The sequence below is a fragment of the Dendrobates tinctorius genome, unplaced genomic scaffold, assembly GCF_039654945.1.
Source record: "Dendrobates tinctorius isolate UK_male_01 unplaced genomic scaffold, ASM3965494v1 ptg000089l, whole genome shotgun sequence".
NCBI classification, from domain to species: Eukaryota; Metazoa; Chordata; class Amphibia; order Anura; family Dendrobatidae; genus Dendrobates; species Dendrobates tinctorius.
In genome coordinates, this window is record NW_027361757.1 from 10,929,748 (window position 1) to 11,001,836 (window position 72,089).

Genomic DNA, 72,089 nt, shown 5'->3' on the forward strand with positions numbered 1-72,089 from the left:
CAACTCAGGGATTCTCTCTCACAGACGGGCTGTGCAGTCTCTTTCCTAGTGCCTTGTGGTGTGAAGCACTCCAGTACTTAGTTACTCTGAAGTTCCTCCTGTCAGATGTTCCCCAAGAACTTCACTTGCACGGCAGACAGCTGTAGCCTCTCTCGGGGACTCCTCTTTAGTCCTGGCTCTCTATTCAAGCTGCTGTTGTGCCTCAAGTCTTAGATGGGAGTAGGGCATTTACAGCCTCCTACTCCTCTGGTATGTGCTGTAGGACCTTTAGTATCCATACAGCCATGGAGACCAGGCTCCAGTTTGTGCGCTCTCAGCTGAGGGAGCTCTCCTTCCTAGCTCAACCTCCAGCTTCGTTCCACACGTCTGCACACTTCACCCTCCGCAGACTATCTGACCACTCCTTCCTCTTGGCTCTCAGAAGGGCACTCCTCCCCTTAATCCTGGTTCAGAGTTCCCCCTGGTGACCTGGAGTGGAACTGTGTTGCATGTATGGATTGACTGCGAGAGAGACCCATCATTACCTCCAAGCCTGGCATTACCCTCCCCTGGAGGAAGGCAAAGCCACTGTGGCAACCATACTCCTGGGGGCGCCACACAGTCATAACTCCTATGAGGAGGCAAAGATGCAGACTTACTCTCACTAAATACATCAGAAAAATCAGCCAGATAATCAGGAATATCATGAGACTGAGGAGAGGTGGAGAAAACAGGAGCGTCCCTAAGAACACACTGACAACCCCAACTCACCACAGTCCTAGATTTCCAATCCAAAACTGGATTATGAGTTTGCAACCAGGGAAAACCCAGAACAATAGTATCATGCAAATTATGCAGCACCAAAAATTTACAATTTTCTTGGTGGTCTGGGGCAACTTGCATTATCACCTGGGTCCAAAACTGAGGTTTATTCTCCGCCAAAGGAGTAGCATCAATACCCCTCAAAGGAATAGGCGTCCGCAGAGGCGTCATAGAAAAACCACAATGTTTAGCAAAGTCCAAATCCATCAGATTCAACGCTGCTCCTGATTCCACAAAAGCCTTAGTGGAAAACGTGGATAAGGAGCAGATCAGAGTAATTGCCAAAAGGAACTTAGTTTGTACACTGCCCACAGCAAATGTGTGTGCAAAACGTTTCTCTCGTTTAGGGCAGACAGAAATAGTATGAGAGGCGTCTCCACAGAAAAAACACAGCTTATTACGCCTTCTAAACTCCTGACGTTGCGCCCTAGACAAAACCCTATCACATTGCATAGGTTCAGACATTTGTTCAAAAGGTGGCAGCGCCTCCCGTGTAGTGTTACGTTCACGTAAACGCCGATCAACTTGAATGGCTAATGACATAGAATCATCCAGACCAGAGGGAACAGGAAATCCCACCATAACATCTTTTACGGTCTCTGATAAACCCTTCCGAAATAGAGCTGCCAATGCACTATCATTTCATGTAGTAAGGACCGCCCACTTTCGGAATTTTTGACAGTTTAACTCTGCAGAATCCTGACCCTGGTTTAATGCCAACAGGGTTCTCTCAGCTTGATCAACAGCATTAGGTTCATCATACAACAACCCCAAGGCTTGAAAAAAATGCATCCACATTAGTCAGAATAGGAATTTCAGGTGTCAGAGAAAAAGCCCAATCCTGGGGATTGCCGCACAGCAAGGAGATGACAATTTTAACCTGCTGCACAGAGCTCCCTGATGAGTTAGGCTTCAAGGCAAGAAATAATTTTTAATTATTCTTAAAATTCAGAAATTTAGACCGATCCCCAGAAAACACATCAGGAGTAGGGATCTTAGGTTCAGCAGCATGTGACTGAATGAGGTAGGTGGAAATTCCCTGCACTTCAGCAGCAAGTTGCTCCACACGATCAGACAATTGCTTAATCTTCATTAGGAAAAAAAAAATTCTCCTACGGCCCCAGAAAAAAAAAGAGGAAAAAATATATTTAAAAAAAAAAAATTCTGACACTTTTCTTTTCTTCTTCTTTTTTAACAACTCTTTCCTGCTTTTGAGTACCCTAGAATCTGCGGTATGGCTGGTGATTCTGTTATGAATGGGTCACCGAGGAGGAAAAAACAAAACAAGCTAAGTCACAGAAAACCAGAGAGGTTGGTAACTATGCAGATTGCAGATCCCTGATCCGAACCACACAACTAGCAGCAGCCGTGGAGAGTTCCTACGATGAACCTAGATGCTTCGTCACAGCCGGAGGACTAAATAAGCCTAAAGCAAGAAAAGGGGAAAACTAACTGCCCCAGAGCAGACCCCAAAGGAAAGACAGCCCCCACACATGTATTGACAGTGAAACAAGATGAAAACACAAACACAGGCAGGAAAATAGGCTGAGCAAACAATGGGGCCCAATCTAACTAGAAAGCATAAAAAAGGAAAGACACTGTCTGCAATCTGCCAAAACCCCTACAAAAATAATGTCCAACACTTCTGATAACAAAATTAACCCTGAAGTCACTAGACTTCTCCCACTATATCAGCACTCTGAAATATTCTGAGACAGAGCAAAAAGAGGCCAATCTAATAAGGGACAAAAAGCAAATTGGCAAATACAGATAAATAAGAGTGGAAATTCAGCACAGCCCCAGCCGAGGCTGGCTGACCACACAAAAAACTGAATAGACCAACAAAATCAAGTGTGAACATTAGCAGAAAAACTTAGCTTGAGCTGACTGGAACAGAGCTGAGAACCAAGACCTGACAAGCCAGAAGGAATCACCAGCACCAGAATAGGGCGTCGGCTGTCTTAAATCCAGTCTGAGATTCCTGAGGTCCAATCGTCATCCTCCTTATCAGGTGGCAGATCTCCACTGATTAAATCAGCCTCAATACCTCCTGTTACCACCAGAGGGAGCCTGGAAGGAGAACTCACAACTGGTAGACCAGAAAATGAACTCACAACACCTTTCCTTGTGTCCTTCACCCCCACCAAAAGTTAAGGATGCGGCAGCCAACACTTCAGATTACTCTATGGAGCTCTTTTCACATACCATGCCTGGGTTATCCAGTCAAATCCTGAATTCCCCAGTCCAAGATGAATCTGACATGAAGTGCACTGATGCACAGCCACTGCTAGATGATTCTGCTGGTACATCGACCCAGGGCACTACATTCCCCTCGCAGTCTATTGAGCCAGAATCTGACCCTGATGAAACTCAGGTGCCCCTTCCCGCATACTATACCACCTTACATGGTGACACAGAGGAAGGTAAAGAGGAATGTGCAGATGACTTTGAAGAGGAGGTGATGGATGACCCAGTTCTTGACCCGGATTGGCATCCATTGGGGGAGGAGGGTGGCGCTGGCAATAGTTCAGATAAGGAGAAGGATCCGCAGCAGGCATTGACATCGCAGCAGCGGTTATCTGGCAGGCCTATAGCTGTCCAAAAACGTGGACCAAAAACTAAAAGAGTTGCATGACAGCTTGACCAGACAGTCAACTTAGCACAGCGTGCAAGGCCAGAAAATGAATACCATAGTAGGAAGAGTGCAGTGTGGCACTTCTTTGTCCAAAATTCTACTGATGAGGCAAAGGTTACCTGTAAGAAGTGCGGAAGGACCTTTAGCCAAGGTAAACAACTCAGAAATTTGAATACCAGTTGCATGCTTAGACATTTAATCAACATGCACTTGCAAGCGTGGACGGACTACAAAACCTCAGGTAGCACGTGTGCACCTGCTCCGACTCAAGGTAGCCAGCAACGCTCCATCGCTTCCCCCACTGTAAGACCACCGCCACCGTTAAGCACACCACCAGCACTAATTGTGGAGGTGTCGTCGCAAGGCCAAAGCACTCAGGGAATCACAATGGTTTTGCAACACAACACAGAATCTAGGCCATCACCACCAATACCATCACCAACCCCCTCTCACTCCGTCCGGTCCACCGCTACTTCCCCCATATGCAGCTCTCCAGTCTAGCTCACCCTTCTAGACAATCTGAGTAGGACAAAAAAGTACTCATCCTCTCATCCGCGTACACTTTGTTTGAATGCCTACATTGCCAAATTAATCTCATTAGAGATGATGCCCTACCGTTTGGTTGAAAGCGAAGCTTTCCACGACCTCATGGCCTACGCTGTCCCACGCTATGACCTACCCAGTTGGCACTTCTTTTCTCAAAAAGCCATCCCTGCCCTCCACCGGCATGTGAAAGACCACATTGTCCATGCACTAAAACAGTCAGTGAGTGGAAAGGTGCACCTCACAACAGATGCATGGACCAGTAGGCATGGCCAGGGCCGTTACGTGTCCATCACTGTGCACTGGGTTAATGTGGTGGATGCAGGCTCCACTGGGGACAGCGGTGGTGGAACAGTGCTGCCTAGCCCAGGGAAATAGGAAACAGTTGGCTGTAGGCTTTCGCTCTTCCTCTATCAGCGAAAGCTCATCCACAGAGCGCAGTCGCATGAGCACTCCATCCGCAGCTGGCAGTGTTGCACACAAGGTGTCCCACTATCGAACAACTAGTGGTAAGCGTCAGCAGGATGTGCTAAAGATATCTTTGGGTGACGACACACCACAGAGGTACTGGCCGACTACTTGCAGCGACAAACAGAGTCATGGCTGGGCAGTCTACATCTTGAGGAAGGCAAGGTAGTCAGTGATAACGGCCGTAATTTTGTGGCAGTCATAGCCCGTACAAAACTCACACACATACCTTGCCTGGCTCACACTTTGAACCTGGTGGTGCAGTGCTTCTTTAATAATTTTCCGGAGTTTACATCCCTGCTCCATAAGGTGCGAAGACTGTGCTCGAACATCCGTCACTCGGCCGTACACTCCAGTCGTATGCAGAAGCTGCAGCGATTGCTCCACCTCCCCAAGCACCGCCTAATCATAGACGTTGCAACAAGGTGGAACTCCACCCTGCACATGGTTGAGAGGCTGTGTGAACAGAGGCAGGCTGTAATGCATTTGTGGGAGGATACACGGGCAGACAGTTTGAGGGAAGACATGGAATTGTCGGGTGTGCAGTGGTCAAAGCTGAAAGACCTCTGTAAAGTCCTTCAGTGTTCTGAGGAATGCACACGGCTGGTAAGCACAGACAACGCCATCATAAGCATGAGCATCCCACTTATGCATCTGCTCATGCAAAGTTTGACACACATTAAGGATCAGGCATCTGCAGCGGAGGAGGAGCAGGGAAGCCTTGATGACAGTCAGCCATTGTCTGGTCAGGGAACTGTCCTGGACAAGGTGGAGGTAGAAGAGGAACAGGAGGAGGAGGAGGATGAGGGGGATGATTATTTTGGGCAGGAGGATGCTTCTCAGGGGGCAAGAGAAAATGTTGTTGCTCCAAGGTCAGGTACAGTGTTTGTGTGTGACTGTAGGGATGTGGATTTGCCAGAAAGTGCACCTCCACCCACCACTGGCAGTGCATCATTGACACCTGGAACATTGGCCCACATGTGCGATTATGCCTTGCGGATCCTAAAAAGGGACCCCCGCATTGCCAAAATGATGAGAGATGATGACAACTGGCTGGCCAGCATCCTCAATCCACGCTACAAAGGCAAATTACACAACATCATGCCACAGGAGATCCCAGAGATAATATTGGCTAACAAACAAGCAACTCTGGTAAACAGGTTGCTTGAGGCTTTCCCAGCACACAGCAGCGGTGCTGTTTCTCCCACGAGCCGTAGTGGGCACAATGGAAGAGGTGTTCATGGTGCACACAGCCGAAGTGGCATTGGAGACAGGGGTTTAATGACCATGTTGTGGAATGATTTCTCAAGTACCGCTCACACGACTGCTAATACTGCATCGATTAAAAGTGACAGGAGACAGCAGTTGTCAACTATGGTTACAAACTACTTCTCCTCCCATATCGATGCTCCCCCTCACAAGTCATTCCCCTTTGACTATTGGGCCTCTAAACAGGACGCCTGGCCTGAATTGGCACAATATGCCTTACAGGAACTCGCTTGCCCTGCTGCTAGTGTGTTATCTGAAAGAGTCTTCAGTGCTGCTGGATCAATCCTGACAGAAAAAAGGACTGGTCTACCCAAAATGTTGATGATCTAACCTTCATTAAAATGAACCATGCATGGGTTGCAAAGGATTTTGTCCCACCTTCCCCTGATGACACATAGGTTGCCAGAAAACTGCCTCGCTTTTGTCCTCGTCTTCCTCGAACTTGCCCAATTCCGCCCTTTGCAGAAGCTGAATGTCCAGCCAACTCATCAACATATGCCATTTTTTAAACCTCCCTAAGTGGGCTGACCCCCCCCCAATGGCTGGGGTCAACACCTGGCGCACCCGGGCAAGTGCCATTGATCTGAACAGGTGGATGGGCCCACAGATGGCTGACGGCACTGGCAGTGGGCCCCTCATAGTACAATACAGTGTCTCTGACGGTGGGGGGGCCCACTCGCTGTCAGACACACCAGCGTACTATGAGGGGCCCTGTGCCAGTACCGTCGACCACGAGTGTGCCCCCCCGCTTGGTCATGGCCACAGCACTTGCAAGTTGCAATACCTCTCCCTGCGCTCCACCGCTGTGTAGTTTGGGCAGTTAAATCCTTCAAAGGGACGGCCACTAGAAATTTGGTGTATTGATCGATGATGGTTAAGATGTAGCTATGCCCTGTCCTGCTGGCCTCTACCTTCAGATGATTACTGGCAACCATTTGTAATGGACGTCAACTTACAAGCGGATGCAGTGAGGCTTTATGATCACCTTTCACAATTGTGATAGTCACAGACGTGTGACATTCCTGCCACCATTTTTCAATGTCTCCTCTCATGCCAATCAAATAGAATCGCCTACGGCCTGTGGCTTCTGCCTTTGGCACTCCAAAATGACCAGACACATCATGATAGGCAGTGAGGACCATGTCTACATCTCTCCCTGTGATCACAGTTTGATGGAGACGAGTAACGGTGATGTGATCCATACTACTGCGATAAAGCAATCCTTTCTTCACAAAGAACCATTTACGCTGTCTCCACAGACACAGTAATTCGCCTCTGCAACATCTACCGGGAGGTTTTCCCACGATGAGTAATTCCCAAATTTCTGCTAACACTCGACTTTCCGTCTGTACTTGTATCCATGTAGTTTCCAGTAGCGGTGAGTCTGGACTGGCTTACTGAGATTTAAATATATACGAAGATTTAAAAGTACCACAACACTGTATACTGTTGTACGCTTCGACTACCTTTCCCTTTTTCTACTTGTTAAATTCTGGTGTAGTACATACTGAGCCTGTGAGTGTCTGTGTCTGACTCCGGAAGTATAGACAGAAATTTACAATTACCACTAGACTGGATACACCTGGTATGTGCTGATACAGTACCTTTGTTCCAAATTTTGTATTACGGTATCATCCATAGTGAGTGAGCGTGTGTGGTTTACGCCTTTTATATATGCGGTGAATCGGAATTACCAATTTTTACCTTATACTTGATACAGCTTGTATCTTGTTATACAGTACCTTTGTTCGACATTTAGCATTACGGTCAAATCCATACTGAGTAAGCATCTGAGACTGACTACGGGATTATGTATACGGAGATTTCAATTGTACCCTATCATATATATTCTTGCTATCTTGTTATCCAGTACCTTTTTTACCACATTTTTCATTATGGTCAAACCCAGACTGATTGAGCGTCTGAGGGTGACTCCGGAAATATATACTGAGATTTCAAATTTGCCCAACACTGTATACAGCTGTACGCTTGTGTTACATTACCCATTTACAGCTTTTCATATTCTTCTGTAATCCATACTGGGCCTGAGAGCGTTTGTGTCTGCCTCTTGAAATGTATATGGAGATTCAGAATGTTTGCACTATACTATATATACCTTGTATCTGGTGATACTGTACCCTTTTTCACCTTTTTATTTTATTGGGTAATCCATACTGAGCCTGTGAGCGTCTGTGTATGACTCATGAAATATATACAGAGATTTACTGTTATCCCTAGACTGTATAGAGCTGTATGCTTCTGATACAGTACCATATATCTGCTGGTATTTTGGGTCAATTTTCTAAAACATGAGGAAGTATGGTGGAAGAGGACGCGGACGTGGGGGGCCACCTGGTACTGATGGTGGTGGTGATGCATCTGCTGGTAGTGCCAAAAACACAATAGCAGCTAAGGCAGGAGGTGTTGAGCCTGCGTCATGGTGTAGCTCTGGAAGGCCTGTAAGGCTCCATTTTCTGGGAGTAGGTAGACTGCTTTTAAAGCCGGAGCATCAGGAATTGTTTTTGGCTTACTTTGCTGAAACAGCCTCCAGCTCTATCGCCTCCTCTTCTGAAGTTTTAAAAAATGCAAACACTGAGTCATAAGTGCAGGCTTCTGGTCAGGAGCAACCACTTTCCTTGTGTCCTTCACCCACACCAAAAGTGAAGGATGCGGCAGCACACACTTCAGATTACTCCATAGAGCTCTTTTCACATACCATGGCTGGGTTAATTAAAAATGGGGCCCATCATATACTGGGGCATTCAAAATGGGGGACATCTGACACTGGAGCATCATCCATGAGGCCCATCACAGTGGCGTATCCAGGGGGGGGCAGCCGGGGCAGTTGCCCCGGGCGCAGCCAGCAGGGGGGCGCAGTCGGGCCGCCTAATGCAGCGGTCCGCAGTGTCTCCCCCCCGGCGGCTGCGCTCTGCCGCCCCCCATCCTGTGAGCCGGCTGTTCTCTGTGACGGCTGTCAAGCTGACAGCCGGCGCAGAGAAGGAGGCCGCGCCGGCTCCCAGGCAGCATTTGTACTGGCGTCTATACAGACGCCTGTACAATTAGCTCTGACCGCCGGGTCAGAGAGACGTCAGCAGCGTGATCATGTCATGTGATCACGCTGCTGACGTCACTCCCCGGCGCCCAGAGCAAACGCTGGTGGTAAGTGTGCTCCACTGTGGAGCTGAAGAACCACCAAAGATGGGAGATGTGAGGGTGTTCATGAGTGGGGGGGTTATTGAGTGGGGATGGGGGTTAATGAGTGGGGGGTTAATGAGTGGAGATGGGGTTTAATGTGGGGATGGGTGTTAATGAGTGGGGGGTTATTGAGTGGAGATGGGGGTTAATGTGGGGATGGGGGTTAAAGTGAGGGGGTTAATGTGGAGATGGGGGTTAATGAGTGGGGGGTTAATGAGTGAAGATGGGGGTTAATGAGTGGAGATGGGGGTTAATGTGGGGATGGGGGTTAAAGTGAGGGGGTTAATGTGGAGATGGGGTTAATGAGTGGGGGGTTAATGAGTGAAGATGGGGGTTAATGAGTGGAGATGGGGGTTAATGTGGGGATGGGGTTAATGAGTGGGGGGGTTAATGTGTGGGGGTTAAAGTATGGGGGTTAATGAGTGGGGCGTTAATGAGTGTGGGGGTTAATGAGTGGCGATGGGGGTTAATAAGTGGGGATGGGGGTTAATAAGTGGGGGGGTTAATGCGTGTGGGGGTTAATGAGTGGAGATGGGGTTAATTAGTGGGGATGGGGGTTAATGAGTGGGGGTACATAATGTGTGGGGGGATTTGGGAGTGGGGATGGGGGATACTTAATGTGTGGGGGGATTTGGGAGTAGGGACAAGGGATTATTGAGTGGGGATGGGGGATACTTAATGTGTGGGGGGATTTGGAGTGGGGATGGGGGGTACTTAATGTGTGTGCTGGATTTGGGATGGGGGATTTGGAGTGGGGATGGTATTTAACGTGCGTGGGGAGATTTGAGGACACAAAATGAAGAGTATGTATGAGGGCATATATGAGGAAGCAGTATGGGGGATGGGTGCAGACAGTAAGGGGTGCGAACGGATGAATGTATGTGGGCACAGTATGGGGAGTGAGGGTGATGGCATGTGTGCAGACACAGTATGGGGAGTCAGAGGTATGTGTGAGCAGACAGTATAGAGAGTGAGGGGGTAAATATATGATGAGACAGTATGGTGAACAGAGGGATGTTAGAGGAGGGAGGGGAATAGTGTGAGGCGACAGTATATTGCAGATATTTTTATTTAGGGGCATTATAATAACACTTCTGTCTTTAAGGGCATCGTGTGAAGATTTGCTGCAGAAGACCGGAGAAGATGGAAGTCTGCAGAGACGAGATGTGGATGAGAAAACTCATCATGGGGTCTGAACAAGAAGAAAAGGAGAAAGACTCTAGAGATGACGTCATCTATAAGGTACTTGGATGTAAATGTTATTTGTGATACTGACTAATTCTCATGTTTTTATTTGTTAGGAACATTAAAGGGGTTGTCCAGGTTTGTACGGAGTCTGCAGACATTCTATGTGACTGCAGACTTCTGAATTCTCACAGTGCGCACTGAACACTGTCAGGATTCTCTCATGCCGGTAATTTACATACATGCGGTCACATGCTGACTAGACATGTGTGGCCTCACTCAATGATAATGAACAGAGCGAGGCCGGGCACGTCTAGTCGGAATGTGGCCAGAAGTATACAAATCACATACTTGTTCTGACATGACTGTACATCGGCAAGGGAGAATGCTAAAAGTGTGCAGTGCATTCATTGTGAGAATTCAGAAGCTGCAATGTCAGGACTCAGCTCTGCAGGTTCCAGTAGTCATCACATGGACACTTCACTCATATGCGATTTTCATAGTTATGGTCCTGTGACAACGAGCTTCTCTTCCTGCTTTCAGTTTTTTACTGAACATTGAGAGCATTAGGGAGAGCAGCTCGTGGCTACATGGCTAAGTGTGCAAGTCACATATGTACTTTTTTTTTTTTTGGGGGGGGCGCCGAACCAAATTCTTGCCCCGGGTGCCAGAAAGCCTAGATACGCCTCTGGCCCATCATATACTGGAGCATTCAAAATGAGGCAGATCAGACACTGGAGCAGCATCTATGGGGCCCATCATATACTGGAGCATTCCAAATGGGGGACATCTGACACTGGAGCATCATCCATGAGGCCCATCATATACTGGAGCATTCCAAATGGGGCAGATCAGACACTGGAGCAGCATCTATGGGGCACATGATACACTGGAGCATTAGAAATGGGGCCCATTATATATGGAGCATTATTAGGGCCCATAAGACACTGGAGCATCATCTATGGGGCCCATCATATACTGGAGCATTCCAAATGGGGGACATCAGACACTGGAGCAGCAGTTACGGGGCCCTTTATACACTGGAGCATTACAAATGAAGCCCATTATATATTGAGCATTATTAGGGCCCATCATACACTGGAGCATCATCTATGAGGCCCATCATATACTGGAGCATTCCAGATTGGGGACATCAGTCACTGGAGCAGCATTTACGGGGCAGATCAGACACTGGAGCAGCATCTATGGGGCACATTATACACTGGAGAATTAGAAATGGAGCCCATTATATGTGAAGCATTATTTGGGCCCATAACACACTGGAGCATCGTCCATGGGGACCATCATATACTGTAGCATTATGTGTAGCTCATCATATACTGTATGGAACATTATATGTGGCCAATTATTCTGTATGGAGAAATATATGTCGCTCATTATTCTGTATGGTGCACAATGTGGTGGCCCTAATACTGTATGGAGTAATAAACTGTCCTTTTTTGAGCTATTGTACATTTTAAAATAGATCAGTCATGTCATGCAAGCAGTGAAGTATTTGTCATTGTACTATACCTATATTTCTGTGCCGTATCGGAGCATCATGAGTAGTGGTATGTGTTAAAGGGGCGCACTGACACTCTTTGGCCCAGGGCACACGAAAACCTGTAGCCAGCCCTACCCCCCCACAACTTTAGCCAAATAACCCCCTGTTTTCAATGCGTAACTATTATTATGAAGTAAATTAAGGTTGACAAGCTTCAGTAATAAGAATTGATGTTTTTGACATTGAAATGGGCATTGTAGGTGTGTTTACTGTCCTCCACTCCCTGCCGACTTTGCTTCCCCATTGACTTGCATTGGGTTTCGTGTTTTAGTCGGCCTCCGACTTTTCCCTATAGTCGGCCGATTTCGTTCGACCCGACTTTTGAGAAAGTCGAGTTTCATGAAACCCGACTCGACCCGAAAAAAGCCAAAGTCGCTCATCTCTAGTTAACACATGTCAACAGATACCAAGAGGCGCACTCCTCCCAAGATTACAATTGATTTTGCCAATACGAGAATTGTTGTTCCTGCAGATATAAGAAAAGTCGAATATTTCAGACTCCGGTTCCACTGATCTTTTAAGAAACCCCCAGACTTGGCATACTTGTACAGATATTGTGTCTCGTTCAGTATTCATTTCCTTCCTTTCGCACTAGACCTGATAACCACGGTTTCTGAAATCAAGAACACTTTGCCATTGAGCACTTTGATGTAATTTCATGTGCAGATATGCAGCACAGAATGTAATATAACTCACTTTATGTAACTTGTAAGAAATAAAGCTATATCTGCTTGTTCCACATTTCCATCTATCGGGGCACATTTATTAAAACTCTTTAACTGTGCTGTAATCATAGCCACCGCTCCTCGACTGAGCATGTCTGTAATGCCGGGGTCACATTTGTGAGTGTGATGCGAGCCTCTCGCATCAATACCCGGCACTACACTCAGGACTGAAGTGTGTGGCTGTATGTCTTTCTATGTAGCTGTAGTAATGGCAGGTATGCGGGATGCAGTGACGAGACACGAGACGGGTTGAACTTTGGGTAGTAACTTTTATAAATGGAAGCTGGTAGGACTATCCTAAGCAACCAAACACGTTAACAGTAATTGTCCTTGCAGGGACTCAAATACAAGAAAACACTAATTATAATCAGAACACGACTACTCCGGCAAAGGCTGGTCACTATAGGGCCGACTACGGATCCTTAGTTATTATGTGTCACTTAGGCATCCTGACGTCCCTTGACATGCTGTTCAGTGGTGCTTCGGCGTCGCAGCAGCTGGGCCCAGCCGTCGAGGATCTGGCGTAGTCTTTGGGCGTTCCGATGCCCAGATGAAGCAGGGGCACAACAGGCCCTAGAAGAGTTCTTTCGCGGAATGTGCCCCCAGTGGAGGCAGTGGCTCAGCCCGTCACGGACTGGAGCTGGGCGGTGGTGGCTGCGGGCGGCAATGGACACGCCGCAGCCACGGACGGGAGTGGGGCGGCAACAGCTGCGGGTGGCTGCGGGCAGGCCTCAGCTGCGGGCTGGAGCGAAGCGGCAATGGCCGCGGGTGGCTGTGGGCAGGCCGCAGCGGGCTGGAGCGAGGTGGTCTTCAGTCGGTCGGCTCGGTGCCATCTCCCTGCGGAACACCGAGAGTCTCCTTTCTGTCGCTGTCCTCTCCGGTTACTGCTGGAGGCTCTGGCTCCCTGGCGCTTCCACGGTCTCCTGCTTCTTCTCTCCCGTTCTGCTGACTCACTCCGATTGGCGTCCTCCGCCCCTTTATATAGGCTCCTCCCCAACCATCCTGGAAGTCCTCGCGATCCGCCCCCTAACTCTGCTCCCCGGAAACAAACCCCCTAGGAACCTAGATGACGGTCCCCTTGGTTCCGGCCCAGACACTCAGCGGGGGCCCCTCCTCCTACATAGCCGCACACTCCGGTTCGAGTGCCGGTGGCAGTGCCGGGTATTGATGCGAGAGACTCGCATCACATTCGCAAGTGTGACTCTCGCCTAAAGCAGGATATTAGTCCAAGAGCGGGGTGAGTGATTACAGCGCTGTGAGCACTGACTTATCACTGCCCGACGCTGCCCTGATGACTGGAAGAGAGCAGCTGCAGGGAGAATATAACTTCATTTTCTCTCTGCAGCTGCATTTCTAATCAGGCAGCATATTTTTAAAATGGTATGCGTCTCCAGATTATCACTGTGACTGCAGGTAAATACCACATTAGTATTGTGTATTTTATACTTCACCACATTTACTAGAAAAAATTCTGGACATTTAAGCTCTGCATTAGGAATGACTGGAAATACCCAGAAAATACCAAGATATTATGCCCCTGGTTCTCGAAAGTGTCCTGGCAGTTGGCAAGTAAAGAATTCAGATAGCAATACAATATAACACTAAAAGCACACAACACAATAAGGTTGTAATTACTAATGCCAATGTACTGAGTGGATAGCACATTACCAGTGCAGATGCGTCATATCTCTGTTGAATTTCCTGGACCTCTTTCAGATCACCATTTTTCCTCTATATTCTGAGTTTTTTATGGATAGATCACATACCCATTATTATCTATAGTGTCGAAACAGGTCCGCATTGTTTTGTGAATTGAGTGTCTGTGAAATAAAAATGGGTCTGTGAAGAAATGGATAGCACATGGATGCCTTTTGTGTTTTATACATGTGCGATCCTGTCTTCACTGTTGTATGAATGAGAAGCTTGCACATTTTTTCAAAAGCAGATGTTACTGATGGTGCTGGCGCTGTTGGAGAGGTTTCGGCACTGTTCCCGTGGTGCTGGTGCTGTTCCAGAGGTGCCGGCACTATTGCAGAGGTGCTGGCGATGTTCCAGTGGTATTGGTGCTGTTCCATTGGTGCTGGCACTGTTCCAGTGGTGCTTATGCTGTTCCAGTGGTGTCAGCGCTGTTCCAGTGGTGCTGGTGCTGTTCCAGAGGTGCCGGCACTATTGCAGAGGTGCTGGCGATGTTCCAGTGGTATTGGTGCTGTTCCATTGGTGCTGGCACTGTTCCAGTGGTGCTTATGCTGTTCCAGTGGTGTCAGCGCTGTTCCAGTGGTGCTGGTGCTGTTCCAGTTGTGCTGGTGCTGTTCCAGAGGTGCCAGCGCTGTTCCAGAGGTGCCAGCACTGTTTCAGTGGTGCCGGCGCTGTTCCAGAGGTGACGGCGCTGTTCCAGTGGTGCTGATGCTGTTCCAGAGGAGCCAGCACTGTTCCAGTGGTGCCGTCACTGTTCCAGTGGTCCTGGCGCTGTTCCAGTGGTTCCGGCGCTGTTCCAGAGGAGCAAGCACTGTTCCAGTGGTGCTGTTCCAGTGGTGCTGGTGCTGTACCAGAGGTCCCAGCGCTGTTCCAGAGGAGCCGGCACTGTTCCACAGGAGCCAGCGCTGTTCCAGAGATGTTGGCGCTGTTCCAGAGGTGTTGAAGCTGTTCCAGAGGTGCCTGCGCTATTCCAGAGGTGCCGGCGGTGTTCCAGTGGTGCTGGTGCTGTTCCAGAGGTGCTGGCACTGTTCCAGAGGTTCCAGTACTGTTCCAGAGGAGCCGGCGCTGTTCCAGAGGTGCCGGCGGTGTTCCAGTGGTGCTGATGCTGTTCCAGAGGAGCCAGCACTGTTCCAGTGGTGCCGCCACTGTTCCAGTGGTCCTGGCGCTGTTCCAGTGGTTCTGGCGCTGTTCAAGAGGAGCCGGCGCTGTTCCAGTGGTGCTGGTGCAGTACCAGAGGTCCCGGAGCTGTTCCAGAGGAGCCGATGCTGTTCCAGAGGTGCTGGTGCTGTTCCAGAGGTGTCGGTGCTGTTCCAGAGGTGCTGGTGTTGTTCCAGAGGTGCTGGTGCTGTTCCAGAGGTGCTGATGCTGTTCCAGAGGTGTCGGCGCTTTTCCATTGGTGCTGGTGTTGTTCCAGGGGTGCTGGTGCTGTTCCAGAGGAGCCGGCGCTGTTCCAGAGGTGCTGGTGCTGTTCCAGAGGTGTCGGCGCCTTTCCAGAGGTGCCTGCGCTATTCCAGAGGTGCTGGTGCTGTTCCGGAGGTGTCGGCACCTTTCCAGAGGAGCCGGCGCTGCTCCAGAGGTGCTGGTGTTGTTCCAGAGTTGTTGGCGCTGTTCCAGATGTGCCTGCGCTATTCCAGAGGTGCTGGTGCTGTTCCAGAAATGCCGGCGGTGTTCCAGTGGTGCTGGCGCTGTTCCAATGGTGCCGGTGCTGTTCCAGTGGTGCTGTTCCAGAGGTTCCGGTGCTGTTCCAGAGGTTCCGGTGCTGTTCCAGAGGAGCCAGCGCTGTTCCAGTGATAAATGGTAAAATGAATGGAGTCATCTAAAACTACAATTTTTCCCTATAATCAGCCCTTTTTACAAAAGTGACAAAAGTGACTGTAAAGAAAAATTAAAGTTATAGCTGAGGGAGAAAAAATGAGATTGTAAACAACAAAAGAAAAAATGTCTGGTTCTGAAGAGGTTTAAAAGTCAGGACATCACTGTGGAATATACATCTCACATCTCCTTCATTACCAATAGAAGCTGCAGTAGCAGTCGGCTGAATGACTTGTTGGGAGTTATTAATAGTGCGAACGTGCTGGTTGATAAGCTGAGAAAGTGACGATGTCAGGACTCAGATCTAGGAGAACTGTATTCTCACTGCGCTGTCAGCCGGCGGCGTTGGGGCCCAGCGGACTCCGGACTGCCAACACTTCCTAGGAGGCTTGTTGCTGAGAGCGTGACGTCACTGTCGAGCCTCCAGCAGACGCGCTGTGATTTGTGCTCTCCAGCACGCATGTGGGTGCACTTCTGGTGTGGGAACACGCGGGGGCGCGCTTGGCAGGAAGCCGAAATATGGAGAACAGTGCGGGCGGCCGTCACGTTAAGTGCGCTGCAGGCAGTGTGCGGCGTGCTGTGTAGTGCAGGCAGCGTGCGCTGTGTAGTGCAGGCAGCGTGCGCTGTGTAGTGCAGGCAGCGTGCGCTGTGTAGTGCAGGCAGCGTGCGCTGTGTAGTGCAGGCAGCGTGCACATGTAGCAGACCGTGCTGGCCAATGACTAACACACTGTACTGTATCCTCCATGCTTCCTGCTGAGGTTTTGTCAGGCGCCCTCTCCTGACTCATCGCCTAAACTGATGCAATTTGGGCTTAAAAGTTGCAATTCTAGCACAAGATGATGCAAGATGCTGTGTAAGAGCGTCAGAGCGCAGTGTATGCTACACATTGGGGCCATACTCTCCCCTTCCATGCTAGGCAGTGACCTGCTCTGACCACCTCAGGTTTCCTTTTGCTCCCCCATGGTTCCTGTTGTTGGTGGTTCAGGCATTTTTCATTATGTGTGATTCCTTTATTCTAGGTATTTTATGTCGTGTGGGCTTCCGTTTATCATGTCACCTATTACTCCATAATAAAGAATTTTATATTTTCCCTTCCATGTTTTCTTGACCGATTTGTCATCTCATGTTCGGTGTTTCTCTCTCTTGGATTTCCTGATTCATTCCGGATGGGCCGCCATTCCTATCCTATGTTGTTCTCCTTGTCATACTAGACATTCATTAATAATCTTTTATTTTTCTGACACATATCATAGCTCCGTCCAGTGTTTCTGTCTATTTAATACCCTTTTCACATGTAAGGCGCCGTGGAATAAATGGCACTATGATAATAGCTGCAGGGTGATAGCGTTATTTTACATGACAGGGTTCCTTTAAAACGTGTTTGTATATATATATATACAGTATATATATATTTCATCAGAGTTAAATAACCAATAATCAATGTAGACAATAGTGAGCGGTACTTGGTCTAAGTATCACTATAATGGCCACTCAATAATGAATGGGCTGTAAATGTTAGGATATACCTCCATGGTAATAGTGGCTAGCTGCCCGCCTGCGCCTATAGTAAGAGTCCTGGAGTCCTGGACTAAATAAAATAGTAAAAAAATAGCATTGAAACACCAATTCTAATCATACAGCGCTCACGCATGATTATTTTGTGCTGTGCAACCTGTTTGGGTCCTGATTATTCTGCGATTGACTTGTCACGATACCCTGGGGATTGTGACCCCATTCCCCTGCCTAAGGCCTCAGTCAGACGTCCGCGTTGCATGATCTTGTGTTCGTTTTCTTCATTGATACAACATGTATCCATTATAACCTGTGCCTCTGTTCACATGTCCGTGTGTTTTTCACAGACCGTGTATCCGTGCAAAACACATGGAGGCATGTCCATTTTTTTCTCCTGACGGCACAGATAAAAAGCTCCAATACAAGTGTATGGGTCTGAGAAAGGCAGCTGTCATCAGTGTATGGTCCATGTGCTGTCCATGTGTAACATTGCAGAGGGTAGGAGACGTTTTGTCATTCATCAATCCATGAAAAACAGTGCTGGTGGAAACACTGATTTTTTTCACGTACTAAACACAGATATGTGAATGAGGCCTAAATGTGGAATGTAGCAGTGACACAGAGTGATCTTTGGCCGTGTGACCAGATTGTGTCCGTCACCGTGTAGCCCCATCCTTAGGGCAGTTTCACACGTCCAGATAATTCCGGTACCGGAGCTATCCGTGTCCGTGTGCATACGTATGCTATCCGTATGTCCGTGTGTACCATCCGTGTGCTGTCCGTGTCCATGTTTTTGAAAAATTATTTTCAATGTTAACCCTTTGACTTTTAAAAACGCACACAGATCGCACACGGACAGCATCCGTGCGCGGTACGTGTTTACACGGACCCATTGACTTGTATGGGTCCGTGTGTTCCATGCTGTTGCACAAAAACGGACATGTCAGCGTGTTTTGCACACGGACACACGGTCCGTGAAAACACGCTGACATCTGCATAGACACATTCACAAATGTGTCTACGTGTGTCAGTGTCTCCGGTACGTGAGAAAACTGTCACTACACGTACCGGAGACACTGACATGTGAAACTGCCCTTAGCGATCATTCAGACGTCAGTGAATTTCGCGTGAGAAAATTGGTCCAAGTTTCATCAGTGTTTTTGATCAGGTGCCATCAGAGCTCGGTCAGTATGTCAGTGCTTATCAATTTCATTAGTTTTCTCTGATGGGTGGGTGGGGGAACGGGTTTCTCAACATTGTCATATCAAAATATCCAAGTGCTGTCCAATTTTTTTTTTCATTAATCCATAGAATTGCACTGGGGTGATTGATCCAAGATTCCAATTAGTCGGACAAGTCTCTGTGATTTTGTGCTGACCACTCAGTCAGCAAAATTCCATGGACATGTGAATTACCCAATAGACCAGGGGTGGACAATTAATTTTCCCAAGGTGCCACATGAGATACCGTAACAATTGTGGTGGGCCGAACCAAGAGGCTGAAATTAATTTTGCTAGTTATTATTAATACATTAATTATTACATTAATATTGTATCACTTAATATTGAGCAGAATTAAGTGAGTCCACACGCAGACCCAATACACAATATGAGCCCCTATATACAGAATGACCCCGCTATATTCAGTATGAGCATTCACAAGCCCCCCTACATTTGGTATGAGCCCTCACACAGCCCTCCTACATTTGGTATGAGCCCTCACATAGCCCCCTATGTAATGGCACACATATAAAAAAAAAAAACACATACCTCGCTCCCATTGTCCCGGTGCAATATGTGCACAGCAGACGTGATGTACTCCCTATATTCGGTGTGAGCCCTCACATAGCCTCCCTATATTTGGTATGAGCCCTCACATAGCCTCCCTATGTTTGATGTGAGCCGTAACATAGCCTCCCTATATTTGGTGTGAGATCTAACATAGCCTCCCTATATTAGGTGTGAGCCCTAACATAACCTCCCTATATTTGGTGTGAGCCGTAATGTAGCCCCCCTATATTTGGTGTGAGCCCTCACATAGCCTCCCTATATTCGGTGTGAGCTGTAACACAGCTTCCCTATATTCGGTGTGAGCCCTCACACAGCCTCCCTCTATTCGGTGTGAGCCCTCACACAGCCTCCCTCTATTCAGTGTGAGCCCTCACACAGCCTACCTATATTCGATGTGAGCCGTCACATAGCCCCTTATGTAATGGCACACATCCCACACATAAAAAAAACATACCTCGCTCCCATTGTCCCGGTGCAATATGTGCACAGCAGACGTGATGTACTCCCTATATTTGGTGTGAGCCCTCACATAGCCTCCCTATATTTGGTATGAGCCCTCACATAGCCTCCCTATGTTTGGTGTGAGCCCTAACATAGCCTCCCTATATTCAGTGTGAGCCCTAACATAACCTCCCTATATTCGGTGTGAGCTCTAACATAGCCTCCCTATATTTGGCGTGAGCCGTAATGTAGCCCCCCTATATTCGGTGTGAGCCCTCACATAGCCTCCCTATATTCGGTGTGAGCCCTAACACAACTTCCCTATATTCGGTGTGAGCCCTCACACAGCCTCCCTCTATTCGGTGTGAGCTGTCACATAGCCCCTTATGTAATGGCACACATCCCACACATATAAAAAAAAACCCACATACCTCGCTCCCATTGTCCTGGTGCAATATGTGCACAGCAGATGTGATGTACTGATGTCATAGCATCTGCTGTCTCAGACGCGCACACAAAGATTGGTGGAAGAAGGAGCCGGCGGCTCTATCCTCCACCAATGTATTCCCTGCTCTCTGCATCCTAAGGATGGAGATAGAGATGAAATCGGGAGAATAAGTGTGAGCCAGTGTTTTCAGGCCTAAGCGTCTCTTGGACCGTGGACCAGACTGTAAGAGCCCGAAGGCCGGATGTGCCCCACAACATGCATTTTGCCCAGTTATGCCACTAGTAGGAGCCAGTTCTATCTGTCAAAAACATGGATTGAACTTGTACAATAAAAACTGATATCTGAATGACCCTTACTGTGACAGGCACAATTATAGGTACCTGGGGGCGTGGCCTGAGCTGGCGATGGTGTAACACGCACGGCTCAGGATCTCTGAGGAGGCATCTCCTAAAGCGACAAATAAAGCAAAAGTAAATCGCTCTCTTCGATAACCCATGGAAGGATTGTTTTCTCGTTACTCAGAGACCCTTAGGAAGTCCCAGGGTGTCCTAATTTAGCTATATTCCCCTGCTTTGTGCGAGGCTGCGGGAGCTATAACGGCTGCGGAGGGATCGCTTTCATCTCAACGTCCTATCTCAAGTACGCCATTTTCCTGTCATAACAGATCTGTGAGGCGGAAGGCACAAAATAGTCCGTGATTTGTGCCTATTTCTATGTTACCTCCGCTCCCCACCGCTCCTGTGCGGCTCCACTGGGGTGATCTGCCTTTCTTCAGCGGTGCCGTGTATCAGCTGCCGGCTCCCCTTTTGCATATTTTATGAGCGGGGACTGACGTCGCTGGGCCCTGTGTGAAGGCTAGCCGCCTGTCACGGCTGCATTTAAAGTCACAGGGAGCGCGTCTATATCGGCGAGCAGTTAATAAAGGATTTTACTGTATGCATCATACAATATTAAAAGTGCCATCTGATTCTGTTGTGTATCTCATTCCTCACGGTCCCTTTTATAAAAAGGCATAGGAAGACACAAGAATTTTCTATATTTTTAACGTTTATTCAGTATAAACATCACCAATAATATCAATTCTCTCTAATATAATCCCTGCAAGGCAGGATTAAAAAAAGGGCACAAGATGAGTCACAAGGCTACTCCAGTGTCCAAATCAACGAAAGTGTCTAATACGACTCCTCAAAAAGCACAAAAATTTCAGGATTCTTACAATCCTCACTTTAAAGATCAAGTGGATATCATTAACCCATTTAAGGCCAGATCTCCTTATAAAGAGGTAATGGATACATCTCTCTCATCAAAAAGGAAAAATCCTGGCAAAACTTCTGAAAAATTCACATAGCCAGCCGACGCTTCAAGTCCTGAGTCTGGAGATAATTCACCAAACTTTTCGCCGGAAAGATCAAAATTTAAGATGGATAACACCGATCCTTCTTCCCAAAATCTGGATGTTATATCCATACACTCTTACATGGATACTCTCGCCCAGAAAATCACGTCCAGTATGTCTCAATCATTTGATAACCAAAATAAAATTACAGTCCACCTTGGATAAATTTAGCAGCTGGTTAGACAACCACGAAAAACGGCTAACTGTAGTGGAAGAGCACACTGATGATTTATCAAAAGACACCCATGACCTCAAATCTGAATTTCACAGACTTAAAATTAAAGTTGCGGATATAGAAGACAGGAACAGACGAAACAACTTGAAAATAAGAGGAATACAAGAATCTATCTCACCGGATAAACTAGAAGACTTCATCAAGACAATTTTCAAAAAATTACTACCGACACTTACAGACCAAGATCTCATCATAGATAGGATCCACAGACTTCCCAAACCACGGAATATTGATAAAGATCTACCTAGAGATACCATCTTAAGGGTACACTTCTTCAAGATTAAGGAAAAAATTAAACAATCGATTAAAGATCTAGGAGGTTTTCCAGAACCCTATGCTCACCTTCAGCTATTTACGGATGTTTCAAAGGAAACAATTGAAGAAAGAAAGTCTTTTAAGCCAGTCACTTCCACCTTGAGGGAAAATAATATCCCCTATAAATGGGGCTTCCCACTTAAACTTTTGATAATCTACAAAGGAAAGACGACCGTCCTAGTCTCACCTAAAGAAGGAAGAGATTTCCTGTCCTACTACAGGATACCTGACCGCCATAGAATCTCAAACTCTCAAGACCCTGGGCCCTCGTCAGAGAAGGGATGATCCAACGGAGAGACCTGGCCAATATATTTACTCACCTTGTTATAAGGCCTCTCTACACTTCTTGATTATTTGGTCAATGTATTGTATTGTACTGCTTATTATTCTTCTTTCCACAGGTTTTCTCACTTCTCTACTACTTTATGGACTCATATCACATGAGATTATTTTCCTTCTGGGAATAGTGTTGTTATGCCAAGGGATGCCTCCAATGGGATCCATACACAAACTTTCCCCACTAAGGAATTAGAGCCTTCCAGATCGGCTCTTCCTGAAGGACAATTTTGTTCCTATTGTTTTTGTGTCGCTTTTGTTTTTGGTTTCAAATAGGTATATAGTTTGAGGTTTTTGGACAACTAAGTTCTACAAAGGTAGGTGCACTCTGGTTTCTGCATTTCCTCTACCCCACTTCATACGAACCCAGCCATTCTTGTAACATGAAAATAAAATTCGTATCATACAATGTCAGGGGGCTAAATAGCCCTTGGAAGAGATTTTCCATTGGTAGGGAGATTAACGGGATGCATCCTGAGGTTGTATGCCCTCAAGAAACCAAGTTCAAAAAAGACAACCACCCTTCTATAAAGCTCAAATATTTCCCATTTGTATTTGAATCTTGCGGCCCACGAAAGAAAGCTGGGGTTTTAATCCTGATTAGTAACTCAATTTCCTTTGAATTGCTTTCTGAAGTAAAACACGAAAAAGGACATTATCATATTCTCCTGTGCAAATTGAACGGTCAAACCTTCACAATAGTTAATACTTATGTTCCCACCATCAGACAAATTAGCTTCCTGAATAAACTAATGAAAAAATTAGACATCTTACGCTCAGGAACCCTACTTTTGTTAGGGGACTTTAATATGGTGCCAGATGGTGTACTAGACTCCACCTCTCCCAGCAGACAAAAAACTCAATCCTTGAACAGCTGGATTTATAATCACGAGCTATTCGACTCATTCCGCTGTTTGAACACCACATCTAGAGAATTTACTCATTTTTCTGATGGCCATCAGTTGGCATCTAGAATAGATCTGATACTCACAGATGTCTTCTCCTTGAAAGGGTTCTCCTCCAGCTCCATACTTAATAAATCTATTTCAGATCATTCCCCGGTGACTGCAGAACTGATAATAGGGTCCCCATTTCATCCCCAATTCATGTGGAAATTCAACTCCTCTCTGCTTCATAACCCCACCATCAAATCTGAAATCAGCTCAGCCTTACAAAATTATTTTAGTGAAAACGAATCAAACCTCCTCAATCCGTTTACCTATTGGAATGCTCACAAGGCGGTGTTGAGGGGAGTCTTGATTCAAATTTCCTCCTGACAAAAAAAAATGAATAGGGATAAAATCCTTACCCTACAACAGTCTATTAAATCTAAAGATGAGGAACTATGTCGATCCTCTGTTTCCTCTAACAAACAAGCTGTATTATCAGAACTTACTGATCTCAGGTTGCAGTTAAGGAAAATCATATTCAATTTTTACGACTCAGCTATTAGATCAGCAAAATGCAAACATTACTTATCTATAAATCGCCCTTCAAAATACATGTCAAACAGAATTAAGAATATACGGAAACGGAAATGAATTGACAGTATAACTTCCTCTAATGGTACATCCCTGGTCCACCCTAAAGATATTGTAGGAGCTTTTGCCGATTATTACAAAAATCTGTACAATATCAACCAAGACAACCACAAAATGCAGCCATCTACGTCAGAGATTGGATCATTTCTTTCCAGCATGAACCTTCTAAAGCTTATCATTTTTGTCTTCTCCCTTCAATGAACAAGAAGTCCTAGATACCATAAACAAACTTAAAACATTCAAATCACCTGGCCCAAACAGATTTAGTAATGATTTATTTCAAGTCTTTTAGTAATATATTAACCCCCCACCTTGTCAAAGTATTTAACTCAGCTTTCCAAACAGGTCAATTTCCTAAAGAGATGCTGGAAGCGACAATTATCGTAATCCCAAAACCAAATTCTGACACTAGCCAAATTTTTAATTATAGACCTATATCCCTCATCAATACAGACGTAAAAATTTATGCAAAGATCTTGGCCAATAGACTAAATCAATTCCTCACGAGTTTAATTTCCAATGATCAGATAGGCTTCATCAAAGGAAGACAATCCATAGATGGTACAAGAAGACTCATTAACATAATTAAGCTTATTTCCTCGAACAAACTCAGGGCCATTGTTATCTCTCTTGATGCTGAGAAAGCATTCGACCGCCTTAATTGGTCATATCTCAAAGCAACTCTCAAAAAATTTGGAATGGCTTCTCAGATCGCGAGAGGTATTATGGCTTTGTACTCCGGCCCTGGTGCAAGGGTTTATTCCAACAATCATCTTTCCTCTACGTTTAATATAGCTAATGGGACCAGACAGGGTTGCCTATTGTCACCATTGCTTTTTGCATTAGCTATTGAACCTCTGGCCCAACTAATCAGGAACAGCACAAAGATCTCGGGAATCAAAACTGCACAGAGATTTTAAAATAGCGTTGTATGCAGACAATATTATTCTTACCCTCACAGATCCAAGCAACTCTATCTCTGCCTTACAAACCTTAATCCAGACTTTTGCTAAAATCTCTTATTTTAAAATAAATGACTCAAAATCCAAAATACTTGGCTTTAACCTAGGATAAGACCAAGAGGAAATTGAGGGCCTCTCACCTTGGGGGTGGGCCACTGATGGGCTGACATATCTAGGCCTAAAATTCGTCAAAAACGTAAACTCTCTAATAAAAATAAACAGAGTTGCTTACTAAAAAGCTTTTTTTAATGAATTCCGTACATCTAGAGATGATGGGCTTTCTTGGTGGGGAAGAATCATGATGGTCAAGTCGTATATTTTCCCAAAAATCCTATACCTACTTCACTCACTGCCTTTAAAAATACCCACTTCCTCTCTCACAAACCTTCAAGCCTCATTAAACTCCTTTATATGGAATAACAAAAGACCCAGAATAGCAAAAAATATTCTATACAACCATAAATCTTATGGTGGAGCTGGTTCCCCAAATATTACGGCCTATTACATTGCAAATTTAGTCAAACAAAGCTCATACTGGTGGCCTCATGATACGACACCAGCTTGGCATGAACTAGAACTGTTCTTTAATAATTATAAACCTCTTCACCTACTAATTCTGAACCAACTCCTTCATAAAAAATTAATTACAAATTCTCATCCGATTTTTCAAGCTATTTCTGAAGCTTGGAAAAAATGTTCTGCTCCAAAAAGAGGCTCTAACAAAGAAGTCACAATAAAAAATCTGGCTCTATCAGTTATCTTTCAAGCATCTAATCAGACCATTGACCCCATTTGGTCTGAACTTGGACTTAAAAAAATTAAAGATTTATATATGATGGCGTTACTTGTACACCTTACAATAAACTCAAGGAAAGATTTCAATCTACTGCCCCTGCTTTCTTACAATATGTTATCCTCAAAGACATAATCCATGAGTTCCTTACTATCTACCCGAGAATCTCTGAACCAGCAGTTAACCTTATTTGTAATATAGATCATAATATTTTTTGGAGTTTTGAATACACGTACAAATGGTGTAACAATAGCTTTGAAGCGGTAAAGACTCAAAATATTGTCAAATGGGAAACCGAATTGCACATGACAATTGACCCTTCTGACCTTGAACAGGCATGTACCCTCTCGTATGCCTCTTCCATTTCCTTATCACTACAAGAGACCCACTTCAAGCTTTTAACGAGATGGTATTATACCCCCGTGAGACTTCATAGAATCAACCCTGACAATTCTCCGCTCTGTTGGAGGGGTTGTGGAAGGCCAGGAAATATCTTGCATATATTTTGGCAATGTCCCAAAATTGTTCCCTTTTGGGGAAAGATTTCTAACCTTATCGATTTTATCCTAGGAACACGACTTATTTTGTCTCCTCGTCTGGCCCTTCTTTCTCTGGACGCAGACAAAATTGGTACTTCTAACAGGCTATTGATTATGCACATTTTACTAGTCTCCAAACATAGTATTGCCTTTCTTTGGAAAAACCCAAAACCCCCACAAATTAATGAAATTATAGACAAACTTAGCCTTCATCATTCTTTTGAATTGAAATTTGCGAATGTGCATGATCAATTTGCTAAATATTCTAGGAAATGGTCTAGATGTCTGGAATTGTTCTCTTAAGTCTTCACCCAGAGTACACCTGCCTAAGGCCCCTTGTGTTTGGGTCTTTGGAACATATATATTAATATATTATATGCTTAAATATCTACCTTTGTAATAATTCACTGTATAATATGCGTCTGCATTAACTTGTTTCATTTTATGTCTTCTTTATATTTGGGACTTTATTGTCCTTCCTTTTTCCTTCTTTCCCTTTACATTTTTCCCTCCCCCCCCCTTTTTTTTTCCCATCTTTCTTCCCCCATCCTCCCCATTTATTGAAACTCAAATAAAACATTTGGAAAACAATTATAGGTACCTGACCACATAACATCTGTAACACCCGTCTGTTGCAATGGCTGCTCACATAGGTGATTCATAACTGCTAAAGAATCCCCACCTTCTTTCACAGGCCTGGCCTCATTAGTCATGGCCATGAGGCAATTTTGGAAAGGGCTTGTTTTTCGGCCAAGTCAGATCATCTGGCAAAGTATAGAAACATGCACAGAAAAACGTTTCACTCCAGCCTTTGAACTATAAGGTTATGATACGCTCATATACATTCTTTTGTGCCTATTCTGATAAATATTTTTTTTTGTATGTTTAGTAAAGCTTTAACATAAACACTTGAAGTCAGCGCCTACATTTATAGTAAAAATTCACAAATTCTATTTCCCATGTCTGGTTGTAGACTCCGCTTAGGGGTGATGTCTTTGGTTCCTCAGGCCGAGTGACCAGTGTAAAGTATGACTGTGTGATTATAGATATGCAAACTCTTGATTAAATAAAATAATAAAAGCACAATTATGGAATTTAAAAAAATAATAAAAATGGATTAAAAATGCTTGTAAAAAACACATTTATCAATACTGTTTAATTTTTAGGCACCTTAAACTATATGGTGGGGCACTTTCACATTGCGTTCTGTGTCCCCATCAGGCATATGTCCGAAATTCCCCTCAAAATGGGGTCCGGACACATGTACCGATGGGACCAGTAGACAATGTACTGTATGCCTACAGGAGGTGGACACTCAGAGGCAGTGTATTACATCTGAGTGTCCACCTCCTGTAGGCGTACACTCCCCAAAAATGTGCACTGCAAAGAGGTACAATCGCTCTGCTGTCACCATTGCAGCCTATTGGCCCCGTCGGCGCATGTGTCTGATCCCTGTTTGTGTCAGGAATTTGTGTTAAGGTTTTGGCACGTTTTGATGTTTAATGTCACAGCTTTTTTTCTCAAGCACAATCACCTTGTCAGAGATGCTGAAAGTGTCTAAAACACAGAAAATTTGGCAAAAGTCATGAAAAACAGGGTTTTTTTAGTGCTTTTTTTAACATATTTTTACAACACAACAAATAATATGTATTGGGTATTACCATGTTTACCTGATTATTAAATATATTAAATTATTTGTGGTGATTAGTAAATGGCATAAAAAATAAAATTTACGGAAAAAAGAGCTGGTAGGCATGTCATCAGTGCATCTAGAGACTCTTTGTTAAAGGCCAACGTGTCAGGAAAATTAGCGAGAAAACCATATGGGAAGAAACTAGATTGGAGTGTCTACAGCAGGGTGCACAACCTTTTCTGGTTTGAGGGCCACAATGTCATATTGAACGACTTCCAAGGACCACACTAAAACATAAAAAGGTATTACATTTTGAGAGATTTATGGCAGTATATCAAAATTATATGCCATATATGTCTGATAGATGTAGGTTCCAACACTAGGAGTCCCACTTATCTGGAGAATGGGGTGCTCTTTTCCCCCAGTCAATGCTTAATAGAGATGGATACAATGCATATTTGTAACTCTCTACATTGATGACTATGGGTGTTGTCAATTCCCTTAAAATAGAATATAGAGAGCTGCATACATAGGCAGCCAGCACTTCAACTCCCATAAGCCTGTCTGAAATGCTAAACAGGTTCAAGGAACCCTAGTCTCTTCAAGTAATGGAGATCCAGATCTGGTTACATGGTGCTCAATGTATGGTTGCCCATCCTTGCTCCTGAGCAGTGTGCTACATCATCTTCTCTTTGACATGGAAACTACAGAAGGTTGGGGGCCGCAGAAAATGGCATGGTCCTTTTAGGGGACAACCTGTGATCATTTTATGGTTTATACTATATACAAGCAATACCACAGTATTGCAGTATATTGCTACTTGGGTAAAAAAAAAATACATAGGTCCATCAAGTTCAAACTTTCTTCACCAGTTATACATTATTAGTTAGTGAAAATCTTGGTCTCCTGTGACAGGAGTTTTCAGCAGACCTCCAACTGTAAGTAACCCATCAGTCTCCTATGATTATGTTGCGGCGGAGGGCAGCGCCAGTTGCACACAAACGCCTGCACACTTCCTTTTAATTGGCGCTGTCAGAGATAGACTCTATGATAACATGATTAAAGGGAATCTGTCACCCCTATTTTGATATGTCATATAATGATATCATTCAATTGTGTGTCACATAAGGATTCTCTTAGTACTTTTGCTTCCCCCTGACCCCGCACCTTTCATGCATAAATACCTTTTTTATATCGGTTCAGATGTATGTAAACTGCCGCTGTCCGGTCCGCTGGGCGGGGCTTATTCACCTGCTCCCCCCCTCCCTGTCTTGCTCTCCGCATTTCTTCTTGTGTAGAGTAAGACAGGGAGGGGGGAGCAGGTGAATAAGCCCCGCCCAGAGGACCGGACAGCGGCAGTTTACATACATCTGAACCGATATAAAAAAGGTATTTATGCATGAAAGGTGCGGAGTCAGGGGGAAGCAAAAGTACTAAGAGAATCCTTATTTGACACACAATTGAATGATATCATTATATGACATATCAAAATAGGGGTGACAGATTCCCTTTTTAACAGCTGCCAATGGATTGGGCATCATGTACCAGCTGTTAGTTTTACTTAAACAGAAACAGTTGTGTAGAGGCTTAAAACAGCGTAGGAAACAGACAAAATCTGCTACACAGGTGAGGTTGTGGAAGACAGTTACATTTTATGACAAGCAAATTTCACCCTGGGTTAGGACACATACAATACAGAAATCATGAACATCTGCAGAATAACTTTAAAAAAAATTGTTAAATTTAGCAAATGAGAGAAATTCACAGGCAGCATTACACCCAGACTAAGGTGCTTTTAATTTTATTTCCAGGGGTTTGGTTTTGATGTTGTTGCTCTTCCCTATGTAGCCATAAAATAAAACCTACCACATCTATTCTTGAAGTAAACTGCTGAAGGCAATCCATGTATTTATAATATTCTGGGAAATAATCCAGCACAATAAGTTGGACAAGGTTTGTTTTATTTTCCAGGAACCAGGATGATATTTAATAAGCATTGCACACAGTACATCCAAAAATATATTTAACAAAAAAGTTATGAGTGCCTTTCTTATGCTGCATGAACTCTGAAACCAGTTTGTGAGTCACACAGAAATGTGAGGAAATCTGGGATTCCTTTGTAGTTGTTATGGAAATTTTTTTAAATGAATTTATTTATAGCATCAAATAAAAGAACTATATGCACATTTCACATGCGATCATGCTGCAGTGCAGGCCTGCTGAAGTTGCTTTTTGTTTTTTAAATATATAGAATATTCATTATGTAAAATAGTGGGCAGGTCAGTGAGGAATTAGTGTCCTGTCAGAAGCCACAGATATGTAATCAGAGGACCATATGAAGACCCCACCACAGGCCGCCCCGGGGCACGAGCATATCATTAACTCAAAACTGAAAATAAAGATTAAACAACAACCACAAGACAGATTTCATCACCCAGTTATCATTGTAATCAGTATAACGGCGCCGACCTGACACTGTCTGTAGGTTACTGTTACTGTGTAAAGGTTCCCTTTAAAAGCAGGACATTGCATCACCAGGGGCAATAGTGACAGAAAGGCATTTTTTTGTATTAAATGTAAATCAGGAAAATGATTACCATGACACATTATGGGATAATATTTTTACATCTGCCAACCTCTTTAACAATCATTCAGACGTGTATGCCTATGCTTGGCATTACTGGATCACGGTAAGCGATCAAAGACAACCATTTATACTGTATGACACCAAACACGTGATTTCACCGTATTCTGATTCAATGTGCAGAGATTATCACTTACATCACTCCCTGTCCCCAATACAACTTTCCTGTAACATAGCAGGGTAACTTTTAGTTTCAAGGTTTATTAAGGCCGTGTGCACAAATGGTTACGATGATTCATCTAGTATAGTATACAGCATAGGCCCAGAGATAAAATTCCCTTTATGTCTATGGTCTGCAGACAGTGTAATCAGTGGGTTCCATGGAAGATGCAGACACTATAGAAACAGAACACTTCTAAAGCCATCTACAGACCTGACATGTTTGCCAGAACATCCTATAGATTTCAGGATCAATGTCGGTAATGTCTCTGGTGCCTAGCAGATCCTCACAAAGGAACATGGATAGACTGTTTTTATTTTATTTGTCCAGTCTTATCATTTCTCTGAGAATGAAATGACTCCTGGGCTGGCATCTTGCAGCAATTCATGTTTGAAATAAAAAAAAAAAACTAGAACTCGCACACCTTTAGTATTAATCTGATATGCAAGTGGACAAATACGCTATGTGGCCAATAAACAAACATATACTACACGATGAGTCAGCACACAGCAACTTATGAATACATGACGTTGATGTGGTTAGTTGGCTTTTGTGCTCTTTGATCAAAAAAAGTGGAAATGTTTTTAACGTTTGCAGCAATATTGGAGTTCATGTATTCATTGATTGCAGTGTGCTGATGCATCGTATATGTATATGTTTGACATAACATGCAGCATTGGCTAAGCTGTCATTACTAGTGATGAGCGAATGTGCTCGGATAATATGTTCTCACATGTGGGGATTCCCTAACAAATAGGCAATTCCTGCAGGTACTGTGGCTGCCTAACAGCCACAAATCATGCAGCCGCAGGGACTCGAACATACCATATATACTCGAGTATAAGCCAAGATTTTCAGCCCATTTTTTAAGTCTGAAAGTGCCCCTCTCGGCTTATACTCGAGTCATATACCAGGGGGTCGATAGGGGAGGGGGAGCGGGGGGGTGTCAGATCATACTCACCACCTCCTGGTGCAGTCTCTGCAGCCCCTGCTTCTTCCATGGTCTCCGGCACCTGTATTCAGCGGTCACGTGGTACCGCTCATTAAAGTCATGAATATGTGCATATTCATGATTTTAATGAGCAGTACCACGTGACCGCTGAACACAGGTACTGGAGACCACGGGAGAAGCAGGGGCTGCAGAGACTGCGCTAGGAGGGGGTGAGTATGACAGGGGGACCATATGCGATATTCACCTGTCCTCCGCATCCTCTGGCTGTGACATTTAGGTCATAGGGCGCAATGATGTAGCTAGTGCATACCCTGTGCCTGAACAGTCACTGACAGAGGACCTGGAAGACAGAGCGGCACGCGGCGGTGGAACAGGGACAGGTGAATATCGCAGGTGCTGGGGCCCTGAGCCAGCGGTGACACTGGCACCTGGCCCCCATAGCACGCAAGAGGTGAGTATGTCTTTTTTTTTTCTTTCTATTTACAGCAGTAGCATATGGGTCTATTCTATTGGGTATCTTATGGGGCCATAACCTTTATGGAGCATCTTATGGGGCCATAACCTTTATGAAGCAAAATATGGGGCATATTCTATGGAGTATCTTATTTGGTCATAACCTTTATGGAGCAGCATATGCGGCCTATTCTATGGAGCAGCTTATGGGGCCATAATCTTTATAGAGCAGTATATGGGGCATATTATTCTATGGAGCATCTTATGGGGCCATTATTAACCTTTGTGCGGCATTATATGGGGCGTATTTTTAATAGAGCATCTTATGGGGTCTTTATGAACTGTATGGAGCATTATATGGAGTTCCTGATTCAATATGGATAATCAAAAACATTTAACCTACTGATGTCTCAATTAATTTTACTTTTATTGGTATCTATTTTTATTTTTGAAATTTACCAGTAGCTGCTGCATTTTCCACCCTAGGCTTATACTCGAGTCAATAAGTTTTCCCAGTTTTTTGTGGCAAAATTAGGGGCCTCGGTTTATACTCGGGTCGGCTTATACACGAGTATATACGTATATATACATACAGTATATATATATATATATATACTTATATTACCAGATTTATATTACCTCACTGCACATGACTACTGACTAGTGCAACTCATTTTGTTAGGTGATAATTACCCATGAATTTTATTTGTGTACTTTTTGCATTGTTTTGTTAATTAGCCTATGGCTATTTTATCCTAACATAGTAAAAGTATTTTAATACTTCTACCCTGCTTATACTCGAGCATATACGGTAATATCCGAGCATGCCCAAGATACTTGGACAACACCCGAGAATGCTTGGATAACGTTATCCAAGCACGTTCGCTCATCACCAGTCATTGCTTAAATGAGTTTTCCACTACAATTTGACCCACTTTCACATGCCCTAACTCTTCCTAACATTCCCTATTCTGATATACTTTTCTTACCTATGCTGCTTCTATCTACCCCTCTTTGTGTGGGTCACAACTTTTGTTGTCATGCCTCCTTTACTTCCTGTTTTGTTACTTTTGTTATACTTTAGAGGACGTCACTGATGGGGATGGAACTGCCTTTCAATGACTGACAGGAGTCTGAGCGCACATATTAAGATCAGACTTCACTGTCCTCTGCATGTATCCAGCCAATGCTCTGGAGCATCGTCCCTTCAGCTGACAAGCGCTGTGATGTGCTGCTTGTCACTAGAAAGCATATCACAGCGCTAGTCAGCCGAAGGGGCCAGTGCTCCAAAGGTACAGCAGGGTCCATGCAGAGAAGATCAGTGATGTGAGAGCTATGAGCATGTGTGCTCAGACTCCTGTCAATTATTGAAAGGTTGTCCCATCCCCATCAATGATGACCTCTTCTCATTCCATCCATTTCCGGTAATGTGATGCACACAAACATGGGTTCATATATGCAGCGCAGGGAATAAAAGTATATTAGAAAAGTGATTGTTACACAGAGTTAAGACAAATAAAAGTGGGGCAAATTGTAGAGGAAAACCCCTTTAACAGCGGACTATAAATACTACCAGGTTGTGGCTTGCCATTCCTCGCTACTGCCACTCACTGGCTTTGGCATAAAAGATGTATGTGAGTTCTGACCGGTGTCTTCCACCTCTTGAGCTGATATTCCTAATGTAAGAGGGGGCCAGGACAGTAGTCGTAGCCGAGGACACCGGGGTTCTGGTGCCCTGACCCCCTCCCACAGAAAAACCATCATCTTCTGCCGGCGTACTTGTTTGAGATGCTGGTACACCATCAGGGATTCCACAGTGGTGTTACACAGCTCCTGCACTCTTAGTTCCAGTGCTCAGGGTTGAAATAACAGACACAGATACCGATTCTGATGCCAATCCAGCAAGTTTGCTTTCTTCTTCAACGGTCCCGAAACACATCAGTTACATTACAGTTCACACAGCCTTCCTCCTGCACTTTCCCTTGTTTAGTTTCTACGTCCTCACGCACAGTCCGGGGTAGTACCGCCCCAGGCAGGACTGCAGCATCACTCCAGTGATACCTCAATACATAGGGGAACCCATTCATCCGCTTCGCCTCAGACTTGCAGGCCTCAGCCCTATTTAAGATCTTCCACATAGTGAATCCTCTGCGCCCTGCACGAGTCTTGGACCACTCTTTCCTTTCTGTTTCCGCTGCTGTCTCAAACTGTAATTTCCACGGGTGCTCCGCTCTTATACAGCACCCAACTGCCTGTGTGCCCGTGCTTCTCTGCTTCTCCACAATGTTACGCAGCTGCTGTGGAGTCCTGGGCCTAGAGCCCTTGTGGATTAGTCGGGCGTGCTCGCCCCTCTGAACTATTCCTATAACCTACTCTAACTTAACCCACAGCAGCTCCTCTTACAGATAGCCCTTATATGAACTATTTATCAACTGTACCTAACAAGACCCACTAGCGTACCCCCATCTAGTGGCCCTTTGCAAAACTACACTTACCCAGTCTATGAATACTATATACTACAAGTGCCCTCCTCTAATGTTACCAAAGGATGCACTAACTTTCCCTAATCTATACAGAAATACAAAGGCATAATATGGTATATAACATAATATAATACATCATGGTAACACATAATGTGGCAGTACCAATGAACAAGAGGTAACACACCGTAGTGTAGCCAGGGCCGGCGTTAGGGGCAGGCAGACCAGGCAGCTGCCTAGGGCCCCTGCTCCTCCAAGGGCCCCCAGCCAGCAGCACATCACACAGCCGCTATGGGGCCCCTGTGAGGCAGGGGGGCCCGCCTGCTCCCAGCGCCGACTCCCGCCACCGCCACATTGAAGGAGGCAGTGATGGAGGAGAGAGCGTCAGCTGACGCTCCCTCTCCCTTCATTCCCCGCTCTGCCTCTGACACAGCGGGGGAGCGATGACATCATCGCGCTCTCACTGTGTGCCAGACAGAGCAGGAGGAGACAGGAGCAGCCAGCAGTGCAGGCACGAGGAGAAGGTGAGGAGTTTTTTTTTTTGCTAAATCAGTGTGTGAGTACTGGACTGTGGGGCCACTCTGGAGGGCCATATACCATGCTCGGCTGTATCATACCATGCTGGGGGGGCTATATACCATGCTGGGGGGCTATATGCCATGCTGGGCTGTATTATACCATGCTCGGCTGTATCATACCATACTGGGGGGGCTATATACCATGCTGGGCCGTATTGTACCATGCTGGGCTGTATTACAGCATTCTGGGGGGGCTATACACCATGCTGGGCTGTATTATACCATTCTGGGGGGCTATATATCGTGCTGGGCTGTATTATACTATGCTGGGATGTATTATACCATTCTGGGGGGACTATATACCATGCTGGGCTGTATTATACCGTGCTGGGCTGTATTATACCATTCTGGGGGGGACTATATACCATGCTGGGCTGTATTATACCGTGCTGGGCTGTATTATACCATTCTGGGGGGGGGCTACATACCGCGCTGGGCTGTATTATACCATTCTGGGGGGGCTATATACCATGCTGGACTGTATTATACCATGCTGGGCTGTATTATAGCATTCTGGGGGGGGCTATATACCATGCTGGGCTGTATTACACCATTTTGGGTGGGCTATATACCATGCTGGGCTGTATTATACCGTGCTGGGCTGTATTATACCATTCTGGGGGGCTATATACCATGCTGGGCTGTATCACACCATTCTGGGTGGGGGGGCTATATACCATACTGGGCTGTATTACACCATTCTGGGGGTGTTTATGTACCATGCAGGGCTGTATTATATCATTCTGGGGGGCTATATACCATGCTGGGCTGTATTAGACCATGCTTGACTGTATTATACCATTCTGGGGGGGCTATATACCATGCTGGGCTGTATTATACCATGCTGGGCTGTATTATACCATAGTGGGCTGTATCATACTATACATATGGGGGTGGGGCTGCATTATATTCTATGGGGGTTACATTATATTCTGTGGAGTGGCTGCATTATACTATAAGAGGGGGGCTGCATTATTCTCTAAGGAGTGGCTGCATTATACTATAAGAGGGGGGCTGCATTATAGTATATGTGGGCTGCATTATACTGTATCGAGGACTATGGGGAATACATTATATGAAGAACTATGGGGTGCATTATGCTACGGGAAGTGAATTGTACTACATGGGTGACTGTAGCGGTGCATTATACTATATGGAGAACTATGAGGAGTGTATTATACTATATGGAGGACTGAGCAGTGTATTTTATTATATGGAGGGCTATGAGGAGTGTATTATACCAAATGGAGGGCTATGGGGCAGATTATATTTTATGGAGGACTATGGGGTGTAAACTGTTGATGTGCTGCTGATAACATGATACGTATGGTGATCTGTTGCGGATTAGTCTGCGGCTTTTTCTGCAGAGAATTCATATCTCTTGGCAGAAACCGCAGGGTAACACACATGCATTTTCCCTGCGGATTCCTAGCATGTGTACAGCGGATTTGATGCAGGTTCTAGTGCGGTTTGGCAGTGGGGATGAGAGAGAGATTGATTTGTATGTCCCGGAACGTACACTGCAGCTGTGGTTCTGCAAAAAAGAAGTAACATGCTGCGGAAAATAAACCACAGCAAATCTGCCCGGAATTTTCCACAGCATGTGCACGGCGGATTTGGTTTTCCATAGGTTTACATGGTACTGTAAACCGCATAAAAATGGCTGCGGATCCACAGGACCAAATCCGCTGCGGATCCGCAGCAAAAACCGCAACGTGTGCACACACCCTTAGTGATCCATTAGTGATCGTTCTGTTCCCATCATTCTTTCTCAGACGGTAGAAAGAGGCCAGGAAACAAGTGTTGAACGACTTCTTCAATTTTGTCGATCACACTCATTTAGCGGCCTGAACTCAGCGCATGTAAATACAATCGAAATGCTTCTGTGATGTGCAATATGTTAGCATTTGGGGCCCCATTTTAAACTTTGCCTAGGGCTCCACTTTGCCTAAAACCGGCCCTGAGTGTAGAGTACTGAAACATCATAAAAAAAACTACATTAATTTACAATACACATTACTATTAGAACTCTTTAAAGGGGAGGTAGCATTAAAGGGATATTCTACTCAATCCCTTACACTAACAAGAGTAGAGAAAGCTGCGTTGCCATCTTATCTTGGGATGTAGGATGGGGCTGTCTTTTAATGCCTTGGCTTCCTGGACCATGTCTGTGTCCCGATGCTTGGGGACCATACAGAATGTACATCAATTCACTAAAAGAAACATTTTTTTTCTTTTCAGAGAACTTGAAAGTCTTTTCAGAACTCCTGCAAAGTAATGTTCTCACCATAGTACAGTGTCGGACTGGAATGTCATGGACCCACCAGAAACATTGCCTCTCGGGCCCACTGTTCAGCTGTCTGTTCTAGTAAGTACTTCTGTTCTCCACAACAATGCTGGAGAATCTTCTCTTAGAACATTTCTTTGGGCTGTTCATATATTTTCAAGAGGAAAAACAGTAGAATAAGGCGAAAGCCACACTGAAATCGCATTGTCACATTGTGACATTTTATTTAATGATTTCCAATGGTGGCACATTGTGACTTGCAACAGTTGCAAACGTGTTGGATTTTCTGTCACTTTTTGGTTTCACACATGACTCTCTTGTAGTGTGTAGGCAACGTGCTCAGATAAGGTGTTATGTAGGTGTAAGGAGGTGGCCGGTCCACTCTATTATGCCTCCTCCTCCTTCCTTGTGACCCCCTCCCCGTGCACTTGATACAGATATGTTAATTATTGCAATGTATGTGATGTACCCTGTATACCACCATATGATGCACCTGTATGTTATTGTATCCTTCTGTTGTGTTATGTACCTGTAATGTATTGGGATGTTTCCCTTTAAGTGCTGTATATGCAATGTATAATGTTTCTATATGTGTCAGTGTAAGAAGAAGGACCGGACCGGGGGTACCTGTCTTGCGCCAGGTCCGGAACTCTCTGGGCTGTCACCTGTCAGTTACTGCATCCCACAACCTGCTCACACTTGGCGTAGTCGGCAGGATGCAGTCCAACAGCACGGAGGCGGCAGAGCAAGCAGTTGGGGAGGCCCAAGGTCCAGCATATCCCTGGTGGTGATGTTAAATAATCTCCCAAAATTTTCTGGAAGCAACACTCTGCTATGGGACTGGACTGAGCGGGTCAGGGAAATGATGAGGATGAACCCCTGTCCCTGGCATGTCCCCTACACGCGCAGGCCCTCGTCCTGGAATCTGACCCTGGCGTGTCCGTTGACACTCATCATGTCGCTAAGGCCTCTTTCACACTTTAAAGCGGATCCGTTTGTAACTGATGCAAACGGATGCCACCGGACCGTTTTTTTGACGGATCCGTTGAATGCAGAATTTTAAAGGAACCGCAGTCCGAGAGAGAGAGAAAGAGAGAGAGAGAGAGAAAGAGAGAGAGATTTTTTTTTCCACTGCCAGAAAGGATTTCAGGGTTAAATCCCCGACTGACTTCCTTTCTCCGGGCATGCGCACTGAAAAATGCGGATCCTACAGCCAAAAAAACATTGCAGGGTCCGTCCGGGCATGCTGGCGGACGCAAACATTTTGGCGGATCCGCAAAAAAACGGATGCAACGGATGGCCATCCGTCAAGATCCGCCGGTAATGCTACTCAATGGGGAAAAAAACGGATCCGCCAAAAAAATGGCGGATCCGTTTTTTTCAAAAACTGGCGGATTTTGACTGATGGTCAAAAACGGAAGTGTGAAAGAGGCCTAACCTTGTCTTGTCTCCTTGCGTGGAACCCTGGTTTACATTCGGATGTCCGGATCCTGCCGATCGACCATCAGAGCCGTAGAACCTGATGGCCTGGTTGATCTTCGCTTGCTGTCCGGAGTCCGATGTCATCGTGCCCCTGCCTACCATCTGCACGTGCCATGCCTTGGACCTCGGTGTGCCCTTGCACGCTCCTTGCTATATGTACTCTGTGTGTTTACGTTGTGCACCTGTTGTGTACCTTAATGAAGTTTCCTTGAACTAACGTCTTGTCTCGCCTTATCTTGTTTCCCTGAGCCGGCCATCTGGTCCAGCTGCCATGGTGGCTCACCCCCTTGGTCTTGCCCCTGACACTCCCTGTATAGGGGGTGGTTCATCACTAGGTCAGCTCGCCCTAGGTGGGTGGGTGCCACGGCCCAGAGGCTCCACTCATTCAAGAAAAACGACTCAGCATAAGCTGACGCTCGTCACAAAGATATGGGGTATTAGTTACTATTTTGGCCAAAGCAGATAAGCTCACAACCCAACATCAAGGGTCCCCAGATATTGTGAGTCCCTAACACTAAATCTGAACAGAGCACATAAAAAATAAAAAAAATACCCCATATCTTTTTATCTTTTTGCACTTTTTATCATATTTGCAGGATGCAGTTAGACCTCTTCATTTTGGCTTGGTTTTCTCTGTGTGGTGCATATACATGGTGCTGAGCGGCCCGCCTGCTAATACTATGGGCGTCATTAATAGGCTGCTCAGACCCTTTGCACCACACTTATCTGTGTGACTGATGTCTCATGCAAACCTTATTTGTGTGCATTTTTTCCACTAGGCAGTCAAGCCCTTTAGGGTTACTGGCTGTTCTCATCAGTGGATTGCACCTGTGCTGCCCCAGCCTTTATCAATGGGGGTCTGCTGCATCCTGCTGGTGCATCAGTCAGGGTTTGGTGAGTTTACCTTTCAATTGTGTTTTTTTTATTTTTTATGTGCGCTGCTGAGATGTGAAGTTACCAGTAATTTCATGTCCATGGTGCTGTGATCAGGCATACAAAAATGTTTTGCCACAGGTAGATCCATTCTTTTTTCTCTTATTGTGTGGCGATGAGAATACATCCTTGTTCTCAGTTTTTGCCCGGTCTCCTCCACATACAGACCCCCAGTTGGACATTTAGTACAAATAATTAAGTACACCACATTAGATGTGATGCAGCTGAAAGTACCTGGGATCTTGTAGTCCTGATGTGAATTGGAGATCTTTATCTTGTCCGTGGTCATTATATATGGACAGGTTTTACATTTTTTCTGGTTGCAAGGAAAGGTTTCTGCAGCTGTTGGAGAGGACAGGGAGCTTCTGACAATGATGCTTCTTAGATTTGGGGGCTGCCTAAAACACAGTGATAAGAAGATGCTGGGAAAAGTGATCGTTCTAGCAGTAGCCAACCTTGTTCTATCACGGGGCCAAACCATGCACACCCTGCCAGTCCGAGCTTGCACCCCTCTGGAAGGTGTCGAGATTCAGATAGAGCCAGCTTTGATGGAGCAGTGCTGGGTGGCTCGGATGGCGAAGTATCGATATAGAATTGCCTACCAGAGGGGAACTGAGAACACTCACGCAGACGCCTTATCCTGAGTGACATATGAGAGGCCTGGACCCAACCGGGACGAGGAACTGGAGGCTGATGAATTCCCTGAGTTCCGTGATTCCACCAGGACGTTGGCGGCTACGCAGGAACAGATTCAGACAGCGTCCAGAGAATGAATTCTGGGACGACCGTTCGATTATAACAGGAAGATGGGGAACTAGTTCAAATGAGACAGTGGATAACTCTAAAACAACTACCCAGTCAGAGAAAGAGAGAGATGCCCTGTCCCCGGGGACTCTGCAGATCCTATGACAATGGGAAAGGCTCCACCTCAAAGAGGTACCGGGAGATTCAGCTGCAGCGGGAACTGGGTGTTACCTGGCAAGTGGTGATTCCTGAGACGCTGCTTCATATGGTGGCCACAGAGGCACACGAAAGAGGAGCTCATTTCGGTCAAGAGAAAACCCTTTCAGTGGCTACAGAAGCTAGTTTATCATCCTCAACTAAAAGCTGTGGTGGAAGAGGCATGTCGGCAATGTAAAAGCTGTGAGTTGGCTCCCACACAGACCATCATGACTTCTGCCCCCTTGGAAGTGTTGATGATAGATTATCTGACAATAGGTTTGGCCTCCCTTGGATATGAACATTGCCTGGTGATGACTGACCACTTCATCAAGTTTGCTGTTGAGACTCCAACTTGGAATCAAACTGCTCAATCAGCGGCACAAGCCATTTGCAGAAATTTCATTCAAGTGTATGGCTGCCAGAAGAGGATCCACTCTGATCAAGGCGCCTGCTTCCAGGGGTGAGTAATGGAAGAATTGCAATGCATATAACAGCATGGAAAGTCTTGGACGACGCCCTATCATCCTCAAGGAAATGGAGCCTGTGAACTTATTCGATCATACTCTCATTCAGATGTTGAGGATGCTAGAGGAAGACAGAAAGACCCGCTGGTCTGAATTTGTTGCTGAATTAGTTTGGGTGTACAACAACCGAGTACTTCTCACCACCGGATACACTCCATATACCCTGTTATTCGGCCGACCGGGAAGAGAGATTACTGAACTGAAATTAGATCCAGAGGAGGACAACCTGTGAACAGGGGTATCCACCTGGGTTCGAGAACATCGTCACCGGCAGCAAAAACTACACCGCCTTGTTCAGACTAAGTTTCGGGAACTTTAGCATCGAGAGACAGCTCCCCTGCGAGGGACAGCTTTTCAAGCCGGAGACCGAGTGTTGGTCCGAGACAAGCGCCCTCGGGACAATCTGGACTACCGATGAAAAAAAAACTCTGTATCGAGTGAAACAAAGAATCAGCCCTGAAGGTCCCATCTACGAAGCCCTATCTGTAGGGGAGAAAGATGCCCCTACTCGAGTGGACCATCGGAATATGTACGGCCTCGCTTTTCAAGAGATCCTGATCAAGTGGAGGAGGTGCAGATTGTTCCCAAAGAGCTTCCTCCCGCAGCTGCTGATTGTGAAGAAGAATTCCCTGACCTACCACATGTAGTCACAGAAGAGGGGCAGGTGCCTGAAGCTCCTGAAGAAGTTGCTCCGTTGGGTTCGGGCGCTTCCCCGCCCTCGCCTGTTCAACCCGATTCACTACTCAACCTGACTCGACCACTCAGCCTGATTCGACTAATCCTTCTGACTTATGGCACACCGAACAAACAACGGCCGGCATACCTCCCAACAGATACAACCAAGACAAATTTATTTGGCAACAGATCGTCCAAGAAATAGGGAAATGTCAACACTTACTACAAGAAATCTCGCCCGTGGAATGGCGAGCGAAGAGAGGGGGATGTTTCCTTTAAGTGCTGTATATGCAATGTATAATGTTTCTATATGTGTCAGTGTAAGAAGAAGGACCAGACCGGGGGTACCTGTCTTGCGCTGGGTCCGGAACTGTCGGGGCTGTCTCCTATAATAATAATAATCTTTATTTTTGTATAGCGCTAACATATTCCGCAGCGCTTTACAGTTTGCACACATTTTTCATCACTGTCCCCAATGGGGCTCACAATCTAAATTCCCTATCAGTATGTCTTTGGAGTGTGGGAGGAAACCGGAGTGCCCGGAGGAAACCCACGCAAACACGGGGAGAACATACAAACTCCTTGCAGATGTTGTCCTTGGTGGGATTCGAACCCAGGACCCCAGCGCTGCAAGGCTGCAGCGCTAACCACTGAGCCACCGTGCTGCTGTCTCCTGTCCGTTACTGCATCCCGCAACCTGCTCACATCACTATTGCAGAGTTAGGGACATGCAATAGTTAAAATAGGGGCTGGTCCAGCAGCAGCAGAGAGGCTGGACTTGCAGCCACAAGGGGAGAGGAAGCTGTTGCTTCCTCAGAACTGCCCGATACGTTGACCCGGACAGACGTGTTTTCAAGATGGGGAACTGTCAGACCCCCCTGAATGGGAGAGGTCAGTTGCTCTGGACGAAGGACTGGACAAAAGGGCTAAGGACTCTAGAAGGGACCACACTAGAGGGGTTGGAAGCACTCAGACTCCAGCAGGTGGAATTCCTCAAATCTTTGGCTGCTGCAGCTGCTGTGGGTGCGGTTGTAGAGCGTGACAGGGAGAGGAAAACCAGTGTTGTACTCGTGCCAGTCTTCTTCTTTACCACTGTTTATTAAAGAATCCTTTTCCCTGTTGGAGTACAGCTGCCTTCCGGACCCTTATTTGCCTGGACTGCTGTGACCAGAAGAAGAGAAGGTAACCTGTGGGGAAAAGCTGTGTTGGTCCTGACTATGTACTGTGCCTTTAAATTAACTCGCCACAACTACCCCCCCCCCGGTTGCCCTTGTTTCACAGGCGTGCTAAGGTGCCAACCCTTGTGGCTTCTTTGTGCTCGAATAATATTTTCTAGTCGCCGCACCTGCACATCTGCATGTCTGTAACAAACAGGCAATCCCTGCATATGTTGTGGCTGTCGAACAGATGCGAGACATGCAACCGCGGGACCCAAACATATTTCTCAAGTACGTCGAAGACACTTGGTTAGCACACGAGTATGACCATGTCCCTGTACGGTTAGACACATCCATTACACGGTACACAGCAGGGGCACATTTATAAGATTGTCTCAGGAACATTTTATTTAACACATCCAATCAATGAGATTTTTATTATTCCAAGATCTATTGATTAAAATGAACTTTTTTTTCATGGGAAAACCCCTTTAAGTGGCTTTGCTGCAGAGTTACACTACCTGCACAAAACACGGATGTAAATGGCACGGTTATCTAGCATTCGATGGGGATTGAACTCTCTGCGTTATAATATGCTGTTATTTGCCTGAGAGAGCATCCAGAATTTAAAAAAATAAATACATTTAAAAAAAGTAAAGTTGAAAAAGTAACTGTTTAATTTTTATAAAGCGTCATAAAAAAAACAGAATTGCTTTTGCTATACTTTTTCATTTAGACTATCCTTGTAGCCACCCCAATTATAGGAATCACTCTTCAAAGCCATAGAAATGCTAACTTCACTTGTCAATAGAGAGGGCTATTAGCATTGCACGTTGTGCAGCGCCTCTGTCAAATCTTGCTGAATCCTGCTAAATCTGGTCCTTTGTCCTAGGGACACTGTTTTTCCAAGGCTATGATATATTTACTCCAGGGCTTGTCAGTGGGGAGTGTTTGACTTTTGGCCTTTGGAGCAGACAAAATGACTTTACGGTCTCTGAAATCCCATTCAGAAAGGCCTGTAGCACTGGATATCTCCAGATGCATGTATCAGCTGTGATACAGATACCCTCCTGACATTTAGAAAATTGTGTATTATATATACGCTGTATATGTACAATCCGAGGGGATTGTGAGGAAGGGGGGCTACATCCATCAGCAGCGTCATTAATCACTTTAAGTCTTAACATTTCACCGACCTCCTGAGATTTTATTAACAACTTATTGTGCATGTATTAGTTAGGCTACATCTGCAATTATAAAACAGCAGATATTACCTAATCGGTTCCAGCTGTTACTCTGGGATATGCTGAAATGTATTTTAATGTATTTTCGCAAAGAAAGTGAATAAGACTCTTATAAATATTACAATATGATTTCTGGAACAAAATTAACATTTTGGAAATCCTCTATAGGAGAAAAATAATTTTGACTATTCATGGTATAAATTGTCAATATAAGAGAGAGAAAAGGATTTTTTTTCGACAATGGCAGTGATAGAGCACTTGTGCTATCCTGGCTCAGTCGCCACTGCGGCAGTTATAATCTTGATACTAGGATGGGTGATGGAAATGCTAGTTCACATATTCGGAATGTGGCGATCCTATAAATCTGTACGGTGCCTTCAGTATCAGATAGAGAGAGGGGGGTTTTTTATGCATAAAATACAGTTGATAAATTGGTAACTCCATAATGAAACAGAACAAATCTAAATACAATACACATTTGAATTTAATTCATATTATTTCCATGCCGATGTAAATGAACCCAAAAGACTTAAACGGCCTGACAAAGGCCAAAGGGCACTTTTTGGGCCTTTTGCCAGTTGAATGCAGCATTATGGATACGTTTGGAGGGTACACCTGAATCTTTTTCCTCTGTATACAGTAAACATGAGGGCTCTAATTCGGTGTGAATAAGGCCAAAAGCTTTTACCTACCCCATACACATTGGATTGCCGTTCCATCATTTGGCCAGCTGCTATCTCTCCCGACCTAGCCATACAATGTAGCGCTCCATAATCGCTAATCCGAGCGCGCTCTTCTGTTCTCTGTAAGAGAGCTGCTGCCAGTCATCTCTGGCGGCAGCTTATCACTAGTGATCAAAAGGATTGTCAGTCCAAAATTGGGCAACCTGACAATCATCTTTGTAAGGAACCCCATAAACGTTATGTTTTGACTAATGTTAATCTAATCTACATGTTGGACAATAAGAATGACCTTAACCCCTTCACAACATCTGCCATACATACATGATGCGTGGAAGTGGTATATGGAGCGGGCTCATGGGGTGCACCCGTACCATACCCAGCAGTTCATGGCTGTGTGGTACAGCCAGAAGCTTCCTTTAACAATCGTGGGTGAAGCAGATTGGAGCTCGAGATTGTTAGCCTTTTAAATGCCACTGTCAAACTCCTGACAGCGACATTTAATTCGCACTGGCATGGGGTTGCATCATTCCATAGCACCGTCAGTGTGCCCATGACCTGATCATGGGTCACTGATGAGTCACCAGAACAGCCAGGAGTCTTCTGAAGACCCCTCCCCCCCCCCCCCCCCGTGCCTCTCAATACAGAGCTCCTTTAAAACCCTGCCTGTGGTCGGGCTTCATAGGAGACCATGACTTCTGCTATATGCAGCAATCAGACAATTGCAGCTTCAAGTCTCCTAAGGGGCCAATAAAAAAAAACACAAGTTAAAATCAATCCCCCTTTTTAAAAGAATACTCATGTGGTATCAACACGTTCAAAAAACTTTCATGTATCAAAATCTAAAAATAATTAACCTGATTGGTAAATAACACCGTAAGCAAAAAAAAAAGCCAAATATTACATTTTTTGGTCGCTACAATTCCCAAAAAATGCTGTAACAAGTGATCAAAATGTCACATCTATCCCAAAATGGTATCAATAAAGATTAACGCAAAAACTAAGCCACTCCCTTGACCAAAAATAACATGGTCTCGAAAAATGGCAACACAACCCAAAACATTTTTTTTTGCAAACTTCAGATATTTTTCACCACTAACATAATTTTAAAAAATGGATGTTTGCAATTGTGCTGATGAGCAGAATCATATTGCGAGTAATTTTTACCACAAAATGTACACCTTAAAAACAATTCCCAAAAAATGTCAGATTTGCCTTTTTTCACAATTTTTCTCCACTTTGAATTTTTTCCCCATTTTCCTGTACACTATGTGGTAAAGTGAATGGTGTCCTGCAAAAAACAAGCCCTAATATGTCTATGTGGACAGAAAAATAAGAGTTATGGCTCTGGGAAGGAGAAGAAAAAAGTAAATGCAAAAAGAGACTAATAATGAGAGTGCAATAATAATAATAATAATAATAATAATAATAATAAAAAATTGTATTTCTATAGCGCCGACATATTCCGCAGCACTTTACATTTCAGTGGGGACTTGTACAGACAATAGACATTACAGCATAACAATAATCACATAGATTATAACAAATACCAAGAGGAATGAGGGCCCTGCTAGCAAGCTTACAATCTATGAGGAAAGAGGTAGACACGAAAGGTGGGTGGTAACAGTTGCCCTGATTGTATGGACCAGCCATAATGTTAAGTTTGTAACAGTACAGACACAGAGGGCTAATGGATGCATAAAGCATGTGGGAACATGATGCGGGGAACCTAGTTATGGTAAAACTTTTGGCTGTGCCACACAGGGATAGATTAGGTTAATGTGTTGAGGTGATAGGCCAGTCTGAATAAAAGCGTTTTCAGGGCACACTTAAAATTGTGGGGATTGGGGACTACTCGTATTGACCTGGGAGGTGCATTCCAAAGAATTGGCGCAGCACATGTATAGTTTTGGAGACGGGAGTGGGAGTTTCTGATTATTGAGGATGCTAACCTCAGGTCATCAGCAGAACGGAGAGCGCAGGTAGGATGGTATACTGAAACAAGGGAGGAGATGTAGGGTGGTGCTGAGCCATGAAGAGCTTTGTGGGTGAGGGTAATAAGTTTGTACTGGATTCTGGAGTGGATGGGTAGCCAGTGTAATGACTGGCACAAGATAGAGGCATCGGTGTAACGATTGGCGAGGAATATGTTCCTGGCAGCAGCATTCAAGACAGATTGGAGGGGGGAGAGTTTGGTAAGAGGGAGACCGATTAGAAGGGAATTACAATAGTCGAGACAAGAATGAATAAGAGAAACAGTAAGAGTTTTTGCGGAGTCAAAAGTAAGAAAAGGTCGAATTCTAGAAATGTTTTTGAGGTGCAGATAACAAGAGCGAGCCAGTGATCAAATGTGGGGGACAAAGGAAAGCTCGGAGTCAAGTATGACCCCAAGACAGCGGGCATGTTGCTGGGGAGTAATAGTGGAACCACACACGGAAATGGCAATGTCGGGTATAGGTACATTAGTAGGGGGAGGAAACACAAGGAGTTCAGTCTTTGACAGGTTCAGTTTCAGATATAGTGAGGACATGATGTTAGACACAGTGTTTAGAAAATCGCCGGTGTTTTCTAGAAAGGCTGGCGTGATGTCAGGAGAAGTGTATAATTGGGTGTCGTCAGCATAGAGATGGTACTGGAAACCAAATCTACTGATTGTTTGACCAGTAGGGGCAGTATACAAAGAGAAGAGGAGGGGGCCTAGGACTGATCCTTGAGGAACCCCAACAGTAATGGGAAGGTGAGAGGAGGAGGAGCCAGCAAAAGATACAGTAAAGGAGCAGTCAGAGAGATAGGAGGAGAACCAGGAGAGAACGGTGTCCTTGAGGCCAATGGAATGGAGCATAGTGAGGAGGAGCTGATGATCCACAGTGTCGAATGCTGCAGAGAGATCCAAGAGAATTAGCATGGAGTAATGACCATTTGATTTAGCTGTTAGTAGATCATTAGAGACTTTAGTGAGGGCAGTTTCAGTAGAGTGTAAAGAACGGAAACCTGATTGGAGAGGGTCGAGAAGAGAGTTATCAAAGAGATAGCGGATAAGACGGGAGTGGACCAGTGCAATGATATGGGGGTCCAGAAGGAGGGATAGGGCATTGAGAATGTCTGCTCAAGACAATGATAATGACTTTTTTTATTTTTAGCTGTCTTGTCTGTGGCTGTAACATATCTTGAGGCTTTTGAAGTCCTGAGTGTAAGTTCCTTTGCCGCTGTGGATGTCTTCTTATACTGGGATAATAACTTCCTTCTTCTGAGTTTAGAACATCAATTCTGTATTCTCCGTCTGTATCATCAATACAAGCAATTATTTTAGTCATTTAATTGCAAACCTGTAGAGAATCGATTCGCATCTGATATAAAAACTCTAGGGTGGTAAATATATATATATATATATATTCTTTAAAAATACTGATTATTTTCTCTACATCTGCCTATTCACGTTGATTTCTCAAAATTGCAATTGTCAGTGATGGCTTTAAAATTTGGCTATGTATCGATGTGTTCAACCCCAACATGCCAGTAAGAAAAGCAAGCAGTGATATTCACAAATAAGCCGGCGGTCATTTGGATATTGATTGTGGGAATACTTAATATGCTTTTGAAGATTGAAAAAAGTTTTTTTTTTTTTTTTATTTCTGTTCATTGTCGCTTTACCTTTTGGGAATGTTGGGTGGTCATGTGTCTCTCCTGACATTTGTCCCCAGTTTTGATGGGTTTGTTAACTTTACTTATACAGATAAGCAAATTATGCCTCATTAACAGTGATTTTTTCTGCTTTGTGACACTAGTGATTTCAATTTGCCAAATTTATGAGTTTTTCTTTTAGGCAAAAAAAAAGTTTAAGGGTCAGAGTTGAGCAAGAGGTAAGAACACTAGGACTTCGGCTGTCCTGTAATGAAGCACAGCTCTACTATTATTATTTCTGACTTAGAAAATCACTGAAGGATGGAAATCAAGGTTCCAACCTTGGTCTTTCTATTCAAGGCAGCTAAATTGCTAAAGCCTGTTCTTTTTAAAGCAAAAGCATGAAAACATTTGGAAAATAAGAGCTTTTTGTTTTACATTCAGCACAGGAAATTGGATGTCAAATTGGATGTTCAGAAAATAAACTTTACTTAACTGAAGTTTATGTGATGACAAATATTATATTAAAATGACTATTCAGATGTGAAAAAATAGTACAATGTGGTGCTCATAATACACTGCTCACAAACAATTAAGGCAATGCGTAAATCACACGTTGGATCTTGATGACCGAAAGATTCACTTTGAAATCTCTACTTATATAAATAGTCATTGCTAATAATATAGTAATGCATCAATGGTCATATCATAGTAAGATCAGATTTACATATCTTTGCAGCATGGTCCGTATGCAGATCGTGATGCACAGACTGGCCAGTTGTCTCCTGACTGACCCAACATTGACAACCTCATACGGTAGCAACTAAAAGTTTGTTGTGATGCCATTTTTCATGACATTGCCACCACCATGTTTCACTGTAGGTGTTTGGTAAATTACATTATTATGTTTTTCAATTGGGTGGTATTTATATAATGCTTGCCATCACTACCAAACAGATTGAACTTGGATTTATCCGGCCACAAAGCCTTAGATTGGTCTATATCTTTTCATTGGCTGTGTGCTCTAGCAAACTCAAGTTGGACATCCGGTTCCTGGCAGAGATGAAAGGCTTCTTGACTAGAACTTGTGCATTCAACCCTACTGCTCTTAGCAGTCGCACCACAGTTTGGCAACTCACTTTGACCCCATATTCTTTGTTCATTTCATGCAAAATCTGTACCGCACTTTTATGGACATTAGATGCTGACTTTTTCTTAATAATGTGATCAACTTTGGAGGAATAATAAGCTTCTTGACATCTGTTGATAAATTTGGCTTGGTGTTTTCCATATTTTAACCTAAAAACACACCAGCAAAAAAAAAAAAAAAAATTTTTAGACAAAATTTGACTACTAATAACAAAATATACAAAACATTTGACTTAGCAAATGTTGAAAACTAACACAAAAAAAGGATAAAACAATGTCAAACAATTTTCCTCCTTATAGCCAACTACCATTTGCTTCTGGTTTACTAAAATCACATGAAAATGGCATCACAATATCCAGACAGAAGTAATCACTTTAAACAAAAAAACAAAAACAAAAAACTTTGTCGATACTGTATATTTTTATCTGTTCGTGTCAGGACAAGAAGCCCACGGCAAGTCCAAGGACATTTGAATTTGTCCTAAGGAATTGGAATCACAAGTGAATTCAATAGAATTTAATTTGCATGTATTCCATTGATACATCTGGGCATGCTCTTGATGAAAGGGCAGATGGTATCCTGGGATGATCTCCTTTCAGACCAGGATCAGGGCATCATTAAGTTCCTGGACAATTTCTGGTGCTACTTGGTGCAGTTGGATGCACTGATGCATAATGTTCTAGATGTTCTCAGTTGGATTTGGTTCTGGGAAATGTGAGGATGAGTCAATGGCATCAATGCCTTCATCATCCAGGCACTGCCTGGCCACTTGTCAGACATTTTCATGCACCAAGAGGAACCCTAGTTCCTCTGTACCAGCATAAGGACTGACATTACTTGAGGATTGATCACAGGACATAACAGCAGTTAGGGTATTGATGAATATCTTTTGAAGGCTTGTGCGAGACTCCAAAGATATCACTCCCCAGACCATCACTAACCCACCGCCAAACCAGTCATGTTACAGGCATGTTAATGTTCACCACAGCATCTCCAATCTCTTTCACTTCCATCTCAGTGAGAACCTGAGAAGAGAATGGAGTGTCAATTCTGATAATCTTTGGCAAATGCCAAGTGAGCTGCACAGCACTGAGATGTGTCAAAGGTCCAGTTACAGGACATTGCACCCTTGTGCCACCTTCATGGATTCTGTTTCTGACAGTTTGGTCCTTAACATGCACCCGAGTATCTCACTGAAGGTAATTTTGTAGGGGCTCTGGCAGTGGTCCTCCTGTTCCTCCTCGCAAAAAAAGGAGATACAAGTCTTGCTACTGGGATGATGCCCTTCTATGACCCTCTCCGATTCTCCTCATATAACAACCTGTGTCCTAGTATCTGCTCTATGTTCTTGAGTGTTGCTTGAAGACGCAGCAACCCCTCTTGTGATGGCACATACAGTGCCTTGCAAAAGTATTCGGCCCCCTGGAACTTTTCAACCTTTTCCCACATATCATGCTTCAAACATAAAGACACCAAATGTAAATTTTTGGTGACGAATCAACAACAAGTGGGACACAATTGTGAAGTTGAATTAAATTTATTGGTTATTTTAATTTTTGAAGAAATTCAAACACTGAAAAGTGGGGCGTGCAATATTATTCGGCCCCTTTACTTTCAGAGCAGCAAACTCACTCCAGAAGTTCATTGTGGATCTCTGAATGATCCAATGTTGTTCTAATTGACTAATGATGATAAATATAATCCACCTGTGTGTAATCAAGTCTCCGTATAAATGCACCTGCTCTGTGATAGTCTCAGGGTTCTGTTTGATGTACAGAGAGCACCATGAAGACCAAGGAACACAACAGGCAGGTCCATGATACTGTTGTGGAGAAGTTTAAAGCCAGATTTGGATACAAAATGATTTCCAAAACTTTAAACATCCCAAGGAGCACTGTGCAAGTGATCATATTGAAATGAAAGGAGTATCATACCACTGCAAATCTACCAAGACCCGGCCTTCCCTAGAAACTTTCATCTCAAATAAGGAGAAGACTGATCAGAGATGAAGCCAAGAGGCCCATGATCACTCTGGATGAACTGCAGAGATCTACAGCTGAGGTGGAACAGTCTGTCCATAGGACAACAGTCAGTCATATACTGCACAAATCTGGCCTTTATGGAAGAGTGGCAAGAAGAAAGCCATTTCTCAAAGATATCCATAAAAAGTGTTGTGTCGTTTAAAGTTTGCAACAAGGCACCTGGGAGACACACCAAACATGTGGAAGAAGGTGCTCTGGTCAGATGAAACCAAAATCGAACTTTTTGGCAACAATGCCAAACAATATGTTTGGTGTAAATGCAACACAGCTCATCACCCTGAACACACCATCCCCACTGTCAAACATGGTGGTGGCAGCATCATGGTTTGGGCCTGCTTTTCTTCATCAGGGACAGAGAAGATGGTTAAAATTGATGGTAAGATGGATGGAGCCAAATACAGGGCTATTCTTGAAGAAAACCTGTTGGAGTCTGCAAAAGACCTGAGACTGGGATGGAGATTTATCCTCCAACAAGACAATGATCCCAAACATAAAGCAAAATCTACAATGGAATGGTTCACAAATAAACGTATCCAGGTGTTAGAATGGCCAAGTCAAAGTCCAGACCTGAATCCAATCGAGAATCTGTGGAAAGAGCTGAAAACTGCTGTTCACAAACGATCTCCATCAAACCACACTGAGCTCGAGCTGTTTGCCAAGGAAAAATTGGCAAAAATTTCAGTCTCTCGATGTACAAAACTGTAAGAGACATACCCCAAGTGACTTGCAGCTGTAATCACAGCAAAAGTTGGCGCAACAAAGCATTAAGTTAAAGGGTCAGAGTAATATTGCACGCTCCACTTTTCAGTTTTTGAATTTCCACAAAAATTTAAAATAACCAATAAATTTCGTTCAACTTCACAATTGTGTCCCACTTGTTGTTGATTCTTCACCAAAAATTTACATTTGGTATCTTTATGTTTGAAGCATGATATGTGGGGAAAGGTTGAAAAGTTCCAGGGAACGAAAACTTTTGTGAGGCACTGTATGTACAGTGGGGAAAAAAAGTATTTAGTCAGTCAGCAATAGTGCAAGTTCCACCACTTAAAAAGATGAGAGGCGTCTGTAATTTGCATCATAGGTAGACCTCAACTATGGGAGACAAACTGAGAAAAAAAAATCCAGAAAATCACATTGTCTGTTTTTTTTCAGGGTTAGGGTTAGGGTCAGGGTTAGGGTTAGGGTCAGGGTCAGGGTCAGGGTTAGGGTTAGGGTTAGGGTCAGGGTCAGGGTTAGGGTCAGGGTCAGGGTTAGGGTCAGTAAAGTCATGGTTTGGGTTAGTGTGAGGGGCCACCTAATGTTGGAAAAAAACGCAAACGCGGTAAAAACGCACTAAAAACGCATACAAACGCATAAAAACGCTGCGTTTTTTTCATGCATGCTCATAAAAATGCTTGAAAAAAACGCAGCAGTTGTATGCTTTTGTATGCGTTTTTTCAATGCTTTTTTTGCGGGAAAAACGCGCTGCAAAAAAAAGCAAGTGTGAAACTAGCCTAAGTTGGTATAAGTGCAATGTTTAGGAGTATGTTCACACTGTGACCATTTAACAGACAAGACCTAAGATAAAAACAAAATGAGCATATACCCTGCAGTAAGTAAATAAATAGTAATAGTACATGGAAAAAACATAGGTACTTAGTTAACGCCATTTTTTAATATAAAAAAAAAATGTAAAAGCCATCCCAGCATAACAAGGAGATGCAGCAAAGCTTCTTGTGATGGCATGCATGAAAGTGCTATCCTGGAGGAGCTGGACTACATGTGCAACCTGAATGGGCTGAGGACATTAACAAAATACAAGACCAGAGAAGAATTCGGAAAGATAAAAACAAATAATTTTCTGTGGCTACAACTTGCAAAACCGCTTACTGTAGTCCACTCCTTGCAGACTTCAATGTGAAGCCACAGAGTTCCCACGCTGTTAGCACTCTGACTCCACTTTGATTGATTTCCTGTTGGATGGAGCATACGGTTAATTCCACACACCCATGTATCACGGTACAAGTACGAACTGTGACATGGGGAAGCTGTTGGTTTCAAGTCGGGAGACTTACGGCCAGTCCATACTCAGGCCATGATACATGGATGTGTGACACCGGCTTTATGTGGGGCATGTATGGCTTATATTGCATGGACAGCCTAAAGTTCACCAAGTTAATTAAGAGTCATACTCTTCTTAACTCATTTTGAGTATCTTTAAGCTGGCTTCTCTTCAAAGGGGTTTTCTGGACTGAATTTCTGCAGAAACTCTGTGTGACTACTTATTGGCGATCCAAAAATATGCATACTGTCAGGACTCCCCTGTACTTCCAGATTGATCAGGTGGTCATATAACCGCCAGTATGAGATTTGCATATTGATGGTCACACATCGCTCCTCTCATTTTACTATTGAGATAAGCGGATGAACACCACCCTGATTACCTCACTATCTAACAATCCCACACCTTTCACTCCCTCCTCAGTCCGAAAGCACAGGCCCCATATCATAGACATCTGTTCTGATGACCTGGCTTCCCACTTTATAGGGAAAATAGAGAATATCCATCAGGAATTCCGCTCCCAGCCACCAAGTGCTGTGACTCCCATTCCTCCCCACATCTCCTCTTGCTCACTATCCACATTTGATTACATCACAGAAGAAGTCTCAAGGCTCCTCTCTTCTTCTCGTCTGACTATATGCCCTACTGACCCCATTCCCTCACATCTCCTCCAGTCTCTCTCTCTAGTCGTCATCACTCACCTAACTACAATCTTTAATCTCTCCCTCTCCTCTTGCCTTTGCCCCTCCTCCTTCAAACAATCTATCATTACTCCATTGTTAAAAAAAAACATCTCTAGATCCATCCTGCACAAACAACTACAGACCAGTCTCCAATCTCCCCTTCAGCTCTAAACTCTTGTAGCACCTGATCTACTCCCGACTTACCAGTTACCTCTCCACTCACTGTCTCCTAGATCCCTCACAGTCCAGCTTCTGCTCCCTACATTTGACAGAAACTGCACTTATCAAAGTGACCAATGACCCTCTGACAACAAAACGTAACGGTGACCACTATCTGCTCATTCTTCTCAACCTTTCTGCAGCTTTCGACACTGTTGACCACCATCTCTTACTCTCTATGCTCCAGTCAATAGACATAAAGGACACTGCTCTCTCCTGGTTCTCTTCCTACCTTTCTGACCGCTCCTTCAGTGTATCATTTCCTGGCTTCACTTCATCTTCTCTTCCTCTCGCTGTTGGGGTACCTCAGGGCTCAGTTCTTGGCCCCCTTCTCTTCTCTCTCTCTACATGGCCCCAACTGCACAGACCATCAGCAGATTTAGCTTTCAGTACCATCTATATGCTGATAACACACAACTATACATGTCATGCCCTGACCTTACCCCCACTGTACTACAGAATACCAGTGACTGTCTGTCAGCTGTATCCAACATCATGTCCGCTCTCTATCTGAAACTCAACCTGTCCAAAACTGAACTTCTTCTGATCCTGCTGTGTACTAACCTCCCTAAATCTGACATCTCCCTCTCCGTGGGTGGCACCATAATAACACCTGCACACCAGGTGCGCTGTCTGGGTGTTATTTTTGACACCAATCTTTTCTTCACCTCCCTTATACAATCTCTTGCCTGTTCTTGTCGCTTACAGCTAAAGAACATCTCTAGAATCTGCCCTTTTCTCACCATGGAAACAACAAAAACACTCACTGTCGCCCTGATCCACTCCCGCCTGGTCTACGGTAATGCTCTATTAATTGGACTCCCCCCTAACTTGACTTTCCCCTCTCCAGTCCATCCTTAATGCATCTGGCTGATCGGTACTCGGACACGTCCGCTCTGTGTGAGTCATTGCACTGGCTGCCCATTCATTATAGAATCCAATTCAAACTGCTTGTTCTAACCCACAAAGCTCTCCACAGTACGGCACCCCCCTACCTCTCCTCCCTCATTTCTGTCTATTGGCCTAGCAGATCACTGCGCTCTGCAAACAACTTTCGATTAACCTCTGCACTAATCCGTACCTCCCACTCCCGGCTCCAAGACTTCTCCTGCATTGTGCCAATCCTCTGGAATGCTCTACCCAAAGAAATTAGGAGTATCCACAACTTGCACCGTTTTAGGCGCTCCCTCAAAACACATCTGTTCAGAACAGCCTCTCATGTTCCCTAATCAAAGTGCTTTTATGTTTGTTTGTGTAGCCCATTCACTTTCTATCTGAGAATAACCCTCCTTCAAACTCCACCACACCCAACAGCACCACAAAAACTGGCTGGTGACTACCTCATGCAGCCTTTATCCATCTCCATTCCCTCAAGATGGCTGGACCATCATTGTAAATAATCTCCTGTATTTTGTGACACCCTCACCTCATTGTAGTTGTTTTTTTTCCAAAACTCTATTTGCTTATGATATGGCATGTTTTTATGGTATTTTTTCCTTAGAATTTTCTGTAGGACATGAAAATGCTGAAGTAAAGGAATTTTACAAAGGCAACAACATAAAAAGCCACTAGCAACAATGAAATAAAAGTGTGGATGAGGTCATATTAAATCTATATTTTTTTACTGCTTTGTTTGTTGGATACAACTCATATCAGAATTGTTACAATGACGTGTGTGTCTTTTTTATGTGAGTTATGAAAGGGCCAAACAAGATATATTTCACACCTTTGCCTGATAGACAATGTGTTCTTTAGCTGGAACAATCTGTTTTATCTTTTGTTTTTATTATTATGCGCAGTTTAACCAAGTACTGAGCAAAAGCCAGGGAAAGTCTAACCAGGAAACACCTGCGGCCATATCGCCTGACCCTGGACATGCTGGAGGTGTGGGACACAGTGCTCTTGTTGCTCTTCAGCCATGTGACAGAGAGTGGACATTTTAATCAATTTAACCACGTATTATCTATTTTTGATCTTTTTGTGCTACTTTCATGTTCTAAGGCTAGTTTCACACTTGCTTTTTTTTGCAGCGCGTTTATCCCGCAAAAAAACGCATTGAAAAAACGCATACATAAGCATACAACTGCTGCGTTTTTTTCAAGCATTTTTATGAGCATGCATGAAAAAAACGCAGCGTTTTTATGCGTTTGTATGCGTTTTTAGTGCGTTTTTACCGCGTTTGCGTTTTTTTCCAACATTTTTAGGTGGCCCCTCACACTACCCAAACCATGACTTTACTAGCCCTAACCCTGACCCTAACCCTAACCCTAACCCTGACCCTAACCCTAACCCTAACCCTTAACCAAATCATACTTAACCCTAACCCAAACCCTAAACCCTAACTAACCCTAACCCTAACCCTAACCCTGACCCTAACCCTGACCCTAACCCTAACCCTGACCCTAACCCTGACCCTAACCCTGACCCTAACCCTTAACAAAACCATACTTAACCCTAACCCTGACCCTAACCCTAACCCTAACCCTAACCCTGACCCTAACCCTAACCCTAACCCTAACCCTGACCCTAACCCTAACCCTAACCCTAACCCTGACCCTAACCCTAACCCTAACCCTAACCCTAACCCTGACCCTAACCCTGACCCTAACCCTTAACAAAACCATACTTAACCCTAATCCTGACCCTAACCCTGACCCTAATCCTTAACAAAACCATACTTAACCCTAACCCTGACCCTAACCCTAACCCTAACCCTTAACAAAACCATACTTAACCCTAATCCTGAACCTAACCCTGACCCTAACCCTTAACCAAACCATACTTAACCCTAACCCTGACCCAAACCCCAACCCTAACCCTGACCCTGACCCTAACCCTAACCCTAAACCCCCTTAACTAACCCTAACTCTAACCCAAACCCCTAAATTCCATGGTTAAAAAAAAAAACGCATATGCAAAAAAACGCATACATGAGCATGCCAGTGCGCACATATGCGCATCCATAGGCTATAATGGCCATTTTTAGCGCAAAACGTGCGCATATGTGCGCATGCGCTTTTTTGCAGGGCCAAAAAATGCAACATGCTGCGTCTGGAAAATACCAACGCACACCCCAAAAAAACGCAGCGCATGAAAATCGCATACATGCGCTTACCAGCGCGCAGGTATGCGCACCCATGTTAAATATAGGGGAAAAAACGCATGCGCAGGTATGCGTTTTTTTCCAGCGCTAAAAAACGCAAATGTGAAACCAGCCTAACACATGATATATGCAGTAATCCCAGGGCCGGTTTTAGGCAAAGTGGGGCCCTAGGCAAAGATTAAAATGGGGCCCCAAAAGCTAACATATTGCACATCACACAGAAGCATTTTGGTTGTATTTATATGCGCTGAGTTCAGGCCGCTAAATGAGTGTGATCGACAATATTGAAGTCGTTCAACACTTGTTTCCCGGCCTCTTTCCACCGTCTGAGAAAGAATGATGGAGACAGAACAATCACTAATGGATCACTAACAAATCACCATACAGTATCATGTTATCAGCAGCACATCTACAGTTTACACCCCATAGTCCTCCATATAATATAATGTGCCCCATAGTCCTCCATATAGTATAATAAACTCCTCAGTTCTCCATATTGCATAATTCACTCCCCATAGTCCTCCATATTTTATAATACACTCCCTATAGTCCTCCATATAATATAATGTACTCCATAGTCCTCCATATAGTATAATACACTCCTCAGTCCTCCATATAGTATAATACACTCCCCATAGTCCTCAATATAGTATAATACACTCCCCATAGTCCTCCATATATTAAAATACACTGCTCAGTCCACCATATAGTATAATACACTCCTCATAGTGCTCCATATAGTATAATGCACCGCCATAGTCATCCATGTAGTACAATTCACTTCCCATAGTATAATGCACACCATAGTTCATCATATAATGTATTCCCCATAGTCCTCAATACAGTATAATGCAGCCCACATAGAGCATAATGCAGCCACCCCACAGATTATAATGCAGCCCCACCATACAATATAATGTAATCCCCATAGAATATAATGCAGCCCCCCTCTTATAGTATAATGCAGCCACCCCTTAGAGCATAATGCAGCTACCCCTCAGAGTATAATGCAGCTATTCCACAGAATATAATGTAACCCCCCACAGAATATAATGCAGCCCCTCCATAGAATATATGGCAACCCCCTCATAGAGTATAATGCAGCCCCTTATATAGTATAATGTAGCCCTTCTCATATAGTATAATGCAGCCCCCATAGAATATAATAAAGCCCCCATACAATATAATCTAGCCCCCACAGATAATGCTGTCCCCCCATAGAATACAATGTAGCCTCCTCATATAGTATAATGTAGCCCCCTCATAGAGTATGATGCAATCACCGCCCATAGAATATAATAAATATAATACAGCCCCCCATAGAATATAATGTAGCCCCAAATAGAATAAAATACTGCCCACCTCCCCATAGAATATAATGTAAGCCCCTATATTATATAACACAGCCTCCCCCATAGATTATAATGTAAAATGTACCCCCTTGGTATATAACTTAGCTGCATAGTATAAAGCACAGCACCACCATGGTATATAGAACAGCCCACCATGGTATATAGCACAGTACCACATGGTATATAGCACAGCCCACCATGGTATATAGCCCAGCATGGTATGTAGCCCAGCACCACATGGTATATAGCCCATCATGGTATATAGCCCAGCACCACATGGTATATAGCCCAGCACAGTATACAGCCCAGCATAGTATACAGCCCAGCACAGTATACAGCCCAGCATAGTATATAGCCCAGCACAGTATAGAGCCCAGCATAGTATAGAGCCCAGCATAGTATACAGCCCAGCATAGTATATAGCCCAGCATAGTATAGAGCCCAGCACAGTATATAGCCCAGCACAGTATATAGCCCAGCATAGTATACAGCCCAGCATAGTATATAGCCCAGCACAGTATACAGCCCAGTATAGTATATAGCCCAGCACAGTATACAGCTCAGCATGGTATATAGCCCAGCACAGTATACAGCCCAGCATTGTATATAGCCCAGCATAGTATATAGCCCACCATAGTATACAGCCCAGCATGGTATATAGCCCACCATAGTATACAGTCCAGCATGGTATACAGCCCAGCACAGTATACAGCCCAGCATGGTATATAGCCCACCATAGTATACAGTCCAGCATGGTATACAGCCCAGCACAGTATACAGCCCAGCATGGTATATAGCCCAGCAGGTTCCATGACAATCTTGTACACAATTGTCCTGTCACCGGCCCAGCATAGTATGCAGCCCACCATAGTTTATAGCCCAGCATGGTATATAGCCCACCAATGCCACAATAGTATATAACCCAGCACAGTATACAGCCCAGCATGGTATAAAGCCCACCAATGCCACCATAGTATATAGCCCAGCACAGAGTATAGCCCAGCATAGCATATAGCCGCTCCCCCCCAGAATGGCCCCACAGTCCAGTACTCACACTGATATATTAAAAAAAAAAAAAAACTATTCTCACCTTCTCCTTGTGCCCGCGCTGCTGGCTGCTCCTGTCTCCTGCTCTGCCGGCACACAGTGAGAGTGCGATGATGTCATCGCGCACCCGCTGTGTCAGTGGCAGAGCGGGGAATGATGTGAGATGGAGCGTTGGCTGACGCTCTCTCCTCCATTATTGCTTTGAACTGTACTGGCAGTCGCCGGTATAGTTCAATGCGGTGGCGGGGGGAGTCGGCACTGGGGGAAAGCGGGCCCCCTGCTTCAAGGGGCCCTATAGCAGCTGTGTGATGTGCCGCTAGCACCGGTTAGCACAGCAGCAAATGTTGAGGTGTCGTTGCAAGGCCACAGCAGTCAGGGAATCCCACTGTTATATCAACGAAATACTGATTCTAGGCCATGAGAAAGAACACCAACTCCATCACCATCATCAACCCTCTCTCAGTCCGCCCTGTCCACCGCTACTTCCACCATATGCAGCTCTCAAGTCCAGCTCACCCTCCCAGACACTATGAGTAGGTCAAGAAAGTACTCAGTCTCTCATCCGCGTACACTGGGTTTGAACGCCCACATTGCCAAACTAATCTCGTTTGAGATGATGCCCTTTCGGTTGGTGGAAAGCACAGCTTTCCGCGAACTCATGGCCTATGCAGTACCACGCTATGACCTACCCAGTCGCCACTTCTTCTCTCGCAAAGCCATCCCAGCCCTCCACCATCATGTGAAAGACCGCATTGTCCATGCACTCAAGCAGTCAGTGAGCGGAAAGGTGCACCTCACAACTGATGCATGGTCCAGTCGGCATGGCCAGGGCCGTTACGTGTCCATCACTGCACACTGGGTTAATGTGGTGGATGCAGGGTCCACAGGGGACAGCGGTGGCGGGACAGTGCTGCCTAGCCCACGGTATAGGAAACAGTTGGCTGTAGGCGTTCGACCCTCCTCCTCCTCCTCCTCCAGAAGCGAAAGCTCGTCCACAGAGCGCAGTCGTACGAGCACTCCATCTGCAGCTGCCACTGTTGCACACGATGTGTCCCCCTATCGAGCAGCTAGTGGAAAGCGTCAGCAGGCTGTGTTGCAGATGATGTGTTTGGGCAACAGACACACCGCCGAGGTGATGGCCGAGTACTTGAAGCGACAAACTGAGTCATGGCTGGGCAGTGTACATCTTGAGGCAGGCAAGGTAGTTAGTGATAACGGCCGTAATTTTGTGGCAGCCATAGCCCTTTCAAAACTCAGCCACATACCTTGCTTGGCTCACACCTTGAACCTGGTGGTGCAGTGCTTCCTCAAAAATTATCCGGAGTTAACAGCCCTGCTCCAGAAGGTGCGAAGACTGTGCGCGCACATCCGCCGGTCGCCTGTACACTCCGTTCGTATGCAGAAGCTGCAGCGATTGCTCCACCTTCCCAACCACTGCCTCATTATCGACATTGCAACAAGGTGGAACTCCACCCTGCACATGGTGGAGCGGCTGTGCGAGCAGAGGCAGGCCATAATGCATTTGTGGGAGGATACACGGCCAGGCACTTTGAGAGCAGACATGGAGTTGACAGGTGTGCAGTGGTCGAAGCTGAAAGACCTCTGTAAAGTCCTTCAGTGTTTTGAGGAATGCACACGGCTGGTAAGCGCAGACGACGCCATCCTAAGCATGAGCATCCCACTTATGCGTCTGCTCATGCAAACTTTGACGCACCTTAAGGAGCAGGCGTCTGCAGCCAATGTTGATGAGGAGGAAGAGGAGGAGGGAATCCTTGATGACATTCAGCCATTGTCTGCTCAGGGACCTCTCCTGGACGAGGTGGAGGAAGAAGAGGAGGAGGAGGATGATGATGGGGATGATTACTTAGGGGAGGAGGATGCATCTCGTGGGGCAAGTGAAAATGTTGGCGTGGCAAGGTCTGGTACAGGGTTTGTGCGTGACTGGAGGGATGTGGATTTGCCAGAAAGTGCTCCTCCACCCAGCACTCGCAGTGCATCATTGACACCGGGAACATTGGCCCACATGTCAGATTATGCCTTGCAGATCCTAAAAAGGGACCCCCGCATTGCCAAAATGATGAACGATGACGACTACTGGTTGGCCAGCATCCTGGATCCACGCTATAAAGGCAAATTACAAAACATCATGCCACAGGAGAACCTTGACCTAATATTGGCTAATAAACAAGCAACTCTGGTAAATCGGTTGCTTGAGGCATTCCCAGCACACAGCAGCGGTGATGGTTCTCACACGAGCTGTACGGGCCGGGGGCAGCTTGGCAGAGGTGTTCGTGGTGCACACAGCAGAAGTGGCGTTGGAGACAGGGGTTTCATGACAATGTTGTGGACTGATTTTTCAAATACCGCTCACACAACTGGTAATACTGCATCGATGGAAAGTGACAGGAGACAGCAGTTGTCAACTATGGTTACAAACTACTTTTCCTCCCATATCGATGTTCTCCCACACAGGTCATTCCCCTTTGACTACATCAGGATAAGACTTTGCCAACAAACAGCAACCTTATACGCCTTCAGAGTCCTCCTGGATGGAGAAAGAAAAATGTTGTGAAGAAGAAACGGAGAGTGGTGGTCATGGGGGATTCCCTGTTGAGAGGAACAGAGGCCGCTATCTGCAGACCGGATATAACTTCAAGAGAAATGTGCTGTCTTCCAGGTGCAAAAATTAAAGATGTGTCTGACAGGATATCAGGACTCTTCAGACCTACAGATGACTACCCATTCCTGCTACTACATGTGGGGACAAATGACACCGCAAGAAACGACCTGGAAACCATCTGCAGAGACTTTGAAGACTTAGGCAAGAAAGTGAAAGAACTGGGAGCGCAGGTGGTCTTCTCTTCCATCCTCCCAGTGGATGGCCATGGAACAAGGAGGTGGAATAAGATTCTGCAGGTGAACAACTGGCTACGTCGATGGTGCCGTCAGCAAGGATTTGGATTTCTGGATCACGGAATGAACTACATATACAATGGACTACTTGCTAGAGATGGGGTGCACCTTACGAAGACTGGAAAGCATGTATTTGGAAGTCGCCTTGCTACACTTGTTAGGAGAGCTTTAAACTAGAACAACATGGGAAGGGAAGCAAAAGGCCAGAAAAAGCCATACACCTGACAAATGCAATTGAGAACTCTGCTATTATTAGTGGAAAGGAAGAACAAAGACGAAAGAATCTAATTAATACAAATATTGGAGAAAGAGAAACCAATCACAAACTAAAATGTTTCTATACTAATGCACAAAGCATGGGCAACAAACAAGGAGAATTGGAACTACTAACACAGGAAAAGAAATATGATGTCATTGGAATCACTGAAACTTGGTGGGACAATACACATGATTGGAATACAAGACTAGAAGGATACAACTTATTTGCAAGAAACAGACTTGATAAACGAGGAGGGGGTGTCGCATTGTATGTTAGAAACGCGTATATCTGCACAGAGATTGAAGCTTCAGAGACTGGGAGTTCTGTGGAAACTGGGTAAGAATACAAGGACAGAACAATGGAAAGGACACCATTGTAGGCATTTACTACAGGCCGCCTGTGCAAGCTGAAGATATGGATGAACTCTTTATGCATCAAATGGCCAAGTTCTCCAAAAAATATGACATAGTTGTCATGGGAGATTTCAACTATCCAGACATTTGTTGGGAATCTCTCTCAGGCAAAACTAACAGGTGCTTCTTTAAAATAGACAGGCATTAAGGATTAAAGTCAATTTTAGTTTCGGACCAACCATTTAGGCATCAGACTATTTTCTACCAAACACGGATCAAAAAAGAAATGTCATCTTCTTTAAAAATACATCTGATAGAAGTCAAAAACTGTCAAAACTATTTCAGTTTTGTAAAATTTTAGCAAGTTGCTAGTAACAATACAAAATTGTTATTAGGAATGTCGGAAACGTTACATTTCCAATATGTTGCCCTGCTGGTGTGGGGGAAACGGTCATCAAATAACTGGTAAATAGATTTCAGATTTAAAATTTTTAATCACGTCGATCGTCCTCCATGTCCACTCTCTGGATGAATTAGATCTTAGAAAAGCAGTCGTGCTGCTCTGGGCAAACAACTACATCATGTTAATGCAAAGTTTCAGCTCATTAAAAGTTGAAAAAAAAAAAAGATTTACTGTGAACATGGAACTAATTATGTTTGCAAACGCCATTTCCTAAATCATGAAAAGAAATCTTGAGAGCACTGCTACACTAGGAGGTAAGAAATGTTTGGTTCAGCATACTATGCAGCAAACCGACTCATGACCTCCAAGAGTTATAGAGCCGCGGTAATGGGATTGTGGAATTTGATGTGTCTTTCAACACCAAGCCTTAAGGAGAATGCAGCAATCCTACATGAAAGATACAATTGCTGGTCATAAATAGTACACAAAACACAAGCTTGTGTCACCCCAGGCTGCATGGTATTCCTTAATATTTCTCTATATTTGGGAAGCTGGCAGACTGAATGGCTGCGAATAGTATTAAAGGGAATCTGTCATCAAACTTTTACCACCTAATCTGAGCAGCACAATGTAGGGCCAGAGACCCTGATTCCAGCGATGTGTCACTTACTGAGTTGCTTGCTGCAATTTTGATAAAATCACTGTTTTATAAGAAGATTATAACTTGACGACTAGAAAACCTGTTGGCATATAGTACTCCATATTCACAATCTCTATATAATGGTTGAGGAGGTAAAAGTGGCTGGGACCCTAGGAGGTAGCGACCATGCTATTTTAGAATTTTGGATAACTAGAGGAGGAAGACCTGTGAAGACTCAGACGTCAAGGTTAGATTTCAGAAAGGCAGATTTTAAGGCATTCAGAAAGAGAATTGGAGGGATCCAATGGCTGGATATCCTTAAAGACAAAAATGTCCAGGAAGGATGATAAATCTTGAAAAATGAAATTCTCAAAGCACAATTGTTAACAATTCCAAAAAGAGGGAAGAATAGGAAGCATTTAAGGAAACCAGGATGGATGAACACAGAACTTAAGCACATGCTAAAAAGGAAGAAAAAAATGTTTATAAAATGGAAAGAGGGAGGCATATCTAAAGAAGAATATAATGCTGTCTGCAGAACCTGCAGGGCACAAATCAGATTATCTAAAGCTGAAAATGAATTGAGGCTTGCAAGAGATGTCAAAAGCAATAATAAAGGATTTTGGGGATATGTCAAAAGTAAAAGAAAAGTCAAAGATGCTATAGGATTTTTACAGGATGAAAATGATGAAATGGTAAGACAGGATGTTGATATGGCTGAACTTATAAATTCCTATTTTGCATCTGTTTTCTCTCAGAAAGGAAATGTAACATCAACTGTTATTCACTGTCCTATTAAGGGAATAGAAGAATCCAGGATATCTATAAACAGAAAGATAGTGAGGAAACACTTAGCTAACCTAAATGAATTCAAGTCTCCAGGTACAGATGAATTACACCCCAGAGTACTGAAGGAGATAGCAGAAGAAATTTTTGAACCCCTCTCCATAATCTTTGAAAATTCTTGGAGAACAGGAGAAGTGCCAGAAGACTGGAGAAGAGCAAATGTTGTTCCTATCTTCAAAAAGGGGAAGAAGGTGGACCCAGGCAACTATAGGCCGGTGAGTCTGACTTCTATACCAGGAAAGATCTTTGAACAAATTATTAAACAACATGTATGTCAATGCCTGGATAAGAATGAAGTGATTAAACAGAGTCAGCATGGGTTTGTAGCTAATAAGTCATGTCAGACTAACTTAATTTCCTTCTATGACGGTATCACTGATTGGGTGGATCAAGGAAATGCTGTAGATATAGTATATCTTGACTTCAGCAAAGCATTTGACAAACTCTCTCATACAATCCTTATTGAAAAAATGACTAAGTATGGAATGGACAAGGCAACTGTTAGGTGGATTCATAACTGGCTTAGTGATCGGACCCAAAGAGTGGTCGTAAATGGCTGCACATCCAGTTGGAAGAATGTCTCAAGTGGGGTACCACAGGGCTCTGTCCTGGGCCCTGTATTGTTCAACATCTTTATCAACGATTTAGATGAAGGAATTGAGGGTAAACTGATTAAATTTGCTGATGACACAAAGCTAGGAGGGATAGCTAATACTAGAGAAGAGAGAGAGAGGATTCAAAAAGATATAAATAAACTGGAGAAGTGGGCAGCAACTAACAGAATGGTTTTTAACAGGGAGAAATGCAAAGTACTACATCTGGGCAATAAAAATGAAAAAAGCATATATAGAATGGGAGGAATAGGGCTAAGTGACAGCACATGTGAAAAAGACTTGGGTATACTAATAGATCACAGACTGAATATGAGTCAACAGTGTGATGCAGCAGTAAAAAAAGCAAATGCAATTCTAGGATGTATTAACAGAAGCATACAGTCTAGATCACGTGAAGTCATTATTTCCCTCTACTCCTCTTTGGTCAGACCTCATCTGGAATATTGTGTCCAGTTTTGGGCACCACATTTTAAAAAAGACATCAACAAACTGGAGCAAGTTCAGAAAAGAGCGACCAGAATGGTGACCGGTCTGCAAACCCTGTCTTATGAGGAAAGGTTGCAGGATTTGGGAATGTTTAGTTTGCAAAAGAGAAGACTGAGAGGAGACTTAATAGCTGTCTACAAATATCTAAAGGGCTGTCACATTGTAGAAGGATCAACTTTATTCTCATTTGCACAAGGAAAGACTAGAAGCAATGGGATGAAACTGAATGGGAGGAGACACAGATTAGATATTAGAAAAAACTTTTTGACAGTTAGAGTGATCAATGAGTGGAACAAGCTGCCACGAGAAGTGGTGAGTTCTCCTTCAATGGAAGTCTTCAAACAGAGGCTGGACAGACATCTGACTGGGATGATTTAGCGAATCCTGCTTTGAGCAGGGGGTTGGACCAGATGGCCCAGGAGGTCCCTTCCAACTCTACCATTCTATGATTCTATGATTCTATGACTATTGGGCTGCTAAACTGGACACCTGGCCTGAATTGGCCCAATATGCCTTACAGGAGCTCGCTTGCCCAGCTGCAAGTGTGCTATCGGAAAGAGTCTTCAGTGCAGCTGGATCAATCCTGACAGAAAAAAGGACCAGTCTGTCAACCCAAAATGTGGATGATCTAACCTTCATTAAAATGAACCATGCATGGGTTTCCAAGGATTTTGTCCCACCTTCCCCTGATGACACATAGGGTGACAGAAAAATGGCTTGCTTTGGTCCACCTCTTCCTGGGACTTCACCTATTTCGCCTTTTGCATCAGCTGAATGTCCAACATCAACATATGCCACTTTCTAAAACTCCCTAACTGTGCTGCCTCCCCCCCATGGCCGGGGTCACCACCTAGCGCACGACACCGTGCGAGTGCCGTTGCCCTGGACAGGTGGGTAGGCCGACTCTTGGGCGCGGGCACTGGCACAGGGTCCCTCATAGTGCAATCAAGTGTCTCTGACGGTGGTGGTGCACACCCGCCGTCAGACACACCGCTGTACTATGAGGGGCCCAGTGCCAGTACCGACTCCCACGAGTGGGCCCCCCTTGCTTGGGCAGGGCCCCAGCATTTGCAATCTTTACCTCTCCCTGCTCTTCCGCTGTGTAATCTGGGCCGTCAAATCCATACTGTGCCTGACACCGTCTGAGCCTGCTTCCTGATGTATAGACATATATTTTGAATGTGTACGCTATCCATACATGTTATCCGGGGAAACGGTACCCTTTCTAACCTTTGCGCAATCACGTGCAATCCATACTGGGCCTAACACCGTCTGAGCCTGCCTCCTGATGTATAGACATATATTTTGAATGTGTACGCTATCCATACATGTTATCCGGGGAAACGGTACCCTTTCTAACCTTTGTGCAATCACGTGCAATCCATACTGGGCCTAACACCGTCTGAGCCTGCCTCCTGATGTATAGACATATATTTTGAATGTGTACGCTATCCATACATGTTATCCGGGGAAACGGTACCCTTTCTAACCTTTGTGCAATCACGTGCAATCCATACTGGGCCTAACACCGTTTGAGCCTGCCTCCTGAGACATATATTTTGAATGTGTACGCTATCCATACATGTTATCCGGGGAAACGGTACCCTTTCTAACCTTTGTGCAATCACGTGCAATCCATACTGGGTCTAACACCGTCTGAGCCTGCCTCCTGAGACATATATTTTGAATGTGTACGCTATCCATACATGTTATCCGGGGAAACGGTACCCTTTCTAACCTTTGTGCAATCACGTGCAATCCATACTGGGCCTAACACCGTCTGAGCCTGCCTCCTGAGACATATATTTTGAATGTGTACGCTATCCATACATGTTATCCGGGGAAACGGTACCCTTTCTAACCTTTGTGCAATCACGTGCAATCCATACTGGGCCTAACACCGTCTGAGCCTGCCTCCTGAGACATATATTTTGAATGTGTACGCTATCCATACATGTTATCCGGGGATACGGTACCCTTTCTAACCTTTGTGCAATCACGTGCAATCCATACTTGGCCTAACACCGTCTGAGCCTGCCTCCTGAGACATATATTTTGAATGTGTACGCTATCCATACATGTTATCTGGGGATACGGTACCCTTTCTAACCTTTGTGCAATCACGTGCAATCCATACTGGGCCTAACACCATCTGAGCCTGCCTCCTGATGTATAGACATATATTTTGAATGTGTACGCTATCCATACATGTTATCTGGGGAAACGGTACCCTTTCTAACCTTTGTGCAATCACGTGCAATCCATACTGGGCCTAACACCGTCTGAGCCTGCCTCCTGAGACATATATTTTGAATGTGTACGCTATCCATACATGTTATCCGGGGAAACGGTACCCTTTCTAACCTTTGTGCAATCACGTGCAATCCATACTGGGCCTAACACCGTCTGAGCCTGCCTCCTGAGACATATATTTTGAATGTGTACGCTATCCATACATGTTATCCGGGGATACGGTACCCTTTCTAACCTTTGTGCAATCACATGCAATCCATACTGGGCCTAACACCGTCTGAGCCTGCCTCCTGAGACATATATTTTGAATGTGTACGCTATCCATACATGTTATCCGGGGATACGGTACCCTTTCTAACCTTTGTGCAATCACGTGCAATCCATACTGGGCCTAACACCGTCTGAGTCTGCCTCCTGAGACATATATTTTGAATGTGTACGCTATCCATACATGTTATCTGGGGATACGGTACCCTTTCTCACCTTTGTGCAATCACGTGTAATCCATACTGGGCGTGAGAACGGCTGGCGAGCTGTTAAGCAAGCTACAGCACCTGTGGTTTGCACACGTAAGTTTTTCATTTTTTCAGGAATGACGGTTAGGCCTAATTCCAGAACTGCGGTTGACCTGCACTTACTGGGAAATCATTGTTCGCGGGTAATAATTGTAATCAGTGATCCCCATCACTAACGTTGTTCAGCGGGTTATCTGCACCTGTAAGCGACAAACGCTGGCCTTTTCAGTGTAGCGCACATGCAGCCACGGACATGTAAGGGCATGACACACCAGTTATTGGCCAATCTCATGTGCCAGAGCCTCACGTGTCCCTCTAGTAAGCCGGACTCGGACCGCGGGGCATGACGGAGTCTCGTTCGTTAACGGAATTAAGCTTGCAATGTGTGCATCTGTTCTGTAGCTGGCATGGTTGAGGTTTCCCAGGTGGAGTCGAATTTAACCGTAGGCTCCACTCCTGGTGGTGCCCTTCTGGACATTCCTTTAAGGTTCAGCTTTGCAACCATACTGCCCACGTAAAACAAACCCTTTGCCTTCATGAACGCTGTTTGGAGGGTCATGACTCGTGGGAATAACGCCGCCCAATCAGTTAACCTGCTAGAGAGATCCTTCGTTGCTCCCAAGCATGACATCACACTCCCTAGGAAGAAGGTAATGCTACTGTGGCGACCGTACTCCTGGGGGTGACACAAGTGCACTGATGCCCAGCCACTGCTCGATGAATCTGCTGGTACATTGACCCAGCCCACTACATTCCCCTCGCACGCTACACGACCTGAATCTGACCCTGATGAAACTCAGGTTACCCTTCCCATATACAGTTCCATCTTACACGGTGACAAAGAGGAAGCTGCAGATGAAAGTGCAGGTTCGGCCCACCCGCCATCAGACACACCACCGTACTATCAGGGGCCCTGTGCCAGTGCCGTCGCCAACGAGTGGGCCCCCCCTGCTTGCCCAGGATCACAGCACTTGCAAAGTTGAAATACTGTGCAGTGAGATGGAAGATGGGGACGACGAGGAGTCCAGACAAGTACAGGGATTCCCTAGCGAGGAGACTTATTTGATTGTTTTCAATGTTGGGACAGCAATTTTTGGGGAGCACTATACTCTGGAGAATGATAGATGGGGCCCACCATACACTGGAACATTCCAAAGGTGGACATCAGACACTGGAGCAGCATTTACAGGTCCCATTATACACTAGAGCATTATAAATGGGGCCCATTATGTTTTGAGCATTATTTGGGCCCATAAGACAGTGGAGCTTCATCCATGGGGACCAACATATACTGTAGCATTATGTGGAGCTCATCATATACTGTTTCAAACATTATATGGGACCAATGATTCTGTATGGAGAAATAGATGGGCCTCGTCATGAGATGTAAAAAGTGAGGTATTTTTCATTGTACTATACCGCTATTTCTCTGCCGTATCGGAGCATGATGAGTTGTGGTACGTGTTAAAGGGGCGCTCTTTCGCCCAGGGCACATGAAAACCTGCAACCAGCCCTCCCCCCCCCACAACTTTAGCCAAATAACCCCCATTTTTCAGTGAGTAACTTGTATTATGAAGTTAATTAAGGTTGACAAGCTTAAGTAAGAAGAATTGATGCTTTTGGCATTCAAATGGGCACTGTAGGTGTGTTTCCTGTCCTCCTCTCACTGCCGACTTTTATTCCCCATTGACTTACATTGGGTTTCGTGTTTCGGGACGACCCCGACTTTTCCCTATAATCGGACGATCTTGCTCGACCCGACTTTTGGAAAAGTCGGGTTTCACGAAACGAAACGAAACGCGACCCTAAAAAACCAAAAATCGCTCAACTCTACTGGCCATCTTTTATATGGTAGTGTGAAGCTGGCGAGAGGAGGAGACCAGTGCTGACCCTTTCACTGTCATCATCTGTTCTCCAATGTGTACATTCTTATATCAATGCAGCTAAAGGTTAAAAGACTGGGAAACAGCAGGGTTTACCACCATTTTTCTATACAGGAATAAAGACCTATTTCCTAATAAAGTGATTTACAAAGATTCATAACTTTCTATGCTGGGCAAAATTATTATTTAAAAAAAAAAAGTTTATTAGGTATCAGGTGGCAGTCACCAACAAAATGTCTCTGGAAAAGGATAAAAGAAATTGAAGTTTAGGGTACCGTTACACTTAGCGATGCACCTGCGATCCCGACAACGATATGGATCGCTGGTGCATCGCTAAGTGGTCGCTAGTGAGCTGCCACACAGGCAGATCTCACCAGCGACATAGCAGGGGTCGCTACTTACCTGTCAGACGCGGCGATCCTGACATCCTCCCGCCCACATCCACGCGTCGCTTGTCGGTGCCACAGGAAGCCCAGCAGGAAGCGCCCGGCGAGAAATGATCCAGGACGTTCTCGCGTGAGCAGCGGGGGAGCCGGTCGGAGGTAAGTATCACATGTAGCGATATCGCTAGCAATATCGCTGCTATGTCACAAAATCGGTGACTTTACAGCAATATTGCTAGCGATATCGCAGTGTGTAACG